The sequence below is a fragment of the Haliotis rubra genome, unplaced genomic scaffold (assembly GCF_003918875.1).
Source record: "Haliotis rubra isolate DU_JTF1 unplaced genomic scaffold, ASM391887v1 Scf1348, whole genome shotgun sequence".
Taxonomy (NCBI): Eukaryota; Metazoa; Mollusca; class Gastropoda; order Lepetellida; family Haliotidae; genus Haliotis; species Haliotis rubra.
Genome location: NW_025765279.1, coordinates 29290 through 101378, shown reverse-complemented (window position 1 = coordinate 101378; position 72089 = coordinate 29290). Strand labels below are relative to the sequence as shown.

The following is a 72089-nucleotide window of genomic DNA, read 5'->3' as shown; positions in this document are numbered from 1 at the left end:
AATTTTGCAATTCTTTGAACCTTATTCTGTAATGTAAGGTTTGGGGGCACATATTCCTCATATGTGAGAATGGAGAACTTTAAGATGTCTTTATGAGCAAGTATAGTTTTATGCTGATTTCAGCAAAATATAGTGAGTGAGTTTATTTTTACGCCGCTTTCAGCAATATTCCAGCAATATCACGGCGGGGAACACCACAAATGAGCTTCACACATTGTATCCATGTGAGGAATCGAACCCGGATCTTTGGCGTGACGAGCGAACGCTTTAACCATATGGCTGCCACACCGCCCAGAAAAATATAGCGCCAAGGACACCAGAAATGGGCTTCACACTTTGTCTCCATGTTGGGAATCAAACTGAGCAACCACTGACCGCTTTAGCCACTGCTTCACTTTATAATGAAAAACAGGTGATCAGGGAGGAGTGATTCTTTGTTATTTTCCCACCAAAAATGCCAATTAAGAGAGCAGGTGACATATAGCCCTGGCTCTGCCATACAATCTCAGTATCGTTTATTTCATGAATATATAGAGAATCTCACCCTCCTCTCTTTTGATATCAAATACATCACCACGAGTTGATAAAGTAACAAATATCCGAGGCTTGCCAAGGATATATTTACTTTTATCAACGAGTGTTGATATATTTGATATCAGAAGACACGAGAGTGAGATTCTATTTATCGTTCTTTATTATCACTCTTCATTAGTTTTCAATGAAAAATGTAAGTCTCTGAACACAGTACTTCCATTAGACTTGCAGTGCAGCGATGTCATAGCATTGTGACGTCATCAAGTTCATTACGTCATAGCATTGTCAGGGCATGAAGTGTACGTTTCGTGAAGCAATTCAGAGAAATAAAGGGTTTTTGTCTCTTGGCTTCTTTCTTGAAAAACGCATGTACCCTTTTAACTATATCCCGTGCATCTTTAGAGAGCATCTTGCCGACACCCGAACACTAGCTGTGACGTCACAAACACTCCCCATGAAATACTCGTGCATGCATGTACATAACATGTTGACACACATTGCGACGTTGTTGTTATTCCAGCACTTGCCAGTACTCCCTTGTGAAAATGTTGTTGTCAGAAACTTTAAATGATAGTTTCGTAAGTAAAATCTTTAATAGTTGATATAAACTTGAGCAATTCAACACCCAATTAGGTCGTCAGATATCATTATTAACTGAGCGAAAAAAAGTTGGATACCTTTTGTTGTTTAAACGTAACTTGCTAAAAACCGTGTTCCAAAAGTTAGGTTGACGGACTATAGGAGACATCGTCTGATCTCACACAAGCAATATCTCCTGTGGAACAGAGTTTTGGATGATAAAGAATTTTGCCTCATTTTACACACAAATTAAAAAAAAATGTCTCTTTGCTAATACAAAGTTACCTGGGATACAGTCACACTGTGCAATATGATGGCATTCTCTAAATATCGTAATCTGGACCAGACTATCATGTGATTGATATCATGAGTGATCAAATCCACCGAACTAATTAAGCCATATTGTGGTGGCTGTGGTCCTGTGCATAGAGCTCAGGTCACAATCAGGTGGAGTTAAGCAATGTTGTGTACGGAGAGTCCTTGGATGGGTGACTGTGTTTGGCAGCTTAACTCCTGAGAGTTTCTAGGACTTTAGTCCTGCTCCAAAACGAGTCACATGCCATCTCACCTTAGGCAAGTGAGTTTGTTAAAACTTGCCTCTGTCCACCCAGCGGAAAATGGGTACCCGGTGGGATAAGTCATATAACCACTAACCTCCTCGCCCCTCACAGGCTGCTTGGGCAATCCGGGGTAATAATAATCAGATTGTAGGGGCGCTTCGAGCATGCATTGCGGATGGAGAAATGAGCATTATAAATGGACTATTATCATTATGGTCAAGCAGACAGATTCAGAATAGGTTCCGTTGTTGTTGTTGTTGTTGTTCAACTGTTAATACCGAGCCTGGAAAAGTGTAATACAATCTGACTATCATCATTATATACTGAGTCAAAAAAGAAACTTCACAAAATGTTATTTGAAAAATAATGAATAATTTTTCTCTGATGATACATCTATGTATCCGAAATGGGATCCCTATCTTTCGACTCTAGAAAAACATTAGCAAAACCCACTCAAATCAATCCATTCGTCGTGCAAATGACGTTAGTGCCAAATCAGGTTTTGCATGTGCAGTCGATCACGTGATCTTCGCATCGAAGTTTTCTTCATATGCACGTGTTTGCATTGGCCTCAAGAATTGAAAAACACTTTGGCACCACAGTTCTAACGGTACTTGAAATGCCACGATTGTCAAATGTGCAACGTGAGACGCGCTTAACGTTGGCATGTTGCAAGTGGGAAGATCAGTTATTGACGTCACAAGAGCAATGGGATGCAGCCGTCGTATTCATGATGAATTATATCGAGGTCTACAACAAACTGGCACCACTTCTGATCGCCCAAGGTCGGGTCGTCCACGTGTGACGTCACGAGCAGAAGACCGTCAAATCGTCCTACGTCACAGATTTCTGCCGGCTACACGAACCAGGGCTGAGATGTTTAGAGGTCCACTGTCCTCACAGACCATTCGAATTCGGTTGCCAATCTCCATTCTCGACGTCCATATTGTGACTTGACATTCTGTATACCCATGTTTTGGAACGGCGGAGTAGCCTAATGGAACTGATTATGGCACTGTCAGTGTATTGAGTACGTCACACAGATCTCAGCAATGAAATAATAACAATTTAACCATCTTACCATCTCTTGTTCTTTTATAGTGCCCTGAAGAAAGAATGTGAAGTTTCTTTTTTGACTCAGTATATTATTAATCAAAAACAAAAGAACAAAGTATGAAGTGATTGTACTTTATTATCATCTATGTACATGTGACTCGCCCACTAAGCGTGGTGAATACAAATATAGGTCTTCAAAGGGACATCACTCTAACACACTTTCCTACCAATGGGTGCAGTTTTCCTGTCACTCTGATTGCTTCATTCAAACACAAAGATAATGCTCTTGTTTGACGTTTCAAATATTTTTCAACCAATAAATTCAAAAATAATATTAATTTCAAATCAATGTACATTTTAACAACAAATCAAGTATATGAAACATTGTTGCAAATACACTGATTCAATCAGTTTTCAACTACCAATAGCTAAAATATTTGTTTGAAATTGGAACAAGATTTTTGTATCTATACAAACTCACATGTCTCCATGAAGATAAACAAGAAGGCATTTAACTTTTTCAAAGTGTTAATATTATCTCTAACATACATCTGTGTCAATTTCAGTCTCCCAACATGACAATTATATTCAGTTATCTCTCCTGGATACTGAAAACTGATTAGAAGATGCAATATAGTTGAATTAAACAATAATTTGGTGTTAATATCCAAGTATATATCTTCACTGAATTTTGTATGATATGGCTAAACTTCTATAGTGAACTCACTGAAAAATAGTGAGAGTTGTAAATAAGATATGAACTGTTTCTCCTTACAAGCGAAAAAGACTTACTTCCCTTCAAATTATGAATTATCATGGAAAAATTTGACTTTTATTTTCTTCTTCCTCCTTGAAAGTTTTAACAGATCTATAAAACAAAGTTATAAGACAATGCTTTTACAAAGAGCAGGAAGGTCTCAAGTGGTGTCAATATTAGCTTTATTAAGTCCATACCAAGCAAGTGCATGAACCACTGCCCCAATCCTTGGAATCACACCTGGCACACATCAAAACCAAGCACCAACTGTTCCCAAACTCTTGGGAATCAAACCCTGAACACGTCCATACCAAACAAGTACATCAACCACTGTCCCAATCCTGGGAATCTAACCTGCAACAAGCCAATACCAAGCAAGTACATCAACCGTTCCCCAACACTTGGGAATCAAACCCTGAACACGTCCATACCAAGCAAGTACATCAACCACTGCCCCAATCCTGGGAATCTAACCTGCAACACGTCCATACCAAGCAAGCGCATCAACCACATGGCCCACTGCTCTTACACTGCTGCAAGACTTAAAGAGACTCATTTTTATATATACATTATACATAACTGAATTAACAAATATTTCAAATGTCAGTTACAAGTGAAAGACTATCTCATTAACAGTTTCAATAATATATACATTTTTAAAAAATACTATTTATCAGTAAACTATAACTGCAGATTTAAACTAACCCACTGTTTTCCCCGTCATCAATCTCTCTTGACTTAAGATATATTACAACATCATTTCAGACAATGAAATTAAGACAAAAATAACATGGTGCATGAAAAGCAAGAACATTTGTTTTTACCATACATGATTTAAAAATTAACAATTCTTAAGACAGTGACGACCACGAGATATACTGAAGGAAGAAACTAAGTGAACACCTTTGATTCAGGTATTAAAGAGAATCAAGTGACGGGTAAAGTAAACATTACCATTTAGTGACAGTTCCCTTACTTTTTTCCTTCAGTATATGTCAGTTTGACCTGTGAGAAACATCATTATATTTGGCACCACAAAAATATGACAGACACTGCACAATAGATTATTACATAAATTAAGAGATTACTTTTGAAAGACATGAACGTTTCTATTCCTCACCCTCATACAAACACAATAAATAAACCATTCCTCTACCTGTGGCAAGCCAGCCCTGTACATATATACATTATATCCTCTCTCCCATCAGTAAACTCACTAAAACAAAATGTTCAGGGATTTACGTTTATGACCCTCTCTAGGTATACCACTCAATATGTGTTCGCAACCTAGGTGAGACCCATTGAGGCGTACCAGCTTTGTACACATGTACAAGTGACTGGGATTTTCAACATGTTGTTTAAAGTTTATAGCTAAAAATCTGACTGATTGTCACCACTGGATAGAAGAAAAAGACAAAAATATAAGTTTGCAATACCTAAATATTGGCGTCATCATACCAGACACATGGTATCCCTCATAAAGGAGTTTGGCATCCTCATAATTGCAGCAAATTCATTAATATGATGACAAGAACAAATTTATGTACACTACTCAAAAGAAATTAAAAACGACCAATTATTTTCTGAGCAGTATATGTACAGCTTAATCAAGACCAAATCAACCACGGATGTTAACCTCCAAACCACAAACAATTTGCCAGCAGAAAGACCATGGCCTTGCCAAACCTTGTCCATTAAAACTAATGTACATGACAAAAACGTTTGGGAGTGTGGACATACAAATAAGTAAACATGCTAAGTATTGATATAAAAAGTAAAGAAAATAAGCCATATTACTGCTTGTATTTGAGTGCTTGGGATTTGACATGAGCTTGCGTTCCAATTTAATAAGCAAACATTGAGTCAAATGTGTAAACAAAGTTTCTAAAAATGCCACATCTGCACATTGAACACGTTCAAAAACAAAAGTGTACATGAGTCTTTAGACAATCCTTTTCCGTTATAGACATTTTCCGTTATAGAGTTATAGACAATCATTTTCCGTTACAAAAATTACACTAATTAGCAAGGCTTCAACCAATATGAAGTTGACATGGGCTGGGGAATACAGCCAAACATTACACACTCAAAACAAGCTGGCCTCAACTGCATAAGATGACAAAATATTTAAATAAAGTTGGAAAATTATAAATACAACTAACCAGAAATGATTTCAATTCACTGCCTTGACATCCAGAAATAGCAAAAGTAACACCACTAAAGGGGGATAACTGATACAGGGGAGATAACCCTCAAGATGTCAAAGGGAGGTAACTGTTCAAAGGGAGATAACCTTACACAATGACTGCCACAAACTCTTATACATGACTACAAAATCTCATTAACATGCACGAACTATGTACAAACACAGCTCACATCTGTGTAATCCTGCATAAATAAACCATCTGACTATATGAGTTAACGCACTAACTAGGTAATATTTGCATTGCATGTGCTTTGATCATTGGCTAATGCCAGGGAGACATAACGGTCAATATCAAAATTCTGGACCTTCTCTTCATATTGCAACCATAGCAGTTAGCTGATAGAAAAAAGTAATAGACACCATACAAGTATCTAAAAAAAAAAAAAGAGCCTTTACCATAGCCATAGCAACCAAGTAGTAGAAAGTAAGACACCGTTTTTTTTCTTCTTGATCTGAATCAAGTTTCGAACATCAAACGCATACTTAAAAAAAAGGAACAGTTTATCATCATGGGGATGAGTGAAGTGAACTTTCACCCACCTTTAGCAATATTCCAGCAATATCACGGCAGAGGACAATAGCAAATAAGCTTCACACATAATACGTATGTGGGAGTCAAACCAAGGAATTATGTTATGAGAGAACACCTGATCCGCTCTGCTACTGACCCCAAATAATCAGAATTCAAAGCTAATGTCGGCTATTCCGTGTCCAATTCACTGTGACCTATGTAGATTTCAAGTTACTGTCAGTAGGCCAGCAATTTCCCCCTGGCCAAAATCAAAGGTTGCCTGAACTGTAGGGCTATGGTTGCAATAATATCTTACAGGGTCCATATGGAGTATATATTCAGTTATACAACGACATGTCACCAGAATATATTCCCCACCCCTTTCATGCTTGGGATAGGATGAGTCCATGTCAGGGCCACCCAATCTCCTGTTAACCTTCCTTACCCTGGTAAACACTCAGTCTCCACGACCCTGGAAAATATAATTTTCGGACACATTTGAAACAATTATTAGTACACTGACACTGACTGAAACATCATCTTCACCCAAACATACAATTCAGAAGGAAAGCATGCACTAACAGAAAGTAACAAAAAATATTGTCATGTAACGTGAGCTATTTAACATTTATACCAATCGACCACAGATCTGGTAAGCCCCAGTAGTTATCCAGGTCTAACACTGGACCCAGTGTACCTGAGTCCCCTGACCCAGTCATTGTACATGCACATCCACAATCAGGCAGACATGAGTGAGTGAGTTGGGTTTTACGCCATTTTTAGCAATATTCCAGCAATATCAAGGCAAAGGACACCAGAAATGGGCTTCACACTGTACACATGTAGAGAATCGAACCCGGACCTTCAGCGTGACGAGCAAACACTTTAACCTCTAGGTTACCCCAAGCAGACATGAATCTATCGGAGTGAGTATTTCAATTATACAACAACATGTCACCTTAAATTTTGGAAACAACTTGATGCCCTTCTCCGATGTTTAATGCTTCATGAAGCCAACAAGTATGGGCGCAAGCTGACAATCCTAGAATCATGTGGGAATCTGACTTTTGAACAACTGTGCACAACAAACTGGGTGGGTGAGTGAGTTTAGTTTTACGCCGCTTTTAGCAATATTCCAGCAATATCGTGGTGGGGACACCAGAAATGGGCTTCACACATTGTGCCCATGTTGGGAATCGAACCCGGGCCTTCCGGTGACAAGTGAACGCTTTAACCACTAGGCTGCCCAGCACCCCCACAACAAACTGGGTCCCTGGATCGTACACTCGTGAGTTGTTCACACAATCGACATCCCTGCAGCAGGGAATGGACAGTGCTGAACATCACTATAAATGACAAATAACGTTCATGAGCTAAACAACATGGTACGGAATGTACAACATCTTACTTCTTTCAAACATATTGCTAAGGGACCAGTTCAAATGTCGGATAAAAAACAAGTTAAAGTATTGGGTTGGGGTGGGTTAATGGCTCTGCAAGTTTTCCATCCTACAAAAATGGCTTATAAAATTTTTCATTGTTTTGAATAGGAACCAAACTAAGTAAAACTCTTTTGTTGATCTGGATTTTTTTATTTGATGTTAGATGTCGACAAATACGCTGAGAGTTTCCATAAGGTTGAGTTTTGCCATGCCAACTCAACAGCAATATCACGGTGGAAGGACACCAGAAATGGACTTCACACATTGAGGGGAATCAAACCCAGGTCTTCAGCGCTATGAATGAACACTTTAACCACTAGGCTACCCCACTTCCCCGGTTAGTCCTAGTGGAGTGTGTAATACAGACTGACCAACTAGATCAAAACCTTACAACTGATTTCCAACACTTGGTAAAACGAAGAAAGTTGACACAACTGTTAACAAAGAAGTCGCTAAACTAAAATATTTCCAGAATTTGCTTTTTGGGTGGGTGTGTCTCAAATAATTTTTCATCTTTCAACTTTTGAACTGGTCCTGTATAATATCATTATCTTGATGAACTAATGCCCAAAGACCACTGAACACAAATTGATTTCACAGTCATACAAAGATGCCCAATCCTTAATATTGTTGTCGCATTCTGACACCCACTGTAACCATGGTAACATATCCTGTTTCTTCATGTTTCATTTATGAAACACAACATAATCAGATTAGTGAAAGTTCTCTCAAACTGCAGCAGAATACTCAGCAAAACCATTGCCGAGACTTGAACTAGCATTCAGTGAGTGAGTGAGTGAGTTTGGTTTTACGCCGCTTTTAGCAATATTCCAGGAATATCACGGCGGGGACACCAGATATGGGCTTCACACATTGTACCCATGTGGGGAATCGAACCCGGGTCTTCGGTGTGACGAGCGAACGCTTTAACCATCAGGCTACCCCACCACCCCTGAACTAGCATTGTCTATCAGAGTAAGAAAAACAGAGGCACTGTAGTTCACTTTCATTATTAAAAATAATGGTGGAAACATTTACAGTCAAATTGGAATTCAATTTGCAATTTTCAGAGACATGGTAGCTGGAATTAATTAAACCAACCTCCTTCTCACTGCAGATTTCTGAGATGTCAAAAGTGTAAAACTTCACATCAGACAGACAACCTTGACCTTGACATCTACTCACATGACATTTAGCCAGGCGATTAACACTTGAATTCTAAAGTTTCTGAAGACCAACACACTGGGTACAATGTAACACATATTCTGTTTCCTTGGAAGAATTGGGGCATCTTAGTACGCATGACTTGTAAGACGTGTACTGAGACATCAAACATTCATTATAAAAAGAATGTCACACAATCTCTGAGGACGTTCAATGGAAAAAATGACTTTTTTTTCAATGGAAACAGTTGAAACTATTCTTTCTTATATTTGGCCAAATAAAAATAATGAACATTTTTTCAATAAAAAACCCTGTATTGACTTTTTTTCAAGATCATTGGTCAACAACTGTTAGCCATTAACAAAAAATATTAAGTAGTTTTCAAAATATGACTGACTGACTGACTGAGTTTGGTTTTAAGCCGCTTTTAGCAATATTCCAGCAACATCACAGCGAGGGACACCAGAAATGGGCTTCACACATTGTATTCAAAATATGATTTTATACTGGTGCACAATAATCATACGAAAGGGGAATGGTTAATAAAATAATAACATCCTTCATCAACAAACTGAACCCACAAAACATGGTTTCAAAACAAAAGTGTTTCTAAATCAGACACACAGCTCGTACAATCAATCACAACATACATGTATATACCGTACATATTAGAAAACCCTCAGAATCCGTAAGGATTGAGTTCAAACTAAACTGTAAATCGTATTCAATGTCACTATTTAAAGTATATCTTATCATACTGTGTTTGACACACTATTTCCTTGGACCCAATTTCAACAAGAATTAACCTTGAAAAGGCATAGGAAACAAACTTTAAAACTTCAAAAAAATGAATATTTCACCTTCCACAATTAAAGGGCCACTGATCCAGAGCGATTAATGTTTCCAGACAAGAGTCTAATTACGAAAAACCTAGCTGCAAACTGGTCAGCCCCTGCTCCCTCGACCGTGACGGACACGGGGACTGGGCTACTGTCCACCCTGGCAGAATTTCTTCAACCTAATCAGTGGGACATTAGGAAGGGTGGATGCCCATCAGATGCCGTTATTTGAAAATATCCCCTACAGTTCTTGTCTGATTGTAATAAAGTATCCCACCAGTGTAGGCTTTTTCAGATTTTCAAATGTTTCAAGATGGTATAGTGACTGATCCAATTTGATCCTATTTCTGTTTTTTTACCTCAGGCTTCTCACCAAATTCAAGGTCAAACTATTTCTTAAATCAAATTCTACGTCCATTTACGGTAACATTTTTATAAAGTCAACATTACTATGAAATCAAAATTTTACATCAAAATCAGCATTTTTATCAAAGTGAATTTGTTTTTTATAAGAAACCAAATTATTCATCAGTCTACATAATTTTAGTACAAAATCAAGATTATCGAGTAAAAAAGATTTCATCTTTGTTGATCATTCTATACTTATACTATCAGCTGCGCATGAGGGTGGCGCAGCAGAGGTAACGAACCAGTCATGAATTCTGGGAAAAAATCTGGGTACTCACGGGAGAAAAACAATAACAAAAGCAATAACCAGTCCACGGAAATTGCTCTGGATCAGTGGCCCTTTATATTTAAAAATAAATGTTGTATCTCAAACACTCTTTTCATACGTCTCTTTCAGTATTATAAAGATCAAGCTATCGTCACTATCATCTCCGCTGAAACTAATCTAAAGCCAATGATACTGTAACATCAATGCAAGGTCAACCTTTCTTCAAGGTTATAGGGCAAAAAAGGTGATGATGTTGACCTCTACAGCGTTTATAACATCAACACAGAAATTTTTCAGAGTGAGTTTAGTTTTACACCACACATTCCAGCTATATGGCCGGAAAGTTTCCAGAAAAATCAATGATTTAAAAATTCATATCTTTGGCATCAAGTATTGCTATTTCTAATTGATGTGCAGAAGGTATACCACACGACCGACCTGCATTAGAGTATGGGGATCTGAGTACTTTCAAACTGAAGAGTCGGCAAACAAATCCAGCCATGGACTAAACATGTGAATTTATTCACAAGAAATGCACTTGAGAAATGTAAAAGTAATTAATTGCACAGATTTACGAAAGCGCAAACAAGACGAGACATTTGAAAATACAGTCAAACACCATTGTGGCGAGGTCAAAGCGACCTATGTAAATACTTCAAGTTATTCAAAGTTTGACACAACTCAAAAATGATGACTAAATAAGGATTACACACGTAGCAACTTCAAGACAACAACTTTGACTTAGCACTATTTTTCTTTTACACCTAAAATGACCACTCTTGTTTTCAAAGCAATTGGAAAGTTAAATAATCATACCAATTGCTTTTGCTGTACAACCAAAACTTGATTATTGCCATCGATCCAACTTACATCACCTTACTAAATATCTGAAATTGCTGTTATAAATCTGTACATGGCGGACATTGTTGCCATGGCAACCTATGACTCACACACTGATGTTTCCTGGATAAGTTTCGTATTAAAACTAACAAAACAAGAAAGAATTTTAACCAGTAAGTTACGCAAGAAAATGGATGGAGTGCGTAACTATGGTAACCAAGTGTATGCAACAACAAACTTCTTGTCAAAGATATCCTTGTTTAAATAGCAGACATTTCATATAAGTAGTACATATGTTGAGCCCCAAGGAACATTATCAAGGGCAAATAGGAAAATACAAACCATCAACACAAGAAGAACTTGGCAGCCAAGGGAGGCAACTACGCACAGCAAATTATGGACTGACACAACTGGGCCGTCAAAAAAAAGAAAATGAATACAAAAATATTGAAGAGATTGGAAAGATGTTAAATTTAAACAAAACAAAATCACTGTGGTGGTCCTTTGATCATAACAATTATTCAATGTGTTGGAGGCGAAATTTCCGTAATGAACAATGGTAACAAAAAATACAGTACAAATATGACAAATATTTCATCTGTGGCATGTCAACATATATCGGCAGAAAGTGGACACTCTATTGCTGTCCAGTGTGGGTGTTGATAGAATCTTCACCATGTTGTCCGATCGAAGGTATCCTTTTTCATCCAATGCGATAATTCGATATTGTACGAACTGTTCATGTCATGCTGTCCATAGAAAAATCACAGCACAACTTCATAATCCAATCAAGAAGTATCTTCCACTTTTGTCCATATCATGTTTTCTATTCAGAAGCCTGCTCTGAATATCTCAGCCAATCAAATCATGCCCTGTACATCCTATCAAAATCAGAGATGTTAAAAAAGCAATGCTGACAAGGGAGGCTACTCCGGCTTTTCCAAGTTTTGTTTACAGTCTTGAGCCATGTAATAGAAATACTTCAAGCACTCGGCCACAGGAAAAGCTTAAATTGTTTATTTACAACGTGACAAGTTAGAAATAGCCATTGTATTTATTATCACAAACAGTGACAACAGAGTCTGTAGTGAAACAAAATGCTGAGTTAAATCCACATGGTCTCCACACAAATGGAGGAAACAAAATGGCTTCTGTCCCTGAATCGCATGTGGAACAAGCTTGTCCACACAGCCAGTCACATGACAGTCACGTGACCGTCACGTGGTAATCACATGACTAGAGCATCAGATCTTCCTCCCCAGTCTATCACATTGTGACCTTTTCACCTTTGAGCCTTGACCTTCCACCTTAGCACAAAATAGCAGCCAATCCTAAGGATTACGAAGAATATACAGAGTATGATGAAATCCAGCCAGAACTCAGCATTTTCAACATCCATCTGCTTCAGAACGTCGGATGCCTTCTTGAAGATGCAGACACTTTCATCACAGTTCAACGATCCCCTGTCGAATCCGTATATAGCTTGTAGAACCCCCTCAAAGGAATACCTGAAGAAAGACAGATACGTGCGTGAGTGAGTATGGTTTTGCTACATTTAGCAATATTCCAGCAATATCACGACAGACAACACGGAAAAATGGGCTTCACACATTGTACCTAAAGAATCCAACTAAGGCCATCGATATGATGAGTGAACACTTTAGACAATTGGCTACCCCTATACCACATGAGAAGGGATAAATATTTTTGAAGCCTTTTGGGTAGGTTGTCCAACTTAAAAGAAAATTAACCCTATGTTATAGTTTGCAGTACAGTACATAGCTGGTATGATACAAAAATCACATTTCAAAACTTCTGAAAATTTATGAAAAAAATTCATTGATATTAGAAAGTTTCATACTGCATGGAGAAGCAGTATGTTTGCAGGATTTACCCTAACTACGTACATGGTTGAGTATCAGTTGAAGTGAGTGAGCAATGATCACCTGTACTAATTATCTCACCTTAAGTGTGTGATGACTACCTATATTAATTATCTCGCCTTTTCGTGTGAGTGATGATCACCTGTACTAATTATCTCACCTTTAGTGTGTGTGATGATCACCTGTTCTAATTATCTCCCCATTAGTGTGTGTGATGATCACCTGTACCAATTATCTCACCTTTAGTGTGTGTGATGACTCACCTGTAGTGATGATCACCTGTACTAATTATCTCACCTTTAGTGTGTGTGATGATCACCTGTACTAATTATCTCACCTTTAGTGTGTGTGATGATCACCTGTACTAATTATCTCACCTTTAGTGTGTGATGATCACCTGTACTAATTATCTCACCTTTAGTGTGTGTGATGATCACCTGTACTAATTATCTCACCTTTAGTGTGTGTGATGATCACCTGTACTAATTATCTCACCTTTAGTGTGTGTGATGATCACCTGTACTAATTATCTCACCTTTAGTGTGAGTGATGATCACCTGCACTAATTATCTCACCTTTAGTGTGTGTGTAGTGTATGTGTGAGTGTGTGATGATCACCTGTACTCCTTATCTCACCTTTAGTGTGAGTGATGATCACCTTTTATCTCAGCCTGTGAGTGATGATCACCTGTACTGCGTGATCTCACCTTTAGTGTGAGTGATGATCACCTGTACTGATGATCTCACCTTTAGTGTGTGTTATGATGTACTGCGTGATGATGATGATCACCTGTACTCGTTGATCTCACCTTTAGGTGTGTGTGATGATCACCTGTACCTGATCTCACCTTTAGTGTGTGATGATCACCTGTACTCGTGATCTCACCTTTAGTGTGAGTGATGATCACCTGTACTTGTGATCTCACCTTTTGTGCGAGTGATGATCACCTGCCCTCGTGATCTCACCTGTCATGAGTGTGTATGGCTTATGTTACAAGCCTGTGTGTTTATACTAGCTAGCCACCTGTACTCGTTAATACACCTGTACTAAAATGTATGAGTTATGGTTACCTGAGCTATTTTCTCACCTGATATAGGACACATAGGAGAGCCACTGTAGATACGTTGGGATTGTGTCAAAGTTGACGAAGAACCCACTGAACAGAAGGATGGGGATAGCTGTGACAGGTCCCAGGAACACAGCCACCTGTGAAAACAGGTAACACCGAGATACACACCTTTACATACACAGACAACCTGGTTCAGACTAGAGTCGTGATTTCAGCGCCTAACGTAGCAGTCACTTCTACATTCAGTCACTGTTCCCACAAAAACACTCTCACATTCTGTACCTTATAAATCAGATCTCCTTACAACAAACTTGTACATGTATCTTGTGAAAAGGATTAACTCTGTTCTATATGAAAAATAATAATAATAATTGCTTTGTATAGCCCATTTCCAGCTATATGCAGCTGCTCAATGGCGCTTTACAAGTTAGAAGTCACTTTATTACAGCTCAATCCCTAGATGAGAAAAGAAATGTTTTGAGTTTTCTCTTAAAAGTTGAGAGAGAGTCACTGCTCCTGATGTCAAGGGGGACCGCGTTCCACAGTGCGGGAGCTGCAACTGAGAAGGCTCAATCTCCAGCCTTTGTTGATGTTGATGGAACAACCAGTTTCTCCTTCTGGGCAGAACGTAAGGTTCTAGATGGGTGGTAGACCGCTGTATATATTGACGTTGTATATATTGGTAATTTGAAATTATCCGACGAAATTTGCAGGCCGCTTGTTAAATGTTGCACAGAGGTATCAATGTCTATCATGGATAAACCCTGTACTTTGGAGGATTAAACATCATAGTAGCCAATTATGTGATCAATCAATCAATCTTGCTGCCTTATTGTTTGTTGTTTAACGCAGCACTCAGCAATATTCCAGTTATGGCAGCGATAATTATGGACCAGAAAATCCAGCGATCAACAGCAACAGCATCAATCTACGCAATTGGGACACGATGACATGTGTCAACAAAGTCATCTAGCCTGACCACCCGATCCCGTAGGTTGCATCTTACGACAAGCATGGGTTACTGAAGACCAGTTCTGACCCGGACCTTTAGTGGTGTTCCCCAACTGACAAACACCCACAAACTGCCGTGTGGACAGATTACCTGTAACGACGTGGCAGCCCCGATGAGTAAGCCCAGTGATTGGGCAACCAGTGACGTCTGGGTCGACAGGGTCAGGAACATCACAAATCGCACAAAGTCGTTTGGCTGCGAAGTCATCCAGTAGACAATGGACCCATACACCAATGGAAATATAATCTGGAAGACAATTGGATAAAACATAAACACGCATACAATGAAGATGACGATATTCTGAATCGGTATGGATACCTTTTCGTTTGGTGTTTAACACCAAATTTGGCATGGATACTCTACAGTTTGTTATTTAAATGCCACACAAAGAAATATTACAGCTAAGGCCAGACCAATTTTATTTCTTGTTTTATGGATCCACTGGTCGTATTTTTCCAAGAATAAGAAAAAAATTAAAATTTATTTTCCCCGCTCAAAAACTAAAATCCTCATGTTTTATTGGCCAAAAATGTAAACTTACAAAAAAATAATAACTTTTGATTGTTTTTTGCCCCATAAACACTTCATAAATTGCCCCCAAAACCAAACTTTTAGTATTTAAAAGGACTATTAATTTGACAGGTGATTTCTATTTTTATGTTTTTTCAAAAATCCGTAAAACAAGAAATAAAATTGGTCTGGCCTAAAGAACATTTTCAGACAATTCCCAAAACATTATATTTTAACTTCCAAAGTATAAAAAGCCATCTATCTACGAAAATTTATGAACATCCTTTATATGTGCATCAAAAGTTGACATTTAACTGGCTAAAGTCACATTTTTCAAATGAACATTATATGATGTGAATCCAACCTGCAATGTCACTTTTCATGTTTTAGTATTCCAACCCTGTTTCACCACTGAGTCGCTGGTCAGGGACAAAAGGGAGTTCAATCTCACATATCACCAACTCTAGTTGTCAACATGCAATCTCTCTCTTAACCTCTATCATTATAAGGTAGACCGCCTCCGTGGTGTAGTGGTTAGAGCGTCCGCCCGAGAGCGGAAGGTCGTGGGTTCGATCCCCAGCCGCGTCATACCAAAAGACATTAAAATATGGTACTTGTTGGTCCCTGCCTGGCGCTCGGCGTTAATGGGTACAACAAGGACTGGTCGGCTCGGAGTCGGTATAATGTGTCTGAGTGGGGTATTCATGCTTCACTGCGGCATGGTACCTCAGTGAGCTAGCACCATAAAACCAGCTTAAAAGTCTGGGCTAGTACAAGCAGCCAGACATACACACGCATGCACGTCGTCATATGAGCGAAATAACCTTAAGTACGACGATAAACCCCATTTCACCTCACCTCATTATAAAGTATGACAGTGTGTTATTTCTTTCTTGTTAGTATTTCTTGCATATCGATGGTTCAAGGAGCATATTAATTGTAAGATCCAACAACACCCTCGACATGTTGGAGATTCCCAAACCTCCCAACTCTGCACGCCTACTCACCTGGAATGGCATGTCGGCCATGGTTTTAGCCAGATAGTAGGCTTTGAGACTGTACCAGTAGTTCAAGTGCTCCCTGACGAACACCGCCATCTCCATCGGAACTGAAATACAGAAAATTAACAGTCATCAGAAAATTAAAAGTCAAGACCTACACACAAAGATTTCTCATTTAATTGTTTTGGGGGGTTTATGTTGGAGGCAGGTAATTTTTTCAGTCACTCCTATAAAACATGCTTCTGAAAGAATAATCTGGATTTTTATTTCATATTTTATAGCATTTTCAGCGAGTTTTATAATTCAAAACACAACAAAAATTTCTCACTTTTCACAGTTTACTGGAACACGTTATATATTAAAATACAGTTTCTGAGGACTATTCTCATCTGGAAAATGATAAAGGAGTGACAAGATTTTCTAACGAAAAAAGCAAGGGGATCTGTTGGCCACATTGGGGTGAGTGAGTGAGTATAGTTTTACTGCTGCTTTTAGCAATCTAACCACTAGGCTACCCCACCTTCCCTACACTGGGGTGAAAGAATCACAGAACGGCAAAACACTCACATGTGAGAACAGTTGGCATGAGGGCAGTGAACATCAAGAACAGCATACAGAAAAACAGACATCCCGCGTTGTTGAAGACTTTGCTGGCTTCGTTGCCGATGCCAAGATAGAGGAGGCCAATGAGGATGCCCACAGTGAGGTGGGAAATGAGCCTCAGCCTCGTCAGGGTCTGCAATACAACTACCACTCTCTAAGATTCATCTTAACATCATAAATCTGATTGCAGTATATATAAATTCACAATCTGGACATATTGGGTGTATGAGGCTGGTGAAGGTGAAGGTCAATTACCATATACTTCATGTAGGTGAAGGTCACATATTCTTCTTGAAAGTGAAGGTCACTATGTCCCTAATGATGGAGGTGAAGTAGAGGAGTCTGAGCACACCATTTCATAAAAACTAAAAATATCCCCCAAATTTTATGATTTGTAACTTTTTTTGATCAGCATACAGGGTTCGAAATACCCCATATATTAGTGTGCCATGGCACGGTAAATATTGAAATGGCACGGATAAAAAATGTTCTCGGTGCCCTTTTGACACGCCTAATATTTTAGAGACATAACTCACATTTAGTCATTTAATCCGCAAAACAATTATTTTTTTCCAAACTGAATAATACCATACATATTTGCTCAAAAACCCATTTCTTTATTTAACAATAAATTTCAAATGATCATCATCATTGTCATTTATTCTAAAAACATGTGGGCATAGTCGATTTCTGAAAGGTACACCTAAAATATTTGTCTGGTGCCCTAAGGCACACTTAGAAAAAAAAAAGTATTTCTATCCCTGGCATACATCATCAAATAGGTCAGAAGTTTGATGGGACTTCACACATTACAGGCTGGAGGTGACCCACTGCGCCATAACAAAGGTCAAAGGTCAGAGGTGACTTACCGCATCCCTCATTATAGAGGTGAAAGTCCTCATGAAGAGAATCCTGAACTGGGTGAAGCAGCTGGTGGCGAACGTGTGACACTCCTGGTCATACATCAAGTCCTGCAACAGACAATCTTGCTTGATAACAATGACTTGCAGAGTTTCTCAATGAGACTGTGGACATAATAACTGTCTCAGATCAACATCCTGTGTTTAATGTAGTTCAACAAACCAAAGGGATTGAGGTTTGTGACACATGGACATAATTAGGGCAAATCTGATATTTTAACCAGCACATCCTTGCAAAGCTAAGGGAAGTAACTATGTATTGTCTCTTGTGATGACAGGAAGGTTGAAACTCCTATTGCAGGATAGCATTTTCACACCTTTACATCTCGATCAAGCACCTTACACCTTTTATTTTGTTTTCCAGAAGTTCGAGAAAACTATAGAAGCTTTTAAAACTTTGTCAACATGGTCAATTTGAAAAGTGTAATTTTAATGACAAATGAATGGTATTGTAAGCTGGTCAGCAATATGCCATGACGGTCTATTGACAAGTCCAAACAAGATTGAGGAGTACGGTTTCACACCAGTTTTGCAATATTCCAGCAACGTCTTGGCGAGGAATACCAGAAATGGGTTTCACACATAGTACCTGACAGACAAGACAAACCTGAGACTGGAAGCTTGTGCAACAATTACTACTTTGAGGTAGGTGGCGGCGGTGGGGTAGCTTAGTGGTTAAAGCGTTCGCTCACCACGCCAAAGACCCAGGTTCGATTCCCCTCATGGTTACAATGTGTGAAGCCCATTTCTGGCGTACCCCGCCGTGATATTGCTGGGATATTGATAAAAGTGGCGTAAAACCAACCCCCTCACTCACTTAAGTAGGACACACAAGCCAGTTCCTCCCTCATATTTTATCCTTTCATATGTAACAATTCACTTCAAATTCTTCACTTCAAACTGTTTCCTACAAACGATAGCTTTTGCCATTTTCAGGGGTGGAAATAACTTTAAAATTGATAGTGTACTCCGGTACAGTGGCACGTGTGATGCCACTTGCCCTGATAATATTTCCACTATACCGACCGTTTTCCTGCTGATTTTTTAAATAAACAACATAATTAACATTGGACAGTCAACTGGAAACCGGTACAGTGTGATACACAAATTTGCTTGATCGACAGAAAAAAACACTGGACTCGGACGTCGGGCAATGGGTTATTTCCACCCCTGCATTTTGGTCTTGTAAGATTTCAAAACATTCAATAAAAATTGTAAAAATTTAAAGTAATAACACTGCTCCAAAGTAACTCCTTTGTTGATTCACACTGCTTTCAGCAATATTCCAGCTATATGACATCCTGCAAATAAACACATCCGGACCAGACAATCCACTGATTGATAATGAGCAACAATCCATGTCGATGACATTCAATACACAACAATGGCATGCAATCAACTCAGGCATCGAGACTGACCACGGGATCCAAAACCTTGCCTCTTACAACCAACACTGGCCACTTGGGCCTATTCCATCTAGAATTCTGGCCAAGATGTAAGTGATTAATTGGTGCCATGAGAATCATGAGATATCTATGTTAATAATGCTCCAGTATAAAGTGCAATTCCCACTAAGACGTGTATACCCTTTGTGCAAAAGAGAAGTATGCCTCAACCTCGCCAATCCAGGGAATTATAGCTCCATTCCTTCATGGTAAATACCCTGAACCTGTTTAAATACATAGCCTTGCTCTGAAATCGGCGACTCTAAAAATAAATGCTGATTCAAATGACTGTTTTTCATCATATTCACAACTGAAAACGTAGATTCTAACTTCTAAATCTCTCACACAACATTAAAATATAAGGAATTCCTTCTTGTGTTAGTGACAAAAAATATATTTCCCAGAAAAGAGTGAGTATGGTTTTACACCTCTTTTAGCAATATTCCAGCAATAATTAGAATAAGTAGAATTACCCCTCACAATTACCGATACTGTGGGTGTTGCGTTTCTAAGTTTGTTGAGTACATAGATGGTCACCAAATCTAAACGTCCAATGAGTATCATTACAGCGAGATAGGAGTGAGTGAGTGAGTGAGTGAGTGAGTGAGTATCACACTAAACACTATTCCAGTCTCAGCCTAATGTTGGAGTGAGTGAGTGAGTTTTGGTTTTACGCCGCTTGTAGCAATATTCCAGCAATATCACGGTGGGGACACCAGAAATGGGCTTCACACATTGTACCCATGTGGGGAATTGAACCCGGGACTTCAGCGTGACGAGCGAACGCTTTAACGACTAGGCTACCCCACCGCCCCAATGTTGGAGTGAGTGAGTGAGTTTAGTTTTATGTAGCTATTAGCAATATCCCAGCAATATCATGGCAGGGGACACCAGAAATGGGCTTCACACATTGTACCCATGTGGGGAATCGAACTCTGGTCTTCGTCGAGACAAGCAAACGCTTTAGCCACTGGGCTACCCCATTGCCACTTTCCAGATAAGATGTTTCTCATATGCAATGCCTTAATATAAGGTTGCTTCACTTGCAGAAGGTGAAGGGAAATGGTGTTAAATGTTATTCCAAGATTATTCCACCCATAGAGTGACATGCATGTGGGTTGTACCAGTAGGGAAGTCAGATATGGTGGCCATCTTAGAAAACAAAATGGCTGCTTTATACACTCACTAAAACAGCCATATAGCTTAACGTTTTGACATACTCATTTCGGCATGAACTAAAAGTATATGTAGACTCCTGAATAAGTGGTGAGTGAGTGAGTTTAGTTTTACGCCACACTCAGCAATATTCCAGCTGTATGGCGGCGGTCTGTAAATAATCAAGTCTGGACCAGGCAATCTAGTGATCTACAGCATGAGCATCAATCTACCTACTGGAATACGATGACGTGTGTCATCCAAGTCAGCAAGCCTGACCACCCGATCCCGTTAATCGCCTCTTTCGACAAGCATGGGTTACTGAAGGTTCATTCTAACCCAGACCTTCATGGGTTCTTTTGGTAGGATGCATTTAGAGATCAAATCAAGAACTTTGAGCTCTCTTCAGAGAGGCACAGGCACTCACACGCAGGCAATCCTCGGACTTAATGCAGATCTGAGCTCAACTCAAAGACTGAATAAGTATTTTCACATATTTTTCGATTTTAAGCACATATGCAAAAGTCATTCTGTGTTAGTGTTGTAAACAGAAATGAAGCTTTGATGTTGGATGCAAATAGATCCAGGGTATTTATAACAGAATGGAGCCCCGAAAAGATATGGTTGCAAAGTTTTGCCAGTACAAAGAGATCTTAGCGATAAGGTGACCGTAACTTCCATACCTTAATATAGACTTAAGGAAGTCTTAGCGCTAAGATTGTTTTGTAAAACACCCTGGATTAACGAGGATGAGCATGCTTCAACCTGAAGAGAAAAGACCGTCAAAACAAATACTGTACACCATGCAACTAGTTCACTACAACTCGAAGGAAACATTTAAACCATACAGATAAATAATAAACAAAATATCACTTCATGCAGGAATATGCCCAAAAAAATTAAAAAGGATAAAAAAATAAAGAAAACGAAACTGAGGCACAACATGAATAATATTAGTTGTACATAAAATAAAATCAAGGTGTAATGTGTCATGCCCCTACTTCCCCAAGCCAGCCTTTATAAGTTTCCATATTTTACTCAATATTTTCTTGATAATATGGAATAACCAAACCTCCAAACCATATATCTGAAGTCAATAAACATTAACTTAATTATCTTATTTATCTTGCATCATCTCTTTAAATGTCATTTTAGAGCAGAATCGCTGTTTGCAAGAATTTCACAGATAGTTATTTTCCAAAATAGTATCAGAAATTGTAATCCATTATTATCAAATTACCAAGCAATAATTTTCACAAATTTTAAATGTATAATTATCCCAAAATTTTCTGTCCTTATGCTTAGGCCCTTCACAGATTTTAGATGATTCATTTAAAAGGGTTATTTCACGATCAGCATATTGAGTGAAAGTGTCTGGTTAACAATCGCATTAAAATCAAATGTTTTACTCTAATAGGAACCACTTTGCATGAAGATCTGAAGATGTTTTCATAGGTGGTCACCTCAGATGAGTGAGTGAGTATGGTTTTACGCCGCTTTTAGCAATATTCCAGCAATATCACAGCAGGGGACACAGAAATGGGCTTCACACATTGTACACATGTGGGGTATCGAACTCGGGTCTTCAGCGTGAAGACGCATAAACCACTAGGCTACCCCACCTCAGATGAACCCTTACAGTGTTTTAACTGCCGAATCTAAACAAAGGACTGATTTGTGTGGAATTTCAAGAAGTTGGAGAGTCAGATAATGACAAACGTTATGGATGGACAACTTCCTTATTAAGTGATGTGAGGTAACGATATAAGAATCTGTATCGAAATGTCGCATCACCTAATAAAATAGTTATTCATCCATAATGTTTGATCTTATCTAAACCAAAAAATCATGGGCTCTTGAACCAATAAGATGCCAGTTTATACAAGCATTTTTTTTTCCTTTTTGGGTGAAGGTATCAAAATAGGTCCTAAAAAAATTACATTCCAGCTTTAATTGTTTACATTTGGAACTGATTGGTTGATTTTGTTTTCAAGAGCCCAAAATCAAACATCCTACTTTTAATCCTTGGCTCACTCATAGCAACAATTAAGATGCTTTCATATTGATTGGTTGATCAAAAGTTCATGTGATGCGACCTCCTATTGAGGAGCTGTCAGATCTCTGCGGAGGGGTATCGATTCAGAGTAAGGATCTGAATTTAACAAGATTATGAGGTTAATAAAGGCGAAGAAAGCAAAAAAATTGATATCAGTTTGATTTTACTGCATCTCTCAGCATATATACCTCAACTATAGGTCGAACATGGGTCATACCATACTACACTACAGAAAACCATGGTTACCATGGTAACGTTACAAACCTCAGACGATTCTGACTGCTGAAAACACAATAAACAAAGGAAAAACACTTTATAGTAAATACACCTACAACAATTGAAACTTGACAAAAATACTAGAATCGACTAGCTAGTCATGCTGGGATACGACCATGTTGGTTGTTGTTCATTGGTGCAAAACTCAGATACAAGACTGGGATTACAGAGTTATCTCCCTTTGAGAAGTACGCATTCAAAAATGTTCTCCAATCATAATTTATTTTCACTCTTTTATGTTTACTTGATGTAGTTCCACATATTTTTCACTTGTACCAATCATGATTCATTCTTTTAACCAAATGAGGAAGAAAATCTGTCAAAAACAAGATGCTGAGCTAAAAAGTCGAGCACAAATATTAGCAGTCAGGTAGGCAATGTGATTTCAAAAGAGAATTTGAAAAATAGAGACTTAAGCTGACAGCATGTGCTCATGGCCTTTGACAAAAAGAAAACTTTTGTTATTCCAAACAAACAAACCTCAGTTTTAGGGACTCCTGCAATGCAAATCCCGTTGACCCCCCTGGTAACGATTGGGGCGTGTCCATTCGAATATCCATTGCAGCATCCATTCTCCATCAGTTTCCTTTTTTCAGCTCCTTCTTCACAGTGATTGGTGCATTCTTCATGAACACTTGGTGTAGGGGTGCAGTCCATTGGCGTCGTCGCTGGACTGGGGTTGGGAGTTCGGGAGGCAGATAGCTTGCGCTGGAACTCTATCTGGAAGGGGTCACACTTTCCGGTCTTGAGTGCCATCGTCAAACGCCGGACTTTGTCCTCTCCATATTCTCCAACTGACACCTCCATCACTGCAACACAATAGCTGAAATGATCCCACGATCTCCCGAATGCTTCTCAACCCAAAAATGTACTAGAATCTGTACTTTCCTAAGAAGTGTAATCCCAAAAATAACAAATGTCACAAAAATAACAAATGTCACATCTGACCACATTTAAAAGGTATTCTGTATTCATGGCTTCAGAGAGGCGGTGGGGTAGCCTAGTGGATAAGGCGTTCGCTCGTCACAGCGAAGGCCCAGGTTCGATTCCCCACATGGGTACAATGTGTGAAGCCCATTTCTGGTGTACCTCGCCATGATATTGCTGCAATATTGCTAAAAGCGGCATAAAACCCAACTCTCTCACTCACTCATGGCTTCGGAAATTCCACCTGTCAGAGGGGTACACTATCAGCTGTGTTCCATTTTGTTGGTGCCAGGTGGCTGGGTGGGTTAGACTGCAGACTTTGTGTGGTGGCGATTAGAGGCCTCACCCTGAGAGTGTGCGTTTGAATCTCAACCCCAACAGGTACAATGATATGCACTTTACAGTGAACTTTGTATTTAACTGTATTCCTAAATATAACATATATATTCAATTGTTACTAAATAATTTCTTTTAAGTCATATGACACACCTGCTCGAGTTTAATAATTTCTTTATTATCCATTTTATTCATGTACATTTGTGCAGTAAAACACGGTAAGCAAGTGTGACTGCCCTCTTCATTGACGTCACGTTGAAGCGTTTAATGACGTCACAGCCGACGAAATACAGAAACAATGGTTTCTAGGCAAAAGTACGATATATTGATACTGGTTATGTTTCGCCATATGGATAATAATGATATTTATTATGACCTCGCTTTGAGAACATAAAGGGAAAACAGCTCAAAACATGGTACATGTATTACAACTGACTCTAACTTACCATAGTCCGCTGGGTTGTGGTAGTTCGGGCATCGAAGTCCCTGAGACTCAAAGTATGGCAGTAGCGCCGGGATGCTCCCTCTGTACACACACTGGCCCTCCGCCAACATGTACAGCTGGAACACAGGACAGAATCAGCGGTCAATATCAGACATAACTGTTGGTCAATATAGGATAACATAACTGTTGGTCAATATGAGGTTAACATTCATCAGTGAATATAGTGAGTGAGTGAGTTTAGTTTTAACGCCGCACTCAGCAATATTCCAGCTGTATGGCGGCGGTCTGTAAATAATAGAGTCTGGACCAGACAATCCAGTGATCAACAGCATGAGCATCGATCTGCGCAATTGGGAACCGATGACATGTGTCAACCAAGTCAGCGAGCCTGACCACCCGATCCCATTAGTCGCCTCTTACGACAAGCATAGTCACCTTTTGTGGCAAGCATGGGTTGCTGAAGACCTATTCTACCCCGGATCTTCACGGGTCTATCAGTGAATATAGGATAACACCACAGTTAATCAATATGAGGTTAACATTCATCAGTGAATACAGGATAACATCACCAAGCGTAAACATGAGCATAACATCGTTGGTAAGTATAGGATAACATCATGGTTGGTCAGTATCTGGACAAAATAGCTAAGAGTGTCACAGGAATCTATCCAGGATTCCAACAAAGTGCAGTTCTTTTACTGGAGTTGGTGAAATACAAATCACTTCTACAAAGCCACGACATTATACAATTATAGACTGGTGATAAGGTCAATACCTGTTTTTATGGACCCCCGAAAAGCAATATTTACTTCGGACTTCGTCCGGTATTGACCGAATTCACCAGACCGTAATTGTTGTATTATGTAATAACCCCCCAAAAAAAAAACATGTCCATTTAGTCAAGAAAAGTAATGTTAATTTCGCTACAAACCAATAACGTTATGTCAACAATACTGTGACATGTAAACAATAGAATGACATCATAGTATGACATCAAAATGTATCTTTAGTAACTCAAGTCAATATGAATTTTGGTCGGACCTGGTTTGGAGACAATATGCTTTTCTGTCGATGGTCACGTGACCGCCTCTAGACCAATCAGGTAGCCGGAAAAATATGCTTACATAATATTCATAACTGCGTGACAAGATTCAGGAAATGATTACTGACAGCCTCTCAGATGTACTTGATAAATTCTGGGGTCATGATGAGTGAGTGAGTGAGTGAGTGAGTTTAGTTTTACGCCGCACTCAGCAATATTCCAGCTATATGGCGGCGGTCTGTAAATAATTGAGTCTGGACCAGACAATCCAGTGATCAACAGCATGAGCATCGATCTGTGCAATTGGGAACCGATGACAACCAAGTCAGCTAGCCTGACCACCCGATCTCGTTAGTTGCCTCTTACGACAAGCATAGTCACCTTTTGTGGCAAGCATGGGTTGCTGAAGACCTATTCTACCCCGGATCTGCACGGGTCGGGGTCATGATGAGATTACCCTAGCACTTTCGGAGTTTGTCCACAAGACAATCACATCCTTGCTGAATGAACTTACGTGGTCAAACATCTCAAAGAGTTTGGCGCTGGGCTGGTGTATGGTGCAGATGATGGTGCGACCGCCTGCCGCCAGCGTCTTCAGTAGACACACACACTGGTAGCAGGAAGCGCTGTCCAGGCCGCTGGTCGGCTCATCAAAGAACATGACTGGTGGATTGTTGACTAGCTCCAGGGCAATGGACAGCCGTTTCCTCTGGCCGCCAGACAGGTTACAGGTTCTGGTTTTCTTGGAATCTATGAGGCTTAGTGTTTCCAGGATCTCATCAACCTGGTTGAAAAGGGATTTCTTGTCAACACATAGATCTTAAACCTGAGGAAAGTACGATCCTTGTCACTACATGGATCTAAGCTATCTGAGTAAAGATTGATTTCCTGTCAACAGACATATTTCAACCCCATAAATATCATATTTACTGTATCATAATTACCTTATTCCCTGGGTTCCCTATACAATACATATCTTATTTCCTGAATTATTCTAAGAATTCACTATATGACATATATTTTATTCCAAGAGTTCACTATATGATAAACATCTTATTCCACTATGTGATACACAGTCATGCCTCGTTTATCCAAGCCTCAGATATCCGGAAAACTTGCCTTCCGAAAAAAAAATATCCTTAAAATGAATTCACAACGTTGTAAAATTACTTATCCGGAAATCTGGTTTTCATTTTCACATACCAAACGCTAAATTATATGCATTTTTTTCTCATATATCTGAATGGCTGAGTGCCTGTCAGTATGTTTACACACACATTTTACAGAGTGGCCTTGTGTGCCCTAACCTAAAAGAAGTTGGCCGTCTTTGAAGTCTTTTACACATGGTCCTTATATCAGGAAATTTGTTTAACCGGACAATTTCAAGAAAAACACAAGTGTCCAGATAAACAGGGCATGACTGTATATCTTATTTCAAGAGTTGACTATACGGCATATATCTTATTCGCTGAGTTGACTATACAATATACATGTTATTCCCTGAGTTGACAATACAATATATATCTTATTCCCTAAGTTCACTAAACAATATATATCTTATTCCCTGAGTTGACTATACAATATACATGTTATTCCCTGAGTTCATTATACAATATATATCTTATTCCCTGAGTTGACTATACAATATATATCTTATTCCCTGAGTTCACTAAACAATATATATCTTATTCCCTGAGTTGACCATACAACATATATCATATTCCAAGAGTTCACTATACAATTTATTTCTCTTATTCCCTGAGTTGACTATACAATATGTATCTTATTCCCTGAGTTGACTACCCAATAAATATCTCGACTCTATCTGAAGACACCAACCATTTCCTGTTTGTCGGCAGTAGAGAGGCTCTCGTTGAGTTTGAGATTGGCGGAACACATCATGGACTCCTGGACCGTGAGGTGGGGGAGGAGATGATCATCCTGCATGATGTAGCACGACATCTTCCTGAACATCCGCAAGTCGCGATCCTTCCCTCGAACCAGGATCTGACCTGAGATATTCTTTGTCCTTGTGGAAACAAAGCATCACTTGACAAAACTGATAATTGTCCATTTCACATCCCAGTCGACATCACATCACTTTCAGGCACAACCATTAAATAATCGGTTCGAGACAGATTACCTAAAGACAAGCATTATATTTTCTGAAAGGAGTTAGTGAAGAGAACACTTTTTATAGCTAGACAACTCCTTTATTGCAATATATGCCACATTTCTGTGTAGATGCTAACACCGTTGTCAAGCAGTGTTCCTCTTCATCCTACCAGCTTTTAAATGCCACTTAAAGAAGTTAAGGAGAGAGTGAGTGAGTGAGTTTTACGCCGCTTTAAGCAATATTCCAGCAATATCAGTGTGGGGGACACCAGAAATGGGATTCACACACTGTACCCATGTGGGGACTCGAACCCGGGTTTTCAGCGTGGCGAGCGGACACTTAAACCACTAGGCTTCCCCACTGCCCCGTCTCTGAAAGGAAGTGACACAAGCCATGGACCCACCCACAAAACACAGAACATCGGAAATTCCTGTGAAATCTGAGGACAAACTATTTTTTACAGAACTTTCAGGAACAGATTAAATTTTTCAAAAACATCACCAATATGATTAGTTGCATCATCTCTTGTTGCTATAGCAACTGAACTGACCTGTAACCTGCCAGTATGTTCATGAGGGAGGACTTCCCAGCCCCAGACGGTCCCATTATTGCAGTGAGTTCACCAGACTTGAACCGGCCCGAGATGGACTTCAAGATCGTCTTGGGCTCTGAAACATTATGTAGGTCAGTAAGAACCATGAATTCAATAATCAAAATAATTTATTATGAATTCAACATTGAAATTTTTCATCTTAGATTTCAATTAGATCCATTCTATTTTTGATTTACAAAAGCATCTATTTATCATCGAATTCAACAGAGTCATGTGATCCTTGAATTCAACTATCAGATCTATATAAGGCCCCAAAAAATAAACGTTGTGGTTCCGATTTCCTACATTTCAGAACTAGGGTAGGTAGTTAGGTAGGTTTTTTGGTTTTTTTGCAAAATATTTTTACATTACATGATGATTACTCATGTGTCAGAAAATAAATTTCATTTATTATTTGGTGAGTAAAATTGTTAGGCTTGGCGGGAATATTTTGGGTCGGTCGGGAAATCGGAACAACAAGCTTTTTTTTTAAGGTCTAACCCTTGAATTGAAAAATCAAATCTAAAGTGAGCAATCAAATATATACTGTACAAAATAAGTTAGGGATATTGGTATTTTTATGATTGATATTTTATCAGTGTGTCAATGACTGACTGACTGAGTTTGGTTTTACGCCCGCTTTTAGCAATATTCCAGCAACATCACGGCGGGGGACACCAGAAATGGGCTTCACACATTGTACCCATGTAGGGAATCGAACCAAGGTCGTCGGAAATGGTGTGTCAATGAATAGATAGATCATTATTCATAATTTCAAAATTGACATATATCCCTAACTATGTTTGTCCAGTATATATGGTCCTTGGATTCAACTATCAGACATTTGCGATCTTTGAATTCAACAATCACCCCTAACGGTATATAATCCTAGAATTTCTCAATGCTTGGTTAGCCTTTATGATCCTTGGTTCAGGGTATGTGATAATTGTTCTGTAGCTAACCATTACAGGTGAGGTGAAATTGGGTTTAACGTCGTGCTTGAGAATATTTCGTTCATAGGATGATGTGCATGCGTGTGTATGTGTATGTGCGGTTGCTTGTACTAGCCCAGACTGAAGCTGGTTTTATAGTGCTAGCCCACTGAGATATCATGCCGCAGTGAAGCATGATTACCCCACTCAGACACATTATACTGACTCCGAGCCGACCAGTCCTTGTTGTACCCATTAATGCCGAGCGCCAGGCAGGGACCAACAAGTACCATATTTAACGTCTTTTGGTATGACGCGGTCGGGGATCGAAGAAAGGCGTGGAACACAAGAAATAGGCATTGTCAGAGATCAGACCTGGGTCTTCAGTGTGACAAGCGAACACTTAAACCGCTAGGCTACTTTCCTTCCCAAACAAGATCTCCCTACACAATACACCAAAAGGTTATTACTGATAGGCCAAGGAAAATCCCTCCAAAATAGCTACTGCAGAGATGCCAACCCTATTTTGGGCCTAAGTGTAATACTGGAGGTCAAAGAGTGTAATTTGGACCTAAAAAGTGTAATACTTAAAACACTTACATAGTGAAAGGTGATACCTTTATAAAAATTACTTTTAAAAAGAGTTTATTCACATGAATAGGAAAGATTCTAGACAGAAATACACGTGACCAATCATTATGCAGTTCCATAAATCAAAAATTGTTGGTCAGGTGACACAAAATACTTTAATTCCTTACAAGTTAATTTGAATGAGCGCATTGCTAAGAGTAAGCGATTCCTATTGGTGTAAGGCCATTTCTGAACCCCTACACTAGTGCGTTACGAAAACTATTCCCTGTGAAATTTTATCTACTTTATTGATTCTCGCAAAACGGGTAGAAAAGCGTAATTTTCACAGATTAAGTGTAATGGCGTAATTTAATGGTCAAAATCGTAATAATTACGCCCAAAGCGTAAGGGTTGGCATCTCTGCTACTGATATTGAAAAAAAGATCAATAAAACATAAGCCCAATCTACCTTTACCATTCCATCGACTTTTGGATTATTGAGCCAATATTTCATTTCTCCGCATAACCCAATTACCATGTGGACCAAGGCAAATCTTGAAGCGAATGTGTCTTATTGAACGTATCAGCTAGACAGCTTGTTCAAGGACATCCTACCAGCATGATCAACCAATAACTACTGTTGCCATGGTTACCTGGTAAAACAGTCTGTCAGAACCGGCTAAGAAAAGCCTCTGGTTTAATCAAATATAACCTGTCAGTACTGTAGAATGATACATAAGGATGGCGCTCTGTAGCTTGATGAACAAACTGGTCTTCTATTCCTCGACCAAAAATGGCGGTGAGTGGTTCGTCATAAATGTTGAGGACTGTAGGAAAAGTCTAGTGGTCAAATTACGACAGCTGTTTATCCAGTCTTTGTTAATGACATTCAGTAAGTACGATGGATCAATTTATTCTTACAGTTAAATTATTTATATTCCAAAGGGCACACAAATCACCATTATGAGCCTCCCATGGCAAATATCTATCGTACATATAATATTTATCGACAATAAAGGTGAGTGAGTTTAGTTTTACACAACACTCAGCAATATTCCAGCTATTTGGCGGCGGTCTGTAAATATTCGAGTCTGGACAAGACAATCCAGGGATCAACAACATCAGCATCGATCTGCGCAGCTGGGATACGATGACATGAGTCAACCAAGTCAGCGAGCCTGACCACCCGATCCTGTTGGTCACCTCTTACGACAAGTATGGGTTACTGAAGATCAATATTCTAACCCGGATCGATAACAAAGGTAGTATCCAGATATGAAATTAAGAGATCTATGATGAGATCCAGATGTCATAAAGAGAAAATCCTTTTTGATTACTACAATTATTCTTCATCATGTGACAAGTAAAAGAACCACAGTTCTACAATACAGATCCACATTTAACATGTTAATAATGACACAGCAGTTTAATTATTCGTTTTTATTACCTACGAGGGCGAAAATATCAGGGTTAATATTTTTCATACGATACTCTAGGGTAAAATATCACTTTGTCATGGTGACGTGACGTCATAAACAATGCTATGACATCACGTTTCTTCTGTGATGTTGCGTTCTACATGTGGCGACGGCGGGTGGCCAGCCTATATTTGAAAGTAGATTTGGGTTGATTTTCCTCAATTTGATGACTTCGATAATAAACAGAATATTATATTCGTGTCCATATCACACTATGTTTACGACACTCATGCCTAAATATCGGCATATCCCTCGCTCTTGCTCAAGAAATTCTAACATTTAGGCTCTCGTGTCGTAAACATAGTATGACATGGCTAATGCAAATCTTAATGAGGGTGATCTGGAAACAGGTTTTATTCCAGCTTTTCTGAAGTGTTTACAAGGCATGGCAGGTTCAGGTTATTTGAGTGAGTGAGTGGGTTGGGTTTAGCGCCGATTTTAGCAATATTCCAGCAATCAACCATGGGGGACACCACAAATGGGCTTCACACATTGTACCCATGTGGGGAATCGAACCTGGGTCTTCAGCGTGACAAGCGAACACATTAACCACTAGGCTACCACACGGCCCCGGTTCAGATTGAGAATAAAGAACCAACATTACAGGTATCTTCATGTTATGGGTTTTTGGATGCTTAAGAACATCAGCTGTTTCCTCAATTATCAATTGTCAAACATGTACTTAACTTAATAAAGGGAACGTTAACTTTGACACAAGCCATTACCAGAGCACTTACATGTGTGACACAACCTGCCTCGTCATAGTGAGGGTAAGTGCTACCATTTAAAACCATAATCTCACAATACACAAAATATACTGGTCACTCTCCGGCGGATCACAATGATAAGAACACTCTTCATTGAAGCGCTCAGTTTTTGGTTTAAAAAGTTCCAGGTTGAGTGAGTGTGTTTAGTTTTACACGCTTTTAGCAATATTCCAGCAATATCACGGCGGGGGACACCAGAAATGGGCTTCACACATTGTACCCATATGGGGAATCAAACCCGGGTCTTCGACGTGACGAGGGATCGCTTTAACCACTGGGCTACCACACCGCCCTAGTTCCAGGTTGAAAACTTACTGTGTTAGCTAGACAAAGGAAGCTGTTAACTAAGTGAAATGTTCAGCAGGATTTGGACAGGAAACTTTGACAATGGGACATTTTCAAGATTATTAGCCATTTTCTGAATTTAGAATGGGCCTCTTCCTTGTATCAGTAGTGAACTTCAACATTTTAATGGGCCATTTTTTAATTCTAATGTGCAAAATGGCCCATGGCCCCTGCCTTTCCCAATCCTTGGTTCAGCTTAGTTAATTTTACAAAGAGGTTCAGTTTATCTCAGTATACCAATTTGTAGGCTCCATATTGTCAGTCAAAACACAGGTTCAAAGTGATGTGTTGAGTTCCGAGCGCTTTGAGCAAGATATTCATCCTGGAATGGCGCTTTATAAGTGGACTATTATTATTATTATTATTAATCAACACAATAAACGCATCCTTCAGCTGCCAATCAAAACTCATAATGGGTTTCAAATTTATACTATTGAATGTACAGTCATGACCCGACAATACTTGTACAGACTGCCATATCAAACGTCTGTGGGAGAATGGCGTAATGGCACAGTCTAGATAAAACACAGGGGTGGAAATAACCCATTGCCCGACGTCCGAGTCTAGTGTTTTTTCTGTTGGGCAAGCAAATTTGCATATCATGCTGTACCGGTGTCCAGTTGACTTTCCAATGTTAATTATGTTGTTTATTTAAAGAAGAAAATCGGCCTTAATAGTGGAAAAAATATCAGGGCAAGTGATTTTACATGTGCCACTGTACCGGAGTACACGAGCAATTTTAAAGTTATTTCCACCCCTGAAACACTGTGTAAATATTTAACTTTGAACCGGAAAATTCATTAATCGACATCATTAGCATCAACCTATGACATACATCAAGCCAGGCTTTTACCTCGACTCACAAACACGGTGGTCTCGGGAACCCCTAATTATTAGTTTGAAGGGCCCGTGAAGATCCGGGGTAGAATAGGTCTTCAGCAACCCATGCTTGCTGTAAAAGGCGACTATGCTTGTCGTAAGAGGCGACTAACGGGACCGGGTGGTCAGGCTCGCTGACTTGGTTGACACATGTCATCGATTCCCAATTGCCCAGATCGATGCTCATGCTGTTGATCACTGGATTGTCTGGTCCAGACTCGATTATTTACAGACCGCCGCCATATAGCTGAGCGCGGCATAAAACTAAACTCACTCACTCACAATTAGTTTTAAGGATCCTTGAGGACAATATGAACGTCCTGTGAAGGAACAATGTACAGAACTGTACATTTTGATCATTTCTTTAGAGCCTGGAATAAATCATTGATCATGTGGACTGATGGGTTAAGTGATGCACGTAACTGCTCTGAAAGAAACAACCAAATACTTAGCAAAGTCACAGATATTTTGTGAGTGTTGGGAATAATATTGTGCATCCCTTTAAATATTTTCTGCGTCCATTCTCTAAATTTGAGCATACCAGACGCACATTTGCACGTCGCATAAAACCCTGCATCAAGCGAATTAGAAAATCTGACTATCCAATCCTGTTAGTCGCCTTTCAACAACCGTGAGTTGCTGAAGGTCAGTTCTTGCCTTGTTCTTCACAGTGACATCAATTATGTCAAATGTCATCTAAAATAGGCCTCTTTGACATTTCAATTGATACCGTTATCGTGGATATCAAACCTCTGACAGTGTTATCACGTTATGAGTGTGTATTATCAATTAGTACATATCTGTCATATCACCCAGGGAAAGGTAGAGCAGTGTCAGCTGATAACATTTTGTACCACAGATATCACCGACCATGCCAGATGGTGCTGATTTCAGACTTGCCTACCCCCTTTTAAAGAAAATAGTAAGATCAGCTAAAAAAAATAGTAAGGCAGTTGCATTTGATAGTAAGGCATGTTAATGTCAAGAAATAAAGGAAAAACATTGCTGGTTAAAATCTTAATCATGTTAATATAGTGTTTAATAGTAAAATGTTGAGCCGATCTAATTAACGTTTTTTAAAGTCTTTCACTTTGAAATAAACTTTACCTGCACCATGCAGAGATTATTTATTTATAATGTTTATGATGCGACTTCTGTTTTTCAGGGGGCGGTGGGGTAGCCTAGTGGTTAAAGCGTTGGCTCGTCACGCCGACGACCCGGGTTCGAATCCCCACATGGGTACAATGTGTGAAACCCATTTCTGGTGTCCCCCGCCGTGATGTTGCTAGAATATTGCTACAAGCTCAGTGTTTTTTTCAGTACTTTATGTACCGTAAATGACTCTATAAATAGCATGGGCATGTCTATATCTAATATTCTACCATTTATTTGTAGATATAAGGAATTTCAGTATGATCATAAGGTCATAATTTAGCACCAAAAATAGTAAGCCTTACGCCAAAATCGTAAGGATAGGCAAGTCTGTGATTTCACTGAGAATTGATTCTATTTTATTTTGTTAAAGCAAATTTCATTTTGTGATTCAACAGGTTTAAAGCAAATTTAGTATATTTTAATTCGTTTAATTATCAAGACAGGTGCAATAGCAAAAAAAACAAGAAGAATATTTGATTCAGAATTCCAAAACTACCAAAAGGCACCAGTACACCACCAGATCAATCTATGTGCCATGTTTGGTGACGACATATTGAACGGTTTTAGAGTTCTGCTCCGGAAAAGAGCACTACCACCAATTTCAGGCTAAGTCGAACTTGTGCCATGGAAACGCCAAAAATATTTGATTCAGAATTCCAAAACTACCAAAAGGCACCACTACACCACCAGATCAATCTATGTGCCATGTTTGGCGACGACATATTGAACGGTTTTACAGTTCTGCTCCGGAAAAGAGCACTACCACCAATTTCAGGCTAAGTCGAACTTGTTGCCATGGAAACGCCAAAAATATTTTAATTCAGAATTCCAAAACTACCAAAAGGCACCACTACACCACCAGATCTATCTATGTGCCAAGTTTGGTGAAGACATATTGAACGGTTTTACAGTTCTGCTCCGGAAAAGAGCACTACCACCAATTTCAGTCTAAGTCGAACTTGTGCCATGGAAACCCCAAAAATATTTTATTCAGAATTCCAAAACTACCAAAAGGCACCACTACACCACCAGATCTATCTATGTGCCAAGTTTGGTGAAGACATATTGAACGGTTTTAGAGTTCTGCTCCGGAAAAGAGCGCTACCACCAATTTCAGTCTAAATCGAACTTGTGCCATGGAAACGCCAAAAATATTTTATTCAGAATTCCAAAACTACCAAAAGGCACCACAACACCACCAGATCCATGTATGTGCCAAGTTTGGTGAAGAAATATTGAACGGTTTTAGAGTTCTGCTCCGGAAAAGACAAATGTACACGGACGGACGGACGGACGGACGGACGGAGTCCATTTTAATACCCCCTGCAAAACGCGTTGCGGGGGATAATAAACAAAAAAGAGATTTGAACAGAAATTAGCTGAGGCATCTGATATGTCTACATTGATGGAGAATTAATCAGTAGGTACAAGTAGTATTGACTGGGGACGAGACTGCTATTTTGTTTCACATCCCAATTAGCCACATTTCAGCTGTATAACTGTGGCTTGGAAATAATTGAGTCTGGATCAGACAATCCAGTGATTAATTTAATAATCAACACCCCACAACCTCAGGATAACAACTGTTAATCAACTAAATCAGAGAGACTGCTCTTCTGGAAATCTTGTGCTTGGAATCCCCACACCAAAAAAACAAGTCTGGATTCAGGACTAGCTATCCTGTAGAGTTTGCAGTCTTTGGCTCTTTCGACTCCTGACCGGTAGACTTGCACTGGGACAAGGAGACTCACTTTGGGACAAAGAGACTCACATTAGGACAAGGAGTCTCTTCTTGGGACTAGACGATTCGCATCATGACAAGCAGACTCACCATGGGACAAGGAGACTCACATTGAGACAACGAGGCTTGCAATTGGACTAGGAGGCTTACTTTGGCACAAGGAGACTCACATTAGGGCAAGGAGTCTCTTTTTGGGGCAAGTAGTCATGTTTTGGAACAAGTAGTCTAATACTGGGACTCACATTGGGACAAGGAGACTCACATTGGGACAAGGAGGTTTACCTTAAACCAAGGAGACTCACATTAGGACAAGGAGACTCACTTTGGGACAAGGAAACTCACATTAGGACAAGGAAACTCACATTAGGACAAGGAGACTCACATTAGGACAAGGAGACTCACTTCGGAACAAGAAGGCTCACATTAGGACAAGGAGACTCACTTTGAGACACGGAGGCTCACTTTGGGACAAGGAGACTCACATTAGGACAAGGAGACTCACTTTGGAGACTCACTTTGGGACAAGGCTCACTTTGGGACAAGGAGACTCACATTAGGACAAGGAGACTCACTTTGGGACAAGGAGACTCACATTAGGACAAGGAGACTCACTTTGAGACACGGAGGCTCACTTTGGGACAAGGAGACTAACATTAGGACAAGGAGTCTCTTTTTGGGGCAAGGAGTCACGCTTTGGAACAAGCACTCTAATACTAGGACAAGCAGACTTATTTTGGGACAAGTTGACTCACCTTGAGAAAAGGAGATTCACATTGGGACAAGCAGTTTTGTCTTATACTGAGACATGTCATGGAAATTTATGCTACATAAAAATGAGAGCGCGTGAGTGAGCTTAGTTTTACGCCACTCTCAGCAATATTCCAGCTGTATGGCGGCGGTCTGTAAATAATCGAGTCTGGACAAGACAATCCAGTGATTGACAACATGAGCATCGATCTGCGCAATTGGGAACCGATGACATGTGTCAACCAAGTCAGCGAGCCTGACAACCCGATCCTGTTAGTGGCCTCTTACCACAAGCATGGGTTACTGAAGATCAACATTTTAACCCGGACCTTCACGGGTCTCCATAAAAAAGTAAACCTTTCCACAGATTTCCACATTCCATGGCACACTAACACTAATTGCGTTGTTAGAGCAGATATAATTAATGTAGTTGATCATCAATGATTTCCTGAAAAATATCCATAATCCTGCAGTGGTATGCAGGCATAACAACCAACTATAGTCTGTTTGCAGTGAAAACGTACCGATGAATTTCACTCCAAGCAAAATGTAAATCAAATAAAGTGAAATTAAGATTGCGAATCCTCATAATTTTACCTTGCCCATTGAACATTCAAATCTAAGAATTTTATTCAACTTAGGATATAAGTTGTTTAACAAACGATCATAGTTTCAAATCGCTATTATTAGTTTGTATTACAAGGGGGTATGCACTTTAAATGAAACATCGAGAACAAGTAGGGTTGGTGAAAGTTAACGCTCATCACGTACCGCACGTGCATTTGTTTCACTGTTCCATCTACTGCGTTCACCCCCTTGTAATACAAACCAATAATAGCGATTTGAATCTATGATCGTTTGTTCAACAACTTTTATCCTAAGTTGAAAAACATTCTGAGATTTAAATGTTCATTTGGCAAGGTAAAATTTTGAGGATTCGCAATCTTAATTTCACTTAACTTGATTTACTTTTTTGTTAAAAGTGAAATTCATTGGTACGTTTTCACTGCAAACAGACTATAGCTTGAATCAGCATCAAAACTGTCCAGACTTTGAGTTCTCTGTTTCACAGAGGTATTAGTCAAACCTTTTAACCCTTTGTTAGGCAACAGCATCACCTACTTAGTTTCATCTACCACATCAAGTAATATCACAGATAAGATAATAGGACAGAGCCTCAAGTCAAAGTTCAAAAGGTCAAGTCAAGGTGGAGGTCAGTCATGCACATGTGGACAAAATCTACACATGTGAATGGTAGGCTTCGTGATCAGTTTGAGTGAATTTGAAAATAAAAGTCGGATTTTTTGTCAAAACCCATATTTCACTGACATAAGAAAATATGTTTTTCACATCCTCGAGATGTCACAGCTAGTTTCACCTTGAGTCACTGCCTTCGAAAGTTGTCTCCCTTGGTTCCTGTGTAGCGTAAAACCGAAACAAAATATGAAGTGAAAACAAACTTCACTCGAGACATTAGTGTTGGGAATTGGATAAAATCTCATAATTGATGACTGGTTCATTACAACCGATCAATCATCGAAAATAATTGGTCAGCATCATTTATCAAATTTTTCTGGTTATGTTTGTTACTGCACAAAAAACAAAGAACAAACATGTAGTTCTTATGAGTCTTTTTGTAAATTCCACAAAATGCATGTGCAAATTTAACATCTTTAAAGGATGACTAGTATGTGAGGAACATAAATTTCCTGGAGTCTTTAAGATAAATTCAATCCTGACTTGGAACGAGCTTGTAATGTTTATGAAATGTAACAGACAAAACCAACCTTGTGAAAAATATTGTTAATGGAAACAAGTGTTCCAGAATTGTTTGTGTTCGATTATGAGAAAACATGATCGATTGCTTGGTCAAATAGTCATTGCGACCAATCTTCGTTTATTTCAATTAATCGGACCACCACTACAAGACATTCGACAAAAAGTATGTATTCATTACAAATATCTGCAAAAGTACACTTGGTAAATTTTGCAAAATATAACTTTGAGTGGATAAATAAAAATAACACCCATCAACACAATGAACACAAACATCATAAACTCACACTAGAAATTCTTAGTAAAGACTCATTTCTTTAAGCATATTTAGAAATTTTAAAATGAAACGATCAATCACTGGAGAATTTGAATGCCAGATCTCCTTTAAAATGCCTTGCAACAAAAAATCCACAGCGGAAACATCTGTATGACCTTGACCTTTCATGACAAAGGTAATTCAAGTGTTCCGCAAAGATCAATTTTTAGCCGACATTTATCCTCGCAAATAAGAGTGAGTGAGCTTTGTTTAAAGCCATACTCAGCAATATTCCAGCTATATGGCCTCGCCAATAAGATATTACAGTAGAATGACATCAAAGTATTGATTAACAACAAAAGTTTCAGACAAGGGAAGTGAATGTATGGTGAACATGGTTTACTGTTGGATCGTACTCAATAGCCATGTGTGTGCATGAGTGCATGTGTGGGGGTGTACAGGTGTGGGTGCCTGCATTCGCATGTTTCAAAGTGTACTTGGGTGTTGGCTGCTTTGTGTATTTATTGTTTGCATTAACTTAACCTACTAAATTTAAGGCCCAGATGACCTTCAGTTACTAATTTCAAGGATCCTTACACGGAATACAAGGGTCCAGTGAACACTGTAAAGCAATGAAACTGGTGTAGTATACTGGACCATAAGAGTTATTGATTATTTTAATTACAGGAACCTCTTGTCAAGAATCTAGTACAGCGAATACTTTTTGCATCCCACATGGTGCAATATATACATCATTTCCTGCATTTGTTCTGTACATTTGTGCGTACTGGATGGACATTTTTGCGGCTACCAATATGAATAAAGTATGACACAATTATTTCTTTTTTTCCTTTTTCTTTTTTTCCTAGCAAAAATTATTTCTTTTTTTCCTTTCCTGTTTTTCGTTTTTCTTTTTTTCCGAATACCTATTCAAGAGGTATGAACACCAGGGCCACATATCGGTATAGATCACAGAGAGCAGTAATCAAAAATAAAATAGCAAACAATTATCAATAAATATCAGAGAAGTAAGTTTGAGCGAAATTGCAGAAAAGGTCCATAAGAAATCAACATATTTCCCATCACAATTGAGTGGTGACACATTTCTGCGTATATGAAATATTGTTCTTAACATATTTCGAGGTGGCCCATAAACAAAGACTTGGGGTATCTCTGCATCTCGTAAAGCAATGTTAAACCACTGAGACACCATGATAAAGTTTAACCTTGATACCTCCACTAAGACACTAACAATGAGCCAACAAGACCTTGCCTTGGCCCCTTAATGTCAAACAGACAGCAGGGTAACAACTAGTGTTGGGAATTGGTTAAAATCTCGTAATTGATGATTGGTTCATTACAACCGATCAATCATCAAAAATAATTGGTTAGCGTCATTTATGAAATTTTCCTGGTTATTTTTGTTAATGCACAAAAAAATAAAAGAAAATACATGCAGTTCCTTGGGATATTTTTGCAAATTGCACATCTTTAAAGGATGACTAGTATGTTAGGAACATAAATTTCTAGTCGTCTTTAAATAAATTCAGTTGTGACTTGGAGCGAGCATGTTGTGTTCATGAAATGTAACAGACAAAACCAACCGTGTGAAAAATATTGTTAATGCAAAAAGTGTTCCAGAATTGTTTGTGTTCGATTATGAGAAAACATGATCAATTGCTTGGTCGTTTAGTCATTGCGACCAATCTTCGATTTTTTCAATTAATCGGACCACCACTAGAAACAACACCTTCAACTAGAGACTACCCGCTAGATCACCGAGGCGGTCAAGCTAAACATATGACTAATGCTTCATATATATAACCAACAGATAAGTGGAGATTTCTAATCCTGCATAAGACAGCTTGGCCGTCTAGAGAAGATCACCTGAGATTTGTTCCAATTCCCCAGAGATAATGGCTGAACTATTCCACTGACCTCAACAGGCCGCAGGGATTGCGATAGGTAACTTTGATTGGGAATGGGCCATTTTCAGGATTATTAGCCATTTCCTAAATTTACAATGAGCCACTGCCCTTGTATCAATAGTTAACTTCAAAATTTTAATGGGCCATTTTTTATTCTAATGTGCAAAATGGCCCATGGCTCCTGGCTTTCCAAATCCCCTCAGGCTAAATAATTCATTATCGAAAGCCCAGGCCTAATATGAAATTAACGAAGGTTGTTGTCACAGCGAAGTAACTTCACTAACTGTTTAATTAACTACTTGTTTAATTAACATACTTTATTTTACTCTGGCTTTGTAGTCACAAGGGATATGTATCACAAAGGAAAAGAACTGATATATATTTTCCCATTTGATGTAAAGATTTCTTAAAGATACAAGTCTTTATTAAGAATTTAAATTAACTAACTTAATTTACTTATGAAAATTAACTAACCATTTGAAACCGATGGGTATGAATATTTTCTGATTTTCTGAGGAGTAATTGGGAGGTAAAAGAAAAGTGTCATGGGCTTGAACGAAATGAATATCAACAATATTTCATGGTCTGGTACGCATTAAAGATATATAATGGAACAAATTTACCATAAACAACTACAGTCTTCAACCTACAGTTGATACAATGACTGAAAGTTTGATTTGTGATTAGATATGGCAATTGATGTGGTCTGTGGATTCCATGAAGCTTGAGTGAGTGAGTGAGCTGGAATATTGCTGAGTGTGGTGTTAACAATCCTGGCTTTGTGAGTGAGTGAGTTTGGTTTTACGCCGCTTGTAGCAATATTCCAGCAAAATCACAGTGGGGGACTCCAGAAATGGGCTTCACACCTTGTACCCATGAGGGGAATCGAACACCTGGCTTTGTAGTCACAAGGAAAAGAACTGACATAAATTTTCCAATATGATCAGGCATTTGATGTAAAGATTTCTCAAAGATATGAATGAGTCTTTATTAAGAATTTCAATTAACTAACTTGGTTTAGTTAAAAAAATTAACTATCCATTTGAAACCCAGGGGTATGGATATTTTCTGATTTTCTGAGAGGTAAAAGAAAAGTGTCAGGGCTTGAACGAAACTAATATCAACAATATTTCATGGTCTTGAACGTATGAACACAAGAGCCAGCTAACGATGCTCATGCTGTTGACCACCGGATTGTCTGGTCCAGACTCGATTATTTACAGACAGCCACCATGTAGCTGGAATATTGCGGCGTTAAACAAGAAACCAACCTTATGTTTCTCCACTTTACATGCACACAAGGAAGTCTGAGCTTGTGAACACATAATGCAACAAATCATAACAATGATTGCTCCCTTAGGCAACACAAGCCTTACATTGCATCACACATTGCATCATTACATGGGAGGGGACCCATCATTATTCAGATAACATCAATAAGCTCATTATGTAGCAGCTCATGATGTTTTCATACATGTAATACAGGAGAGATGTGATTAATATCATTTATCATCAGTATGTATTCATCTACCCCCTATGTACATGTTGTTATACAATATTTTCGGAAATAAGTAACACTGACCCATAGAATCTTGGGATAGCTAGCTTGAGTGGAAAAAAACTTGAAATGAACTATACCATGAATTATTCAAGGAGCTGAGTGAAAGCCGTCGCATTCACAGACACAAAAACTTCCTCTTAAAAAGAAAAAAGAAAAATGCATATACCCCTCCATGAGGCACATTACAATTTAAGGTGTTTACCTCAAAGCTGATTTTCTGATAGTAAGCATGGCAAACAGGACGCACAAATTCAAAAGAATACACTTGGGTGAGTGAGTGAGTTTAGTTTTACACCACTTTTAGCAATATTCAAGCAATATCACGGCGGAGGACACCAGAAATGGGCTTCACACATTGCACCCATGTGGGGATTCAAACCCGGGTCTTCGGTGTGACAAGCGGATGCTTTAACCACTCGCTACCCCATCGCCCTGAATTCTCTTGGAAATTCAAGGAAATTTTTTAATAGTTTAAGGCAACAATCTCAACCTTGATAAGTATCTCTTTGTGCACTAACTTGAAAAGCATGGACCAAGGGGCTTAACTCTATAAAACGTGAATTTCAGAAACCAATTTTCAATTTCATTTCAGATCATGATCACCTAAACAGAAATTTTCTTTTCGCCCACTTTTCTTTTTATAGAAAATTGGTCAACATTGAGAAGTGGACGGATAGAATGACTGGTGGATAAGTGAAAGGCTACTTCCTGTCATGAATCAGCTCGGTGTGATACGAGTTGTACCATAATCGAATGGATATATGAGGCATTTGGCGTCACTCGTTTTATCGTTGTTTAGACCATGAACCCAAGGCAAGTAATATAAAATGAGGGTCGCACAAAACCTTATGTACTCTGATCGATAGCACACCAAGAAGTATATATTACAGACATCCATTAATCCGCCATTGTAATAGAATTAAAGCGAACTGAAAATTCGAACATCTGAGGTTAACTTGTACGGCATCACGTGACTTTCGCCAACTCGGACCGATGCCAATTTCTCCCCATAGCAGGGAGTAAGGGATTTATTTTCTTGCTCTGAAGTCCATGTGAAGTCTATATTCTTCATGGCGGTATAAGGGGATTTATTCACAACCTCAGAAACATAGTTCCCTCAGAGTCAAGGACAAATAGTATTTTATCAAGATCACGTGAATCAATCAGATCTCGTATTCCCTTCATGGAGTAAGATAACACCACTTTGATCAGTATATCATTTGTATGACAGCATGTCAGATTGACTATTGCCTTTATCAGCATTGTTCTGCCTAATATAAGCGAACACATAATCAAATGAATGCATAAAGTAGGTCATGGCTTAACCCAGATATGCAGTAACAAAGATCACTGGATCGGAAAAGGCGATTCTTACACAAAATCCTATATAATCCCAACTGTAAGCATCATATACTACTCAACAGATCCAGGGGAACATATCTTTGACTAACGATGACTTCCTTAGCAAATGTTGAGAAGTATACACATAAAATATGAGATACCTTTATCAAATCAGAGTGCCTCAAGTACAGATGCTCAGTGATATAAGATAACAAGGGGTGTTTGTTTGTAGTTTAATGCTCCTCTCAGCAATATTTCAGCTACACGAAGTGGTCTGTAATTAATCATGGTGCTGTAGTACAATTAGCTCTACAATTGTCGTAAGTCTAAGTTAGGGTATGGGAGTTGTGGTCACAGACTGTTCTGTACAATGGCAGCCAGTTCCACACAATCCAGTGAGTGAGTAAGTTGAGTTTACGCCACTTAGCAGTATTCCACATTGACTGACATTGTGAACATTATCTATGCAGCTGTGATATTTCTGACTGGTGACTCTCTGCCCTAAACTATCTACGCAGCTGTGATATTGTGACTCTCTGCCTTAAATTATCTATGCAGCTGATATATTGTGACTCTGGTGACTCTCTGCCTTAAATTATCTGTGCAGCTGTGATATTGTGACTCTCTGCCCTAAATTATCTGTGCAGCTGTGATATTGTGACTCTCTGCCCTAAATTATCTATGCAGCTGTGATATTGTGACTCTCTGCCCTAAATTATCTATGCAGCTGTGATATTGTGACTCTCTGCCCTAAATTATCTGTGCAGCTGTGATATTGTGACTCTCTGCCCTAAATTATCTGTGCAGCTGTGATATTGTGACTCTCTGCCCTAAATTATCTATGCAGCTGTGATATTGTGACTCTCTGCCCTAAATTATCTATGCAGCTGTGATATTGTGACTCTCTGCCCTAAATTATCTATGCAGCTGTGATATTGTGACTCTGGTGACTCTCTGCCCTAAATTATCTGTGCAGCTGTGATATTGTGACTCTCTGCCTTAAATTATCTATGCAGCTGATATATTGTGACTCTCTGCCCTAAATTATCTATGCAGCTGTGATATTGTGACTCTCTGCCCTAAATTATCTATGCAGCTGTGATATTGTGACTCTCTGCCCTAAATTATCTATGCAGCTGTGATATTGTGACTCTCTGCCCTCAATTATCTATGCAGCTGCAGCTGTGATATTGTGACTCTGGTGACTCTCTGCCCTAAATTATCTGTGCAGCTGTGATATTGTGACTCTCTGCCCTAAATTATCTATGCAGCTGATATATTGTGACTCTCTGCCCTAAATTATCTATGCAGCTGTGATATTGTGACTCTCTGCCCTAAATTATCTATGCAGCTGTGATATTGTGACTCTCTGCCCTAAATTATCTATGCAGCTGTGATATTGTGACTCTCTGCCCTCAATTATCTATGCAGCTGTGATATTGTGACTCTGGTGACTCTGCTGCCTAAATTATCTGTGCAGCTGTGATATTGTGACTCTCTGCCTTAAATTATCTATGCAGCTGATATATTGTGACTCTCTGCCCTAAATTATCTATGCAGCTGTGATATTGTGACTCTCTGCCCTAAATTATCTATGCAGCTGTGATATTGTGACTCTCTGCCCTAAATTATCTATGCAGCTGTGATATTGTGACTCTCTGCCCTCAATTATCTATGCAGCTGTGATATTGTGACTCTGGTGACTCTCTGCCCTAAATTATCTGTGCAGCTGTGATATTGTGACTCTCTGCCCTAAATTATCTATGCAGCTGATATATTGTGACTCTCTGCCCTAAATTATCTATGCAGCTGTGATATTGTGACTCTCTGCCCTAAATTATCTATGCAGCTGTGATATTGTGACTCTCTGCCCTAAATTATCTATGCAGCTGTGATATTGTGACTCTCTGCCCTAAATTATCTATGCAGCTGTGATATTGTGACTCTGGTGACTCTCTGCCCTAAATTATCTGTGCAGCTGTGATATTGTGACTCTCTGCCTTAAATTATCTATGCAGCTGATATATTGTGACTCTCTGCCCTAAATTATCTATGCAGCTGTGATATTGTGACTCTCTGCCCTAAATTATCTATGCAGCTGTGATATTGTGACTCTCTGCCCTAAATTATCTATGCAGCTGTGATATTGTGACTCTCTGCCCTCAATTATCTATGCAGCTGTGATATTGTGACTCTGGTGACTCTCTGCCCTAAATTATCTGTGCAGCTGTGATATTGTGACTCTCTGCCTTAAATTATCTATGCAGCTGATATATTGTGACTCTCTGCCCTAAATTATCTATGCAGCTGTGATATTGTGACTCTCTGCCCTAAATTATCTATGCAGCTGTGATATTGTGACTCTCTGCCCTAAATTATCTATGCAGCTGTGATATTGTGACTCTCTGCCCTCAATTATCTATGCAGCTGTGATATTGTGACTCTGGTGACTCTCTGCCCTAAATTATCTGTGCAGCTGTGATATTGTGACTCTGCCTTAAATTATCTATGCAGCTGATATATTGTGACTCTCTGCCCTAAATTATCTATGCAGCTGTGATATTGTGACTCTCTGCCCTAAATTATCTATGCAGCTGATATATTGTGACTCTGGTGACTCTCTGCCCTAAATTATCTGTGCAGCTGTGATATTGTGACTCTCTGCCTTAAATTATCTATGCAGCTGATATATTGTGACTCTCTGCCCTAAATTATATATGCAGCTGTGATATTGTGACTCTCTGCCCTAAATTATCTATGCAGCGGTGATATTGTGACTGGTGACTCTCTGCCCTATATCTAAATCTTCAGCATTATATACTGTGAGATGGCAGATACAAGCTTAACCAGATCTGCTGTTTTTCAAACTGACCGCCCATCAAAACCATTCATATAAGATTTAACAACATTGAGGAAGAACCACAAGAAGATGTATTTTGTTTTTGTTTGTTCGTTGAGTGAGTTAACATTTTACGTCACATCGGCACTATTTCAACATTATACTTATAGTGACTTGTTCTTTAAGAGAAGTGAATTCAGCTGAATAAAAAAGATCTGTAACTATAGTCTGTTTGCAGTGAAAACGTACTGATGAATTTCACTTTAAACAAAAAAGTAAATCCAATAAAGTGAAATCAAGATTGCGAATCCTCATAATTTTACCTTGCCAATTGAACATTTAAATCTCAGAATTTTATTCAACTTAGGATAAAAGTTGTTTAACAAACGATCATTGTTTCAAATCGCTATTATTGGTTTGTATTACAAGGGGTTATGCACATTAAATGAAACCCCGAGACAAGTTGTGTTGGTTTAAGTTAACGCTCATCACGTACCGCACATGAATTGTTTCACTGTTCCAACTACTGCGCTTACCTCCTTGTAATACATATGACACATTGATTAACTAACCCTTAGCTGTGGCAGAAAAAGAAATATGATTTGTTCAGAAATATGTTTGATGGATTGCGTGGTTGTTTCATATATAGATGATTTTTCCACTGACCAGTGAACCTAGTCGAGCAGTCGTTTGGATGGGAATTTTATTCCAATGGCTTTTAAGAGGAATTATTGGCCAACACACAAGGTCAGCCGTCTAACGCACTCAACAACCACGGCGTCCAAAAAAAAACAGCCACGAAATGTTGAGCGGTTTGGATTTGTGTGCTGGCGATTAGGTGTCTGACTCTGAGAGTGTGGGTCAAAATCCCCAATGGGACTCAACCTAACAAAAGTATTAGAATTTGTTCTTACTGAGAAAGTGTAATCCCAAATATAACACGTTACATTTGACCACTTTCTAAATGGCATTGCGTATTCGCAACTCTGCACATCCAACTGCAACACTCCAGACAACTGGTCCCCCTATCCAGGGCGTATATAAACAACAGACTTCACGCACCTTTACTCCTGTTGCCTTCCTTCACTGTGTACATGAGCTCGCGGAACTCGATGTCTATTGGCCGTCGTCTCTGGAAGTTGGAGAACTGACTCCGGGAATCCCGGAGATTCGTCTTCCCAGCCATCCCATTTTCGAGAGAGCAGACGGCGACTTCTTAACATCCTGTTGCAAGTAGTTCCCCAGATGTTGAGGGATGTGCACTTGCACTGATAATAGCTCGGCCATTTTCTTCACTCTCTTGTCATTGCCGTCAGAGAAAAGTGGTAAATTTGAGGAAATCGCCTGTTGAAAGTACCTGAAAACGCAAAAAGTTATCATGAAGTCGTAATGAAGACCAAAGAGAAAAGTGGTACATTTGCGAAAATCGCCTGTTGAAAGAACCTGAAAACACAAAAAGTTATCATGAAGTCGTAATCAGGAGTCGTGATGTCAATGAAGACCAAAGAGAAAAGTGGTAAATTTGAGGAAATCGACAGTTGAAAGAACCTGAAAACGCAAAAAGTCACAATCAGGACCGAGTGAACAAGGAGTACCAGTTCTGTAGGTCTTTCATTGTGATGACATTGTTCAAGTGCCTCTACACATAATTTGTTATGTGTGTTGGTTGTTTAACGCCGCACTCCGCAATATTCCAGCTATATGGCGGCAGTCAGTAACATAGTCATTACAGTGATCAACAGCATGAGCATCAATCTATGCAATTGGGGTATGATGACAAGCTTAGTTATGTCATCTGACACATAAAACTGGCTTTTTCATTGGCTCTTTCCAATCACAAACAATAACATGATTTGCAAAAAGTACTCTCAGGGGTGGAAATAACCCATTGCCCGACGTCCGAGTCCAATGTGTTTTTCTGTCGGGCAAGCAAATTTGTACATCACACTGTACCGGTGTCCAGTTGACTTCCCAATGTTAATTATGTTGTTTATTTAAAAAATCAACAAGAAAACGGTCGGTATAGTGGGAAATTTATCAGGGCAAGTGACTTTACATGTGCCACTGTACCAGAGTACACTATCAATTTTAAAATTATTTCCAGCCCTGACTCTATAAACATCTCAGAAAGTCTACAATACAGCAGAAATGCCAAGGGTCACATTGTGGTTTGTTATGGAAAAAGACGAATCTTGGGACAGAACAGCTTAAGATTCTTCATTTCATAAGGCTGGTTATAAGCAAACAAAGAAAACCAGTTGCAGCCCCAAATTTGATCATCATTACACCCGACCATGAAAATGCTCCAAGAAAAGTTGTAACAATCGTTTGAATAGTTTTGGTCCAAAATTGGCTCGCTGGCTTGGTTGACATGTCATCGGTTCCTAATTGCGCAGGTTGATGCTCATGCTGTTGATCACTGGAATGTCTGGATCAGACTCGATTATTTACAGACCGACGCCATATGGCTGGAATATTGCTGAATGCGGCGTAAAACTCACTCACTCAGAGGACTTAACTTTACCTATGATCATCTACATAGTCTACGCCTAAACGTCTACCATGTGCAACGGTCGTGATACAGACTGGTAGCCGGAACATGTCCATGAACATCTTGAAGCAAAATATTGTACCATTAAATCTAGAGTTGGGAATTGGTGTAAATGTCATAATTGATGATTGGTTCATTACAACCGATCAATCATCGAAAATAATTGGTTAGCGTCATTTATCAAATTTTCCTGGTTATGTTTGTTAATGCACAAAAAATAAAGAAAAAACATGTAGTTCTCTCTGTTTTTTCAGCAAACTGCACAAAATGCATTTGCAAATTTCACATATTTAAAGGATGACTAGTGTGTTAGGAACATACATTTCCTGGAGTTGTTAAGATATACTTAATCATGACTTGGAACGAGCTTGTAGTGCTTATGCAATGTCGAGACAAAATCAACCTTTTGAAAAATATTGTTATTGCAAACAAGTGGTCCAAAATTGTTTGTGTTCGATTATGAGAAAACATGATCGATTGCTTGGTCGTTTAGTCATTGCGACCAATCTACGATTATTTCAATTAATCAGACCACCACTAATTAAATCACATTTCAACACCACATACCTAATTTTCTTAATATTAAAACATAGAGAACAATCAGGACAATAAACCGTGGTATTGATGTATATATATTGCCTGTGATATGTAAATGTTTCCATGGTGATACTTATACAAAATTTCCAATCAAACCTTACTTATTTACATGATACACAAGAAAAAATACTTTCATCATCGGTTTCCCATTTATAAAACATCTACCATCTCTAATTTTGTATATTCCGTAACCATGGTAATCACTGCCTTTGATTCCAAGATCCAATTGCCATAGGAACACGCTATCTCAACATTTATCGCCATATGTGGGTTGGAATTTTTCAAAACGCAGCTGTGCTCAACTGACATGGTGAGTCAACAGGTGCTTGTCGTGATAATCACATATACGGTTCGCAGGACTGAGCTTTCATAATATCATATTAATCACAGCTTCGGAAAAAATGATAGCTTATTTGCATTAATATTTGGGTCGACATGCTGGGGTGATTTTCATGGTAGAGTTCACATATATAATAAATATGTTTTTTCATTATGTACTACGTAGTACTCTCAAGCTTGGACATGAAGGGTGATCTGTATAGTGTGTGTGTGTGTGTATGTGTGTGTGTGTGTGTGTGTGTGTGTGTGTGTGTGTGTGTGTGTGTGTGTGTGTAGTTTCAGTTTGTTTCTGTGTGTGTGAGGAAGAGAAAGAAAGGGAGACAGATAGGATCATTATGTTCATCTCAGTTTGTGTGAGAGAAAGAGAAAGAAAAAGAAAAAAAAGAGAATAGGATCATTATGTTCATCTCAGTTTGTGTGTGTGAGAGAAGGAAAGAAAAAAAAAGAGCATAATAGGATCATTATGTTCATCTCAGTTTGTGTGTGTGAGAGAAGGAAAGAAAGAAAAAGAGCATAATAGGATCATTATGTTCATCTCAGTTTGTCTGTGTGTGAGAGAAGGAAAGAAAGAAAAAGAGCATAATAGGATCATGTTCATCTCAGTTTGTCTCAGTGTGTCATGTTCATTTTCATCAGTGTGCGTGTGAGAGAAGGTGCGCATAATAGGATCATGTGTCTCAGTTTGTCTCAGTGTGTGTCATGTTCATTTCATCAGTGTGTGTATGTGCACATGTATGTGTGTGTGTGTGTGTGTTAAGAAGACATTGCATTCCTTTCCCATATTGTCTTCCCTGAGCACTTAGATAAAAAATAATCACAAACCTTGTTTACTGACACATCACAGATCAAAACAACTTTCCATGAACCAAACCTCTTTAATAATTCTAGTCAACTCCAAATACTGCATCCAACAACCATGAAGAACTGCAACATGTCAGAGTGAACATGTCTCCAGTAACCATGGTAACACAAGCAAGAATCGGTCTTATCTGTGAGTTAACTGCTGATAAGTCTGTGCCTTGTAACTCTGGCTATTGTTCTCCCATATTTCACCCACTTCCTGTCGGAGGTTGATGACCAGCTCGTCCAAGTGTTCTTATCTTGTAATGACCTACACTCTCTCACATGATCCAGTTGTCAGTAGGAGGTGTGCTAGCATTTAGATTAAAGTTACACAATGGTAACTGGCATCAGTCATAGTATGATAAGAATTGATCATGAATGAGTGAGTGAGTGAAAGAGAGAGAGGGGGGAGGGAGGGAGAGAGAGAGAGAGGGGGGAGGGAGGGAGAGAGAGAGAGAGGAGAGAGAGAGTCAGTCTTGCGTCGCTTTAAGCAACATTCTAGCAAATATCACGGCGGGGGACACCATAAATGGGCTTCACACATTGTACCCATGTGAGAACTCGAACCCGGATCTTCAGACTACCCCACCTGCCATGATGGCCAGTGATCTGTGTATTTTCAATATGTATGGCTTTGGCCTATATATTATAGGAGGGAACAATGGAGAAAAATTACCATAAAATGAATTACCCACACTTTTTGATGATTTGTGAGTGTGTGAGCACAGTTTTATGCCGCAATATTCCATCCATATCACTTCAGGGACACCAGAATGGGCTTCACAGATTGTGCCCATGTTGAGATTTGAACCAGAGTCATATCCAAGTGAAAACAGGGTTCTACATGACGCATGATTGCTGCGTATTTGACGCAACAATTTTGTAAAAGACTCTCAAATTATTATCATACGAGTCAAGCTTGATGCAAGTTTTACGGGTGACCCTCAGAATTCAGTTCAATAAAATAAGTTTGATAAGCAAACAATGATAGTTTTCGATTGACTTTGACAGAGCTGTCAGATTGCTCCATGGACTCAGAGACAGTAATCCTTGCTACTGGCGGGTGACACTGCTACAAAAAGACGTACATCAGACCGTATTACCCTCGAGAGAAGCATACAACTTATATTACTAACTAGTTATATAATTGACAATACAACATGAAACAATAAAATATTTGCCAAACTCTTGCTTTTTGATTTATAAACACAAAGAAATATTAAATTTTCATGACTCCCAAATATTGAAAATGATTCCCAAAAATAAATATTGAGAGTCACCATGACTACATTAATCAGGCCATAATTTTGCATGATTTGAAAGCGTATTATAACTTAACAAGTCGGATAGAGTGATATATTTTTAAAATGATCCCATGAAAATTCACTAGCCAGTCAGACCAGTGACTGTGGAGATTTACTGACCCGACTGGATTTTTACTAGCCATGGGCTAGCGGGTCAGCGGCTATTTAGCAGTGACCAGAATGCTTAACCACTAGGCTACCCCACTGCCCCTAAAGAAACTTGAAACTGATATTATTGTAACACTGCCTCTGACAAGTTCCGCATGTTAGAATATTTACTAAGTATATATGTAAAATTACAACAAATGATTTATGAATGTAACATATGTCAGATGCAGTGTATACCTGTATAACTGTAAACTACGAACAATTGGTTTACGAATGTAACATTTGTACGATGGTAATACTTTCCTAAAATCTAATTATCAGGGTACAAACTCTATGAAGCTTAATATGATTCATAGATCCAAAAGCCTACCAAAGTAATTAAATACAAATTGTAAATATGAACAGTATGCTAAGCTTTTGAACAAGTGCAATCTATCAATATTATTCATACATATTTGGAGCAAAACAAACGCATAGGTCTGTGGCTCCCCTCAATTATGAAAAGACTGGTGGATGTGTTTATAATTACAACAGAATTCTGTGAACATTTGTCAAGAGATACCACAGCAGACAGATGACGTCATTCATCATGTTCATTATGTTTATAAAAAGTCTGACATTTTCAAGATGGCAGGTAAATTTTAGCACTTTTTAGAGGTGATGGCAATCACGGTTAAAAATCAGATTTAATGCCTTTAGTATTTATTAGAAACTTTTTCACAAGAAGCTACATATTTGCATAAAATACGCACCAGAAATCACCATAACTAAACATATTTTGAGTTTCTAGTGTACAAATATGCAGACACAAAGTCTGAGACTTAAACCAGTAACTCAGAACATTGTAGTAAAATTCCGCTGAGTCCTATATACCTCAGCCAATAACAGTATATATTATGACACTAAATTGTACTGAGATGCTGAGATGCTGTAAAAGAGCTCTGCAGTCTCCAAAGTTTGGGGAACCAACTTTATATGCATTAATATTTTTCGAACCAACAGGGATTTGGAAAGGCAGGGGCCATGGGCCATTTTGCACATTAGAATAAAAAATGGCCCATTAAAATTTTGAAGTTTACTATTGATACAAGGGCAGTTGCCAATTATAAATTCAGAAAATGGCTAATAATCCTGAAAATGACCCATTGTCAAAGTTATCTATCCCAATCCCTGAACCAATGATGTAAACATAATGACAGAGAAAGACAGAGGTTACCTTATGTCAACACAACCATAGCAGTGTGGGGTTGGGGGGTCACGGCAAATAGGAAATATCATAAAGCCCCAAGACCAGTCACCAACCCTCGTCCACCCCTTCAAGAAGCGATCAGTCTCCATGTTCAGTGTTACAAAAAGCTGCCCCACTAAGTAGTTTAAAAACACATAGCTAAACAATTGAATTATGCAAGTCTATGGCTGACAATATAATCTATACTGAACAAGACATTGGAAGATAGAAGTTTGAGAACCACAGATATCACATTCTCTTTCATATTCTGTTTTCGCTATGTCAGCAATATTTCAGCTGGATGATGGCAGGATGTACTTTGTCAAGTCTGGACCAGACAATCAAGTGATTGATATTGTGAGCGAAGCTCCTAGTTTGGGGGTATGATGACAAACCATCAACAAGGTTTCCAAGTCATTTAATTCATACAAGTCATCTCATAATCAGAGCATGTTTCTAGGGAGAGTGTAAGCAGGGTCAGGTTCTGTGCATGAGAAGGTTTGGTGATTGTGCTTAAACAGATGTTTACAAAGAGTCTTGAAATAGATTTTTGGACAGTTTGGAAAAAATGTAGGAGTGACACGATTGGTTTTGGCGCAGAGCATGAATTGGTATGGGCACAGATCATGAATTGGTATGGGCACAGAGCATGAATTAGTGGTTGGTATGGGCACAGCATGAATTGGTTTTGGCATGAATTGGTATGGGCACAGAGCATGAATTGGTATGGGCACAGAGCATGAGTTGGTATGGGCACAGCATGAATTGGTATGGGCACAGATCATGAATTGGTATGGGCACAGAGAATTAATTGGTTTTGGCACAGAGCATGAATTGGTATGGGCACAGATCATGAATTGGTATGGGCAGAGCATGAATTGGTATGGGCACAGCATGAATTGGTATGGGCACAGATCATGAATTGGTATGGGCACAGAGAATGAATTGGTATGGGCACAGAGCATGAATTGGTATGGGCACAGAGCATGAATTGGTATGGGCACAGCATGAGTTGGTATGGGCACAGAGAATGAATTGGTATGGGCACAGATCATGAATGGTATGGGCACAGAGTGAATTGGTATGAATTGGTTTTGGGCACAGAGCATGAATTGGTATGGGCACAGAGCATGAATTGGTATGGGCACAGAGAATGATGAATTGGTGAATTGGTATGGGCACAGAGCAAATTGGTATGGGCACAGAGCATGAATTGGTTTTGGCACAGAGCATGAATTGGTATGGGCACAGAGCATGAATTGGTATGGGTGCAGTGCATGAATAGATTTGGGAGCAGTGTTTCAAAAGGTTTGGGACAAATACCATAAATTTCACAAAACCAGCAAATCTACCGTGTCATTTCCTTGAAGAGCCGCACACATGCAAGAACCACCTTACTCCGTATGTCGGATTCCAGCACACGAGTGAGCCTGAAGTCACATGACCAGGATCAAAGTTCACTCGTGTCCAGTGGAGCAGCACTGGAGCTTTGCTACAACCTCCATAGCCACTTCAGTTGGTGGACTTTGAAACTGAATACAACCCTCCACAGATATCTGATACAGTAGTGTAATACTCATCCACAATCACACACAGACTCACACCAACTGCTAAATACTGCTGCAAACTTTGGGTCTAGTTTCTCATTTAAACATGGAGGCTGCCTGATCTCAAGGAAATGCTGGTAGCCATTTGTCTGACTCGATACCCTGCCATTTGTCCATTAATCCGACTAGTGATAATTTGGGGCGAAGATCTTTTCTCCCCAGATCTTGCAAGGCAACCACGGTGACATAATCCACCTGTCTGAAATGACATGAGGATGTAACCATGGATGTCAACCCAAGTGGCTCGGATGACAGGCACAGAATGCTGGGGACCTATACAACCACCAAGCTCATAATTCAGTATAGAGACAATGACTTCAGCCACTAATCTGAAACCTGGGTCTAGCTACTTTCAGTTTGGTCGCATAAGGTCAGTTGTTGATCACTGGATTGTCTGGTCCAGACTCGATTATTTACAGACCACTGCCATATGGCTCTAATATTGCTGAGTGCGGCGTAAAACAACAATAAACATATGGTCAGCTCTTGATCACTGGATTGTCTGGCCCAGACTCGATTATTTACAGACCGCTGCCATGTAGCTATAATATTGCTGATTGCAACATTAATAACAATATCCTATATAATAACACTGAAATGTACAAGAAAAAAACATGCCAAAAGCCAAGTTTATAGTAGCACACTCAAACAGACACAGACTAACTTGATCTAGACTTGCTGAGAGACCAATATTCTGACCCAAGTCTGCAGCAAATGTCAGGAAGAGATGACAAGACTTTATGGATGATCAAGTTCTTTATTTTGACAACAGCGACGTTTCGATATCGATTCTTATACTGATTTAAGCATAACGGTATAAGAATCTACACCAAAACGTCGCTGTTGTCAAAAGTTTATCATCCATAAAGGCTTGTCATCTCTATACCACCAACTTCTAGAATGTCAGGAAAACAAATCAAATGTCACTCAAACAAATCCCAATTTGGATTTATAAATTTCCCTATTTGTGTAGCAACTAATAATTAATTTTATGTATTCTCAGAGGCAACAGGATCAAGAAACATGAATAACAAGGAAGTGGTCTTAATGCTCACATTTATATTACTGCATTGAATACAACTGGAAATTATGTTAAAATACTACACAATAAAATGTGACTATCTGAGAGGTGAATACATAGGAGTGAGTGATGCATCGTTTTTAGCAATAGGGGGGACAATAAATGGGCTTCACACATTGTACCCATGTGGGAAATCGAAACCCGGATCTCCAGCATGACGTTGAACACTTTAACCACTAGGCTACCCCACCTGCCATGATGGCCACTGATCTGTGTATTTTAATATGTATGGCTTTGGCCTATATATGATAGGAGGGAACAATGGATGAAATATTACCAGAAAATAAGTGAGTGTTGCGTCGTTCTTAGCAATATTCCAGCAATATCATGGCAGGGGACACCAGAAATGGACTTGACACATTGTAGCCATGTAGGGAATTGAACCCAAGTCTCCAGCTAACGAGTGAACAATTTAACCATTAGGCTGCCACACCTCCCCTATGGCCACTGATCTGTTTATTTTCATGCATATATGTATGGCTTTGGCTTATATAAAATTATAATGTATGGTTTCAAATCAAGGAAACTAAGGATGGAAAAATACCATGAAATATATTACCAGCATTTGTTGATGATTTGGAAAAAAATTATACATTGCCAATAAAAAGGCGGAACTTTCTTTAAGACACTGTTTGTGAATTATGACTACGATGGTGTACATTTCTGAAATAGTACAATCAACTGTATATAATCAAACTTGATGCTCATGATGTCAATCACAGGATTGTCTGATCCAAATTCAAGCATTTACAGATGTCATACAGCTTTGATATAGCTGAATGCAGCATTAACACCAGTAACTATAGTCTGTTTGCAGTGAAAACGTACCGGTGAATTTCACTTTAAACAAAAAAGTAAATTGAATAAAGAGAAATTAAGATTGCGAATCCTCATAATTTTACTTTGCCAATTGAACAATTATATCTCAGAATTTTATTCAACTTAGGATAAAAGTTGTTTAACAAACGATCATTGTTTCAAATCGCTATTATTGGTTTCTATGACAACAACTTGCTCGGTGTTTGAAACCCCTTTAATTATAGACAAGTGGCAAAAGCATACGTGGGGTTATTTGAAACCTGTGACTTGAAGCAAAGGCCTGATTAATACAATATTTCAGCTGTATGTGAAACCTCTATCACTAGTATCAGGCAACTTGAGGCAAAAATATGGCTGAGAAAACTATATATGTACTGTATTTGAAACCTATATCATGCAAATTGATGCAAAGGTACAACTGACGAATACTGTATATGGGCTGTATTTGAAGCCTATATCATGCAAATTGAAGCAAAAGTACGGCTGACGAATACTGTATATGGGCTGTATTTGAAACCTATATCATGTTCCCCATGTCCATCCTACATGACAGTATGACAAACAGTGGGTGCATATTGTAGGTCTCCACTATGAACAAGCAAAAAATAGCAATGACACATTGATGACGGGAGTCAAAATGAATGGGGTCAACCAGCACGGGCAGTTAAGTTCAGTGGCTTGGCCCAAACATGCACTCGCAGTGACATCACACTGATACACTCGGAAGTGCGTAGATGTGGGCCAGATTGTAATCAGGTATTGTTATCATGGTTATAGAAAGACATCAGATGTAGATCACAGTATATGATAATTCCATGACAACTACTTCTGACAAGAACCAAATATCGAGCGTGAAATGAGCATGTTTGTATCTTGTCACTCTGGGATTTATACAAGATTCTTAATTCATAATTAAGTTCCCAAGTCGGGAAAAATGGAGAGAAAATATGCAAGTACAGAAGGATATATAATAAAGTTCTTGCTTTCCCAAACTGTGAGGTAGGACAATTTATCGCTGTAATTACAGCATTTGTTAAATATATAAACCTAACTTTGGCCAATTCATCTGCTGAAACTGAACCTCTCAATATACCTCAGTTATTTTATCTATTTTTGTGTGTACACATGTGGTTTTAACATATTTATTCATGTGATTATGATGGGATTGGCAAACAAGCATAAAACATGCTTATTTTAATGCCACTCCCCAACAATGATACAATAGTATTAATAATAATAATAATAATAATAATAATAAAAGCTGTATCCACCCCTGATGACCATATCAAATTGAAGACATATTAAACCCTCCAGTAATGAAGTATGCATTTAATCTCATGTCATTTAATGTAGGACAGATGAGGAGGAAATGAAGCGCATTTTCGGTGTCCGCATGTAAGATCAAATTTATTGAGTATTTACAAAAAAATCAAGCGTAGTTGTACGCGAATTTGTACGCAATAGACTATTTCAGGGATTTGTGGGCAATTGTTAGAGTTTGAATCATATTTTAGTTTGAACTGTATATTATAAACATATTGTACACAGAAAATTCTACAACATAATATTGGATAGGGATTCTTTCATCTTTGCATGATAACAAAAATTATTCTCATACGTCAAGTGTATATTTAACAGAATGACAACAGTGATTATCACTATCAATATACTACTGATATACTTTACACAGTTTCACAAAACATTTCAGTGAACATAGTATATATAGTTATATGCCAACACATCTGTTGTTACCAGGATATTCTGTATTTAAGCATGTTAAGCCTATGGCAGTCCCTCCTGGATTCCGCGATGAATTTTTAAGAATTCCACAGCAAATTGAAGTTAATTCAGCATCCGATTTTTCAAAATTCTGCAGTTAAAAACTTGACCAAAAAAACCCACAAAATAATGCAATTTCAATCATCAAAAAGATCAATTTGAGAACATATGTCTCAGTCCATTTTTGTGTAACCAATCATACTTTTGACATTTACCCCTACTTTTCATTTCGGTCGGTTGATAGTCAATCTTGATTCAACTTTCAAAATAAGTAAATTCCGCAGCAGCAAAATGGCAAATTCTGCAGGTATTCTGCATGAAAATGCGTTTTCCGCGAAACCATACGTTTTTCTGCATCAAAAGGTAATTTCCGTGATTTATTCTGCAACCGAAGAATTGCGGAATCCAGGAAGGACAGCTATGGGAATATAATCAGGATTTTTCCCCATTTTTAGGCCCATAGGCCTAAATTCAGATCTTTTTTTTTATTGTTGAGATTGATGTCCCTTGGTAAAAGCATATTTTCACTAACGTCTGTAGTGCAGTCTGGGGATCGACGATACAGAAACACCACTTAAATGCATACAAGTCACTAGGGATGTCACGATACATAAGTTTCATGAATTGATACGTATCATGATACCCATGTCACGATTCGATACGTATCACGATACCTATTTTCGTGGCATAATTGCATATAAATTTAGTTACATTTTGAACATTAATATTTCATATTTTATAATTGTCCATGAAAAGATCAACATTTTTTATTCTCAAAGATTAAAAAGTTCTAATTTCCAATCTTTATGCATGAAAAATAATGATTTATAGCTATTATAACATCAACAAACATGACACAATTGCAAAATGTAAATGATACATTAACATATTTAAACCGATACTTTCAAAACTATACATTAATTGGATCATCTTACAAAAAGTATTGATGTATCGTGGCATCCCTACGACTCACTGTTTTCCTTCAAGTTGGAAAACATTGTGATTGGACATTTTCTGCAGGCACAATTTTCATGACATTCCAGTTTACGATAGTCGTTAGGGGTGAAACGGTACACCGCGGTTTTAGTAGAACAGCAGCATTTTGCCTTCGGTTCGGTATACCATAATGCAATCCAAACATTTGGATTATTTACAGAGCGCCGCCATATACCTGGAATATTGCTGAGAGTGGCGTAAAACTATACTCACTCACTCACATCTTCCACAATGTTGTCTTGAAGGACCTGCAGGTTTTGCCTTTGTTGGCAGCTAAAAGGACTTCATGAAATTACCCAATCACGGTAGATCCAAAATTGTACATTTGTGGCAAGGTCAAGAAAAATTGTACCATATCCAATCCATTCAATAAGTCCATCCAAATCAAGCCCTGGGCCTAATAATGGTTACATAATTTGATAACCAAAGGGTCATTTGTCACTATTGAGCCCAGGGCTTAAATATGTGAATTCCCAGCACTGACACACCCAATTCATTAATTTTCACAATATTCAGTGTTATTGCGGTGAAACCCGTGAAGATCTTCAGTAACCCACGCTTGTCGCAAGAGGTGACTAACGGGATCGGGTGGTCAGGCTCGCTGACTTGGTTGACACGTCATCGGTTCCCAATTACGCAGATCGATGCTCATGCTGTTGATCACTAGATTGTCTGGTCCAGACTCAATTATTTACAGACTGCTGTCATATATCTGGAATACTGATGAGTGCAGCGTAAAACTAAACTCACTCACTATTATGGTGAATACTGGCTTGCTATTGTGAATACTGCTTTGTCAGAACAGAACAGAACATTTAATTCTCTAAAAACCCACCCATGGTGGTACATGAGAATATAATGATATACAATTTAACATAAATATACCATCAAGATGGCGGATAATAGAATACTTAGATAGAGTATTATTATCACAATTCATTTACGATTTCAGGGCATTTGACAAGGCATTTAAAAATTTAGCTAGGTTTTTCAAATGCTTTGTTTTCTTTATTGAAAATAGCCGTTTAAGTTTGACAGATTAGGCCATTCGTAGTAATAATTTGGAATATACATTATCCGCTGTTGGAGAAGAGCTTCGCATTTAAAAGGTAATGGAATTCATCCCCAACAGACGGAGAATCGCAAAGTTTACAAAGTCTATTTTCTCTAAGAATGTTGTTCCAGCGTCCTGTTTCTATCGGTAAATTGTGATTTGATAACTTGAATCTAAGAATTGGATTATGTATAGATTTGGGAAGGAAGAGGTAGTTTTCAAAGCATAGATTGTCTTTAAAATTTTGGTAAAATTTTCCTTTCGAACTAGACGCTAGTTCACATCGCCATTGTTGTAAATATTGATCTTTGAGTATTGTTTCTACTGATGAAACCAAAAATTCTGATGAACATAGGAACGGGTAATCATACATTTCTGAGAGTCGACAATCATCTAAGAGCTGTTTGACAAATTTAAACCATTTCAATTTAGGTAAAGTGTTTGGAGAAGAAGATATAATGTCATATCTACAAACTGATTTATACACAAAGATATCATCTTCACACAGAAAAAGATCAACAGGATTATTGTACTAACATAACTAGATAATGAAGAAACCAAATGGATCGATGTCGATGTAAACAAGGAAGGAGTAAGGTCGAGGTGTAACCATACTGTGAGGCCTCGATGCAATATGTATTCAAATAATAAGGGTGTGATACGATTCGTATTCTAATACAGTACTTTCATATCTGAAGTTCATATTCTTTCATTTTTCGCAGATGAATCACAACCCTAAATGTTCTAAACTCTCAGATATCGAAGATCTGATATTGTAAAGACAAACATATCAGAGGCGGGGCATAGTGAAGATTCTGATATTTATAGCCAAATAGGAAATACAGAAATCTTGAACACTTTCTGTTAATATTCACATTTTCTACATCAGTTTAACTTGTAATGAAATGAATTGTATGTATTTTGATACACAAGTTGTAAATCTGTGTATCATATCACGAGCCTTGTGACGCGATGCAATACTATATTGCCATATCGCTTCACCACTAAAACAGAGGTTAAATAAAACAGAGGTTAGTATTTTGACATACATCTAGGGAGGTCAGCACAGTCAGACTGACCTTCATCCAACTGACAGCTACCCATCATTCACTGTTTTCTTAACAGTTAAAGACAGCTCAGTACTTTGTGTGTTTGGCCTACCAGGCTTTAAAATAAGATCACAATATGTACCTATTCTGAGACCTCACAACAAGGGAAACACAAATTGGGCATCACGTATTGTACCCATGTAGGGAATCGAACACTCTCTGTCAGGATCTGAGCAAGCGCTTGAACCATTTGGCTACATCAACAACCATGACTGCTCTAAAACATGCCTTGTAAAATGTCTGGTCAGTTGACTGGGATTTATCAAAGATTTGCTGGCAAAATGGAAATAAATTCAAACTCTGGAATCCTAATTCTCTTACTTGTTCTAATTGGGAATTTTTCCATAGACATTCCATGATTACATGGGTCACATGTTGGTCCAGTTCATATACCAGCCATGAACATGAAGCCACATGTTGAAGTTTGAAGCTAAGGTTTGAGCTGTCAGTGTCAGCCCTAAAAGTGAGTGAGTTTAGTTTTACCCGCTTTTAGCAATATTCCCGCAATATCACAGTGGGGGGGGACACCAGAAATGGGCTTCACGCATTGTACCCATATGGGGAATCGAACCAGTGTCTTCTTAACCTACCAAACGAATGAGGTTTGCATGAACATCTTTTTCCTATACTTAATATCCATTCTTGAGATATATCAACCGGTACTGGTAGTTGTTATGATAATAATGGTGAACGGATTGTACAATCATATCTAATGTGAGATTTTACTTGCAAGATTATCAGGATATTGTGCCACTGAAATCATCTAGTCCTAATTAATTAACACTAGCCTCAAGCTGTAGGGATAGTGTCATTTTCTGGGTCTAGATGTATAATCTGTTAAGGTTTTCTTAGCTTAAGTTCATGATAAGCAGGCCTTATTCATTCCATTGTCTCTTTGTGTTTGGGGGTCACATGACCACAATCAGCTGTATGGAAATATACATTATTCTACAGGTCAGATTTCTATACTGCCCAATTGTGTGAAATTGACAAGTGTTGACCCGATAACTGAACTATCCCAAATGTCTATTTAAACGGAAATGTTACCCATCAATCGATGTCTATCAACCAGAGACATCGTCAAAATACGTCTACCAAGAGAACGACCCCGACCACGATCAGCTGGCGCATTCAGCCTCATTCAACGCAAGCCAACTCGGCCAATGTATAATTTCATCAGGGAATTACATTGTATGACACCTTTCTTCATTCCTAACCCGTTCACACACAATAACATGGACCATATGCGTTGATATTTTTTATCCCAATTATATGCTAGCAAAATAGGATGCCATAGATGGATTCCACAATGAAACGAGGCATAAATTACCAACGATATTAGACCTTACGCGTCAGCGATGAAATTCAGTATTGGATGCCTGCGTTGATTTCCCGACAAGGCAAACGCTCAAAAATGGAACTAATTGGAGGTAATAACTTATGGAATAGATTTCTGTGAAGTAAAATTCTCAGATACATTTGACAAGTCAGTACTTCCAGACAGAAGGAACAAAAACAAACCCATCTCTCACCTTCGTTAATGGACGATCTTCTAGTCATCCACGTGACCGCTGACGGAAGGGAAGTGCTCGATCAGCCAATCAAATTTCAGTGCCGCATGACATCAAAGGGCGCGAATTTCTTGCAGCTGCTGTCCTGAGCACGCGACTTTGTTTACATTTTGAATGGTGGCCTAAAAACGCAACAACAATATTATAACGATATTATTTCTTGGTGTTTTCTTGTCGGGCAATACCACGTTTGACCGCATCAGTGTATTGAATAAAAACGTTTCGAAGTTGAAGAGATGAAATATTTCAAATAAGGTTTCAAAATATAATTACGTTTGTACGATATATTATGAAGAATTTGAAAAGACGTCATCCCCTGAATTTATATTATTCTTCTGTTTTATGTCTGTTTTGTGTGATTTGATTGTATATATGTATTTAATGATTAAAACAATCTCAATATCCTTATTGCTGTATTTTTTTTATAGATCAGCAGTGATCTACATGCCATCAAGATAATATTATACTGTCACTGACGGGGTCTTAGCACTTACAGGAATAGTGACAGTATGTATCCTGATGCCAGTTTGTTTGTTTTGTATGCTTCTTGGGTTTTTTTGTTTTTTGTTTTGTTTTTGTTTTGTAATTTTTATTTCCTTTTTTGTTGTTGTTGTTGTTTGCCTTTGTGTTTTGTTGTTGTTTTTTGGGTGTGTGTGTGTGTTTAGGAACAAGCCCTCCCACATCAAACTGAAACGGCGTGATGTAACTGAAATTACATATGCTCATTCGCATATTGTGTCCCTTGACCGTACTAGGATCCGTTGCATAACCATGGGTTCAATTTCATAATCACTGCGTTTGTCTGCCCGTGCTAGTGGGTTTTACAAAGGCTGTCAACAACACGTGTCACTTTAGGCATGAGATAGCTGTTTACTTGTCTATTAACGCCTTACAGGGAGTGTGAGTGAGTATCGTTTTACGCCGCGTTTAGCAATATTCCAACAATATCTCGGCGGGGGACACCGGAAATGTACCTATCTGTGTTTCATAGGCCATATGGCCGGATGCTGCTTTTAAACCCCTGCAATAATGTAACGTCTTTTTTAATGAACTGCAGCATGTGACACATTGATAAACTATATTTCTTCTTCTTCTTCCTATCTGGGGAATCAAACCAGGGTCATCGGCGTCTTTAACCACTAGGCTATCCCACCGCGCCCCTTACAAAGGAAGGGTTGTTGAAAACTTCTAACCCTTATCTTCACGGGTTTGGGCGTGATGTAACGCACATGATAATACCTCTGTGTTATCAACGGATTGCATTTTCGGACTATTTGCATTGACAAGATATAAGTTTAACTTTTTTAATGTATGTATTGGTGTATCTCATTACGTTATTCAACAACTTGGTATGAAGGGGGATGTCTTTCACTTTTTAAAAATTCTGTAACAGGTTACAAAACAAGCACAATGTGAACTCATGATTACAAGTCTATTGCAGTAAATGTGATTTCTATTGTACCACGTGACCTCTTTTGACCCACCCCATTAGGTTCGTGTAACCAAAAACTCAAAACTGACTGACTGACTGACTGAGTATGGTTTTACGCCGCTTTTAGCAATATTCCAGCAACATCACGGCGGGGGACACCAGAAATGCGCTTCACACATTGTACCCATGTGGGGATTCGAACCCGGGTCTTCGGCGTGACGCTTTAACCACTATAGGCTACCCCACCGCCCCAAAAACTCAAAACGAGATTTGAGTAGAAACAGTTTCTTAAAGCGAAACAATAAACACATTAGTTGTGAAAGGAGCTATATGGGTGCTGGGGGATAAGTTTTTAAGAATATTATTTTAACAGGCCCGACCAAAACAAGTAAAACCCTTCTCGACCTGCGTTTTAGATGGTTCGTATACAGTAAACTAGGATTCTGTCATTTTTTATTGTTACTGCTTTAGGTCACTACCAACCGTCCCAAAATACACCTCAGATAAGATTGCATACCGTATTTGCTCTATCAATTCAGCGCTAGTCGTTTACCCGGTTAGAGGCCCATTGTCAATTCTGATTCCATTCAACGCCCGCCACATAGCTGGAATAGTGCTGAATGCTGCGTAAAAGTAAACTCACTCACTCTGTTTGATGCTGACGCGATGACAACCCACCGTCCAACCGAATCCCAAATTGCAGTCAGAGTACTTTTGTTGGAAATAGCGATTATTAGAGGGTGAAGAATAGGGCTGGCTATATATGATAGACATCGATAACCGTTAACTGAATATCTATCGATTATCGATAAATATCGAAGACGTAACTTGGAGCAAAATCGCCAAAAATATCTGAAATAAATAAATATATTTCACATCACTGGTGAGTGAGTGAGTTTAGTTTTACGCCCCACTCAGCAATATTCCAGCTAGATGGCGGCGGTCTGTAAATAATCGAGTCTGGACCGGACAATCCAGTGATACATCACTGGTGATCGGTGATATGTTTCTGCATGGATTATTAACTTAACATCGTCTTGAACATAATTTAGAAGCAGGCCACGAATGTAGTCCTACCATTGCATATTGTGTGAGAATATCAAAACATTTTCAATCTTAAAAGTTAAAGTACGATGTTATCAATAACACAATTTTTATATTGATAATCATAAATATTTTTGGAACGATATTTCCGATTATCGATCATTTTAGCCAGCCCTAGAAAAGAATAATCATAACATACCTTCGGTTAATGTGATTGTCAATTTCACAATGTGATGGCCACAAGCCCGTCTATTTTATGGCCGTTGAAACACCGACTAATGGAGGAAATACGGTATGGTAAGTTCATTTATTCAGTGTCCTTATTTTTGATCCAAGCCAAACAGCTCGCCGAAAGTAGGCCATGGTCAACAGTACTGTACTGTTCATACATGAATACCCCCGATCAGGATCACGATATAATATCGCTGTTTTACACGTGTATTGTGCTCAGGCATATAATAGCGTTACGTCATAGTGTTTTTGTTGCATAATATTATAGCACTGTTGTGTTATGCTGTTCAATTGTTTAGGTCTGTATATTACGATTCTGATATACGTGGGGTGGTGGGGTACTAATGATTAAAGCATCGGTTCGTCACGCTGGAGACCTGGGGTAAGTCCCCATGGTCCGCCTTCAGTTTTCTGACGATATTCAGCTTGTTTTATATTGTATTGTCGTGATGAAAATACAATTTTAGAGATAGATGCTAGTTTCAATTCTTGTTTCTGTGATATCCTAGTTGGTTTCGTCGACAATATTTCTAATTTTACTGTATTTTTTATGAATTTGTATCTAGTTCTAGTCACGTGGGCGGTGGGGTAGCCCAGCGGTTAAAGCGTTGGCTCGTCACGCCGAAGACCCGGGTTCGATTCCCCACATGGGCACAATGTGTGGAGCCCGTTTCTGGTGTCCCCCGCCGTAATATTGCTGGAATACTGCTAAAAGCGGCGTAAAACTAAACTCAGTCAGTCAGTCTAGTCACGGCTGATATACTGCCGATATGACTATAATCGTAAACTCAATCACTCACTCGCTGGAGACCTGGGTTCGATTCCCCACATGGGTACAATGTGTGGAGCCCGTTTCTGGTGTCCCCCGCCGTGATATTGCTGGAATATTGCTAAAAGCGGCGTAAAACGATACTCACTCACTCACTCGCTCTGATATACGTGTGCCCAGATAGTTTGAAGTTAAAATATTCTATTCAAGCACTTTGAGTATTTTCGAAAATCACAGATTTAGTTCATATAACTGTCGTGGAGTCGTGTTTCTGTCCGATCCCCCACAAGCTTGTATTACTGTTTCTGCACCTATGCACATAATCATTTGTGAGACAGGATACCGCAAAGGTCATTAAAACGAATGAATGAGTTTCGTTATAGGGACCATTCATAATTTATGGCAGGCTCACTGTTGCCAGTTCCCAGTTGCGTAGATCAATTGCTCAGGCTGCTGATCACTGGATTGTCTGAGCCAGACTCGATTAATTACAGACCGCCGCCATATAGCTGGAATAATGCTGAGTGCGGCGTAAAACTGAACTCACTCACTCACACACTCATAATTAAATTTATGGCTGTGGTGTGTGTGTGTGTGTGTGTGTGTTTGATGATGATTTTAATGGGGGGTCGCCCATTTTGTTCTGGGGATGTTGGGGAGTCATAAATTATGAACGGTCCCTTATGCCGCTTTTAGCAATATCATGGTGGGGGACATCAGAAAATTGCCTTCACACAATGTACACTAGATGCCAAAAGAAACGTTACCCTCCTACCTTTATGAATTACTGAAAAACTATCAAAGATATTTTAGAAGGTTTTGGTTTTCTTAAATGCATTCTTATTTGGGTGAAATGCATCTTTTTCAGAAGAGTTACATTGTCCTATATTCGTCCATGCCGAAATAAACCAATAATAGAGATTTTGATGTCCAAAAGAAAGGTTGACATAAAATTCTGCTTTGGGACAATGATAAACCATTTAAAGTCCCCATTTTTCAACTATTAAAACAAGAAACAACTGTTGTAGAGTGTGTAAAATTGTAAAATAATCATTGCTATGATTTCATTCTTTTAAAACATTTTGTGCTGATTTGCATTAGTGAAAACAAGTAAAACGTGTCTTTGATATTGTGAAATAATGTTTAGGAACATCTACAATTATCTTTGCTAACATTTTTGCTTGCAAAGTAACATATTTCCATTTTACACATAGCAATGTCAATCGCCAAAACGCAGCAATATTCAAACAGTATTTACATCCATTTCACATGCAGAATGATTCTATAGGGTATGAAGAGAGCCTAGAAGACATGATCTGATACACAAGTACGAGAAATATGCCACGATTAACAGCTGAATTGAAAGAAAGAGCCATTGGGATGGTGCAGATGGGGTCGACATACAATGTTGTTGCCAAAGCCCACGGATGCCACCGTATCACGGTCATAAGACTTATTCAGGGCTTCAGACAGACTGGGATCACCGTAGACACACCAAAAAGTGGACGTCCACGCATCACAACGCCAGCTAAAGATAGGTACCTCCGTCATTAAGGAAGGATGGTAACGTTTCTTTTAGCGTTTAGTGTACATGTACCCATGTGGTGAATCGAACCCAGGTCTAAATGGAAGTTATGCGCCTTTATCAGAATTCTGGGAGCGGCGGGGTAGCCCAGTGGTTAAAGCGTTCGCTCGTCACACCGAAGACCCGGGTTCGATTCCTCTCATGGGTGCAATGTGTGAGGCCTATTTCTGGTGTCCCCCGCTGTGATATTGCTGGAATATTGCTACAGGTGCTTAAGACTAAACTCACTCACTCAAAATCCTGTTTCCGTCCCTGTAATACGCATTTTTTTGTAAATGTGAATACATTTACATGGGTGTGCAATTATGTACCCATTTCAGAGATAATCACCATATTTGATTTTTTTTTTTTTAAATCAAACAATAATTCCCTGCACAACTTTTAACAATAGCCACAGCCACAGAAATCCGTCGTTTAAGCGCAGAGCTTGCCCGCAAATGTTGTGAAACCACAACAATCGATTACACTGAGAAGAGCTCATGTTTGTCAGGGGACACAGACAGAACACATATCATGCACGAGCTGCACGTGAATAATTCATTGTCTATATCAAACCCCTGGAGGATGGAGAGTAGGTGCCTAGTCTGTGTTAAGGTAATATTGACATAGTCGTCATGGAAATAAAACGTAAATGATAGGATAGGTTAGTTGTTTTTTGAGGTCGTGGAGGGTGCAGTGAGTTTGCTCTTTGAACTATCATATTTTGCCGACCTCAAATTTAAAGTCACGTTTTCATGACCCCTCCCTAAAAACATAACGTCCAAATAAATATTTTCTTCACCCCCTCTTCCATCTCCCCCTCGTTGGCCCCTCGTTCATTGTAATATTCTAGTTTTGACACTCCAATCAAATCGCCCGACCCATCCCCCTCGACCAGTCCAAAGAGGAGGTGGGGTAGCATAGTGGTTGAACCGTTCGCTCGTCACGCCGAAGACCCGGGTTCGATACCCACATGGGTACAATGTGTGAAGCCCATTTCTGGTGTCCCCGCCGAGATATTGCTGGAATATTGCTAAAAGCGGCGTAAAACTAAATTCACTCATTCTCTCACTCATTGGACAAACCCCTCTTCGCTCTTCCAACGAAAAGCATACAACTGTTAATTTCATTGATTATCTCATGTCACCGTAACCACTAAATGCGACTAAACATATTGATTTCATAATTCAAAGGGATTATTAAACAGTACTATAGCTTAGTTGATATATACTACTCACACTTTGCTAAGGATCAAAATTCCCAACTTTACTTTCCCAGATTTATAATTTGAAATTTTGTATCCATTTAAAACTGGATAAATAATGATATGGTAACCCTTCTTTAGGCAAACAGCCTATTGGTGTGTATTACAAGGGGTACGCGCAGTAGTTGGAACAGTGAAACAAATGCACGTCCGGTGCGTGATGAGCGCTAATTTATAGGGGTGTGTATTGCAGAGAATTTTCATATTGCGATATATTGCGATGCGAAAGCATGTATTGCGATATGTATTGCAATATATTGCATGAAGTATTTTAAAACAAAACTACTTTTAATCGAGTTACTGCTTGATTTATAGAGCAAAACACAACAAAATCACTAGGCTTGATTAAACTTTAATAACAACTTTTAATCATGATAAAAAAAAAACAAAAAAGTGAATAATATTTGGCACAAATGCAACAAGGACATATCCGAACATTTCCGAGTGTTACGAAGTTTTCCGAATGCAAGTCAAAATACCGGTTTTCGATCAGCGTATCGCAATACGTATCGTTTTCATGTCTGAACCGGTAAATACCGGTAAACCGGTTGTATTGCGCAGCCCTACTAATTTAGACTACCGTAGAAACCAACCCTTCTTGTTCTCGGGGTTTCATTTAATGTGCATACCCCTTTGTAATGCAAACTAATAATAGCGATTTGAAACTATGATCGTTTGTTAAACAACTTTTATCCTAAGTTGAATAAAATTCTGAGATTTTAATGTTCAATTGGCAAGGTAAAGTTATGAGGATTCGCAATCTTAATTTCACTTTATTTGATTTACTTTTTTGTTTAAAGTGAAATTCACCGGTACGTTTCCGCTGCAAACAGACAACGTGCATATTTCTTTGCACAAGCAACACATGCTTTTGTTGGACCATCACAATTCCACACGCAGACCACTAGTTACTGAACTTCAGCATTCAGATGCAATCCCCTATTTACAAGCACAGAGTATTTTGGATAAAATACCTCGTAAACAAATTGATAACTTCCTATAGCCGGCTATTTTATCGAGCAGCGGATGTCGTATATCCTGGACCCCCGATTTTTTTATGCCGTCACATACTGAGTGAGTGAGTGAGTTTTGTTTTACGCCGCACTCAGCAATATTCCAGCTATATGGCGGCGGTCTGTAAACAATCGAGTCTGGACCAGACAATCCAGTGATCAACAGCAGGAGCATCGATCTACGCAATTGGGAACCGATGACATGTGTCTGTCACATATTGAGATTGGTTCGTTGGTTATTGTAAACGCCGAACTCTCCAATATTCCAGCTATATGGTGGCGTCAAACAATACAGTGATCAACATCATGAGCATTAAACTAAGCAATTGGGATACAATGACACGTGTCAACCAGGTCAGCGGGCCAGACTACCTGATGATGTTAATCGCCTCTTATGACAAGCATGGGTTATATCTACGCAGGGTATGAAACTCCCAAATATTTCAGCCAGACCACAGGGCTGGTTAGATGTAAAACTTGCCAGCCCTGACCAAAACTTACCTGCCCACACAAATACTAATATACATCGATATCTAAATTTTAACCCGACCGTCGGGCAGGTGAATTTGAGAATCTAGCAGTCGGTGTTGAAGATAACCCATCCCGGGCGGCCGGGCAGGCAGGTATTTTGAACGCTGATCTACGTATCGATCTACGCAATTGGGAATGTAAGGTAGAGAATATGTGTATTACCAATAATGCATGGGCGCATACCCAGAACTAACCCCTAAGTCATGTGTGTCCGACATCAGCATGTCACAGTTCTATTAAGTGAGTGAGTGAGTTTTAGTTTTACGCCGCTTTAAGCAATATTGCAGTAATATCACGGCGGGGGACACCAGAAATGGGTTTCACACATTGTACCCATGTGGGGAATCGAACCCGGGTCTTCAGCATGACGAGAGACGGCTTTAACGA

The 72089-nt window shown here is 38.9% G+C and overlaps 1 protein-coding gene across 2 annotated transcripts; it reads right to left on the bottom strand.

The window, feature by feature from the left end:
• Positions 1 to 12204: 12204 nt before the first annotated feature.
• Positions 12205 to 63883, bottom strand: LOC124267912 (ATP-binding cassette sub-family G member 1-like). 2 transcript variants are annotated; one of them, XM_046702901.1, is made up of 14 exons: positions 63816 to 63883; positions 47931 to 48225; positions 28512 to 28629; positions 27685 to 27874; positions 26360 to 26629; positions 24805 to 24919; positions 23576 to 23904; positions 23084 to 23101; positions 18113 to 18214; positions 17208 to 17376; positions 16647 to 16747; positions 15220 to 15375; positions 14136 to 14254; positions 12205 to 12672 (listed from the first exon to the last, which is right to left on the bottom strand). In XM_046702901.1, exons 2-14 carry the CDS (start codon positions 48052 to 48054, stop codon positions 12447 to 12449), a joined length of 2037 nt encoding a protein of 678 aa, XP_046558857.1. In that variant the 5' UTR covers positions 48055 to 48225; positions 63816 to 63883; the 3' UTR covers positions 12205 to 12446. The 2 variants fall into 2 exon arrangements, with proteins under 2 accessions (XP_046558857.1, XP_046558858.1); XM_046702902.1 differs by lacking the exon at positions 23084 to 23101.
• Between the last annotated feature and the right edge of the window lie 8206 nt (positions 63884 to 72089).

What these genes read in the sequence shown, in the direction of transcription:
- LOC124267912 (XM_046702901.1), bottom strand. Translation starts at nt 48,054, where the DNA reads ATGGCTGGGAAGACGAATCTCCGGGATTCCCGGAGTCAGTTCTCCAAC. An exon ending in CTGCCGACAAACAGGAAATG is followed by an intron (nt 26,630 to 27,684) that starts GTTGGTGTCTTC and finishes CTTTTCAACCAG; the next exon opens with GTTGATGAGATCCTGGAAAC. An exon ending in TCTTTGAGATGTTTGACCAC is followed by an intron (nt 24,920 to 26,359) that starts GTAAGTTCATTC and finishes CCTGTGTTCCAG; the next exon opens with CTGTACATGTTGGCGGAGGG.